This window comes from Mytilus edulis, chromosome 6 (genome assembly GCF_963676685.1).
Source record: "Mytilus edulis chromosome 6, xbMytEdul2.2, whole genome shotgun sequence".
Classification (NCBI taxonomy): domain Eukaryota; kingdom Metazoa; phylum Mollusca; class Bivalvia; order Mytilida; family Mytilidae; genus Mytilus; species Mytilus edulis.
Genome location: NC_092349.1, coordinates 21,133,477 through 21,205,565, shown reverse-complemented (window position 1 = coordinate 21,205,565; position 72,089 = coordinate 21,133,477). Strand labels below are relative to the sequence as shown.

Sequence of the window (72,089 nt, the reverse complement as noted above, 5' to 3'; positions counted from 1 at the left end):
TACGTGTTTAATTCTATTCGTTGTATCCATGAACTTTCTCAGTACTATGAATGCTGTTATAAGCGTAAATGATGTAGCTATTCCACTGATGATAAGCGCTATAGATGTGTAAGATGAGTCTAATTGTAGGACAGAAAAAATAATACCTTATTTAGTTCTATCCAAAAGATTGATTTAACACTTAAATGTTTCTATGTCAAATTTTCCTTCGATACGACCTCTATACAGTAATGTACGTTAAGTTAAATGTGTAAAAAAATGTATAGTGCTTAATTTCCAATGTGTATTCATGTATTACTTGATATGTGTGTAACATTCAAATGGCAAATAGTTCATGCATGTTCATGAAAACTCTATGGTTATGTTTATATTTTCGTTTAAGAACAAAATCAAGCAAATAGGTATAAGAAGATGAGGTATGAGTGTCAATGAGACAACTCTCCATCCAAATAACAATTTATAAAAGTAAACAATTGTAAGTCAAGGTACGGCCTTCTACACGGAGCCTTGGCTCACACCGGACAACAAGCTACAAAGGGCCCCACAAATTGCAAGTGTACAACCATTCAAACGGGAAAACTAACGGTTTAATCTATATAAAAAACGAAATACGAGAAATGTCTATTTTGTTAATCAGTTCTACAACAGAAACCTTATCCATGGGAATAATGTAATGGCAAATGTATCATGTGTATTGTGTTTTATTATTCATGTATCAATGCATCATAAATCTGCTTGGCAACTAGTCATTTCGATTTGTATATAGGATGTTCTTACATGTATATTGATACCTGATATGCACTGCGCGAATCGGCTTGTTATCAAAACATATTTTGTCAAGCTTTTAAATTTGCAAACTATTTTTCAGTCATAAATGATCCCCTAACAATGATATATATACCCCTGTTTTTTAGTTGTTGCTTTGCTGATACATCAATCATTTCCTAGCGTGAATCACTGATACATGTATGAATTTAAATATTGTTAAATTGCCTTGCCTTTTGTCTTGGTCGTATGCTGGACTTTGTCAATGGTTGATTTCATAGCCGGGTGTGTGTCAGTCGTCATTTCCAAAGAGGAAGATTTAATTGAACTAGATTCCTTGCAATTACACGATGTTTCATTTTGTATTGTTGTAACTGCCAAACTTGATTCGTCGTCTATAACAAATGTATCTTTTTTTTAATTCTTTTTAGGAGAATTTAAAACACATAAAAAATTAGGTAAATAAACCAATGATGTATCATCGTGATATGAGAAACGTTTTCTTTTATCTTTTGTTTGTCTTGCATTTCCAAAATAATTAACATTTAAAACATTTATGAAAAAGGACACGTTGATTACATGGTTGCATTTGATTTCGTGTTAGATCGGTTCGGAATATTATACTGGAACTATTTTTATGTAATTAAAGGAGCAATGTCTGCTTATAGTACTACACATACTTATTATATTTCCACTTTCATAATGTGAGGAACTCGACGCATTTCAAACTTTGATTAGGAACATCCGTTTTAAATTTTCCTCGAAGTTCAATATTTTTGTGATTTTACTTTTTAAAATGTTACTTTACCGTCATAGTATGGCAGCTTTGTGAAAAAATGTGCACATCCTGCTACAAGCATGAAATTTGGCATAGACCTTCCTCAACTATTACTCTTTCATTTCAGATAAGGAGGCATTTGAAAAAAAATGTCTCATTTCCAGTAAAAATCAAAATGACGGACATTATAGCCCAGTATCAGAGGATAGTGTGTAAATAGGTGTTTTTATCTTGCTGCTATAATAATATTTGGTACAAACCTTTGTTGTGTACTACTTTTGGATATATTTTATAGATTTGATGTCTTTAAAAATCCTACTTCCGGTAAAATCTAACATAGCGGACATTGTACTAAAATAAGCTTATTTTTAGCGAGGGTGATTGAAATGTCTTTTGACGTATTGCTACTGTCATTGAATTGTGCAGGAACTTTTCTTTGATGCTGCTTATGGATACAATGTATAAGACATATCTCTTTAAAACTTTTACTTCCGGTAATATTCAAAATGGCAGACCTAGAAATATCATTTTTTTATTTTGATATTCAATTTTTTTTCAAAATGTTAAGAAAATATTTTTGTGTGCTGGTCATTAAACTTTTGGATTTAAGTTATCATTTGAACCATTTATTCTATTCTGTAGTTAATGTTTAAATACAAAGTTAACACTTTTTTTTTTAAATAAAACCAATATGGTGTAAATTTCAGATTAGTCCTCAGTCCATATCTTCGATGTAGAGTTTTGGATAGATTGATTAAAATAAAATAAAATCACTAAAGTACTAAAACATCTTTAAAATTACTGATTTATGGCCGAAATACATGTTTATTCACAAACGGACAGCTGATTTTCCTCATTTACAAAGACCGTGTTATTATTTCTTACATCAATAATGTAAAAGCTCCTGATAAGGTGAAGAGGCCTCACAAAGAGTTGTCCAAAAGGGTTCCAATGGATCATATTTTCCCCTTCGCTATTCATAAGGGTCTGGACTAGTAGGCATAGGAACCAATTTCAAGCCTGTTACTCATCCACACCCGCCATGGTATATTGCACGTTTTACATGCTGAAAAAAACTAGACCGAGTCGTTAAAATAGCCTCATAAGCGTCTGGACTAGTTAGCATAGGAAAAAATTCCAAGCTTTTTACTCATCCTCACCCGCCATGGTATATTGCACGTTGTACATGCCGACAAACACTAGACCGAGTCGTTCAAATAGCATCAGTAAGTCTTTCCTCTTCCAAAAACATGTTGTGTTGCTTCGCAAACCCCATCTGATAAGTTTGTTCGATCTTACTACAACACCACGTATCGTTTTATCAATGACATTATCAAATCCACATCTGGTGATGATGGCTGATCAATCATCATTCTAAATCATAAAATCACATCTTCAAACCTATATCTGGTGATGTTGGCTGATCAATCATCATTCTAAATCATCAAGTCACATCTTCCAATGCCATCATCGTCAACAACAGAGTTCCCTTTCAAGTAAACGTGCATTTGAAAGGTCATGGATAAATATATATCTTTAGCTTTTCCCACTTCCAAATGCATGCCAAAGTTCGTCTGCCCCTATGTCACGGAATAACGAAACAGCAATGACAGCAACCTCAGTATCGATTGTTCGAGTCATGACTCAGTTAAGTCTGTGTATCACTGCATCAGACACATTTGGATGTAAGAAAGGTTGCCGCGGTTGTTGTTAATGTGGAAAATCAAGACTCCCGTGCACTGCGTCGTGTGCATGTGGTGGTGACTGGGAATTAACATGTTTTGTTGGCCAAATAGTTGTTACTTTCAATATGTTTTTGTACTTAAGTGATATTATTTTGTTTTAATCAATCTATCCAAAACTCTTCATCAAAGATATTGATTGAGCACTCATCTTTTGACATTTACGCATATTGTTTTTTTTTACTGGAAGTGTCAACTTTGTATTTAAATATCAAATACAGAACACGATTGTTGGTTTAGAGGTCAAAACCTAATGACCACCACAAAAAAAAAACAACACCAGAAGTTAAGTATCAAAATAAAAAAAATAACATTTTGTAAATCTTGAATGTTATATAAAGTAGAGATTTCTAATATCAATTTCATTATTAGTCTAAGTGAGCAATAATAACAAAAAAGCTAACATGATTAGAGCACAACTGTTTGCAAAGATGACAACTGACCCGAGCAATTAACGACGGCGTTAGGTAGATTTGCTCCGTTTCGGCATGTGAAACTGTAACTACGAAGGTCTGTTACTCTTTTTGTTATCCATTTACAGGTTGAAATAGAAAGACGGTCACAGTCAAAACAATTGCTGCAATCTCTGAAAAATAATCGTAATTAATTATAATTAGATTAGCGTTCTATATGATTTTTTTCTTGCTGCAGTGTAATTGTAAATTTAAGGTGACAAGGATTGGACGATTGAAAAATCACACAATTCTAGATTTATGCTAAAATATGTTAATATTAGAATGAATGTTTATTTTTTTTTAAACTGTCATGAACACATGATGAACATAGTTATTTTAATCACACAATTATATCAAAACGCATTGAGACGATTGACATTGTGCAATGAATAGTTGGTTGCATAGCTAGCTTTACCTATCACTTGTTTCTTGTATGACAGAGGCATACAGACTAGTACCAGCGATGGTTACACAAAAATCAGCAATGCCAAAATACACACGAAGCACCAGCGAAGTGCACGTGCAGTACCAGCATCCAGGACAAAGAAAAGAGCAGTCCCAAGTACACGTGAAGTATCAGCATTCAGGACAAAGAAAAGAGCAGTCCCAATTACATATGAAGTACAAATTTTATGTCAAGCAGTAATGTCTGTATGAATTAGACAAAAGTTTCTTTTGTGCATTTATTGTGTACATTTTCCTTCTTTTTTGGGGGTTTTATTAATTCAGTTGTGAATCTTCACTGAGTTATTGAGATTTTCAAGCAATTCCTGATTCTTTAATGTGTATCAATGACATTTGTTAGAAAGTACTAAACTATTGCCACAAAAGTACCCGACAATTTTGACGTCGTCATAAAAAAAACATCTGACGTCACATTTGAAAAGTTACAGTTATCATTTACTTACAAATTTGTCAAAGCCATATTATTCCTGAAAACATCACCAGGTATGCTAGTAAGACTGTTGTACGATAAATCCCTACATTAAATAAAAAAAAAACTTTTTGTTTTCCATTTAAATGACTTAAACTTCAACTTAAATACGCAGAAAAAAATGGCAAATTGATAATAGTAAATGCAGCTGACGAGGATTATACACTTGGAAATCACATCAATTTAAAATAATCAAAAAATTGTTAAGTAATAGAATGAAAGTCTACGAATGTCTTATTATATTTTGTCCAAAAATGCACAGTAACAAAAAAGCTCTCTGTAATTTTTTTAATAGGAGTATAACTCAATTGCTTGATGGTGAACTCGACTGGTTTTTAATCTTTCACATTGTTCTAAAAAAACTTCAATCAAGTATTTTTGCAACGTGTTATATTCTAGTTTTATTTGACATCATAGTCACTACATCCCTTAACTACTAGTGGGCTAAAACGGATTCAACAACAACAACATGTAGTCTTTGTCAAGCAAATTTTACTAATCCTATAAACATCAAAGTAAAGTAGTTATCTATTTCTAGATAATTTAATTTTAGATGTAACGTGTCTTCTGATTGGCTGATGTCGTTTTGTTTCTCAGGTCATAGACATAATTTTGTCATATGACCGTGACGTCTGAACAGGTTCATTAAATAAAAATAAAACTAATGAATAATAACAGGTGTATAGATAAAAGAAGATGTGGTATGAGTGCCCTTGAGTCAACTCTCCATCCAAGTCACAATTTGTAGAAGTAAACAATTATATGAAAAAGTATAGCCTTTAACACGGAACCTTGGCTCACACCAAACAGCAGATATAAAGGGCCCCAGAAATGACTAGTATAAAACCATTCAAACAGGAATACGAACTGTCTAATTTATATAAAAACGAAAACCGAGAAACGCTTGTGAACCACATCAACAAACAACAACCACTTAACAACAGGTTCCTGACTAAGGACAGTTGAAAACAAATGCAGTGGGTTTAAACGTTTTAACAGGCACCAACCTTCACCCTAAACTGAAATACTAGAGTTACATCACAACTTAGAAAGTCACATATTTGCCGAAAACAACACTAGAATGCTAGCGTTGACACAACATGCACTTATATTGGTCGCCTCCAACCATCGCAATGCAATGTAATTTGTTTTCATAGAATACGTCAAAACAACTCATCAAGCTCTGCTCGATAAAATTGCATAAGTCACACCACAAATCATAGATCCGCTCATATTTTGTCCATTTGACATACATATTATAGGGGTATACGATAGACGGATTATCCATTTTGGATGACCCATCTCAATTTTCCTGGTTTGTCAATGTTGTATAATTTGAGGAGAGTAAAACATATCACGCAACTACATAAAAGAACAACTATATTTACTACTGCAATAGTTGACATGCCGTTTGTGATTTTTAAAATACTGTTATTTGTTTTATTGTTTTGTCTTTAGAAATAACGTAATAGCCGGCTGTCTTCGTTTTTTTTTTTTTTTTTTTTTTTTAGGATATCAGAAAAAAATCTTCGTTGAGTGTTCATTACACATTGCATGCTATGTTTGATGAAGTCAAGGTGCATTGAAATTCACTCCGAAACACACAATAATTCCTCTCATGTTATCTCAAAGAATAAAAAACAAATTCTGTTTGTAATTCCTTTCAATTTTAAAGATAAAGGCATGGGGATTCTTCTTTTTTTGTCCATGGATTTATGAGTTTGAACAGCGGTATACTACTGTTGCCTTTATTAATTAAGCAATGAAGCAAATAACAAGCGGAGATTTGGAATCATAAGTCAAGGATTGACTGAAAATTTCAAAGGGAACACGACGACAAGACAACACCTACAAAAAACAAAGTACATGTGTTACTCCTGTGCTCTGCAGAAGAAGGTTAATTATTTATCTTGCTCTTATTTCACTTGGTATACGAATGTCCTACCACAGAAAAAGGTAACCTGTCAGAAAAGTGTATAATCCGTAGTCGAAGTCGGTTATACGAAATTGTCTATTGACTTCGGCTGTTGTCTGCTCTATGGTTAATAAAGGCAACAGTAGTATACCGCTGTTTAAACTCATAAATCGGGGTAACAAACTAAAACTGAGGGAAACGCATTAAATATAAGAGGAGAACAACGTCACAACACTACAATGTAGCACACACAGAACCGGACCAAGCATCAGACAAAATCCCACGAGAAAAACAAATATAACTTCAAAACCAAATACATGAATTTGGGATAGACAAGTACCCTGACACGTCTTATCGCAATGTGAATTTACACTCAAAATTAAGAGAAAACAAACGACGCAACGTTAAAATGTAACACATACAGAAACGAACTATAATATAACAATGGCCATATTCCTGACTTAGTACAGGACATTTTTTAAGAAAAAAATGGCGGGTTGAACCTCGTTTCGTGGCATACCAAACCTTCCCTTTTATAGCCATGTGAAATTTAACATTAAAAGGACAACTCAACACCACAGGACTACAATATGAATAAATTGGAGAATACAATTGACAAAGAAACACACGAACAACAGCCAACAAAAGGCAACAAGTTGAAAATTTTAATACGTCAGAAGTGCATTTTATCCACACAAGATCCACCATTGACGCAAGGTTGTTGTTGCTTTGACACATTCCCCATTTCCATTCTCAATTTTATAATTACAAAAACTAGTAATCATATACTGAACAAAATTAGTTTGATCTATAACACAAAATAATTTTACAATTATTAGCAAAGAGGATGAGATGTATAAAAAATAGTCGGTAGACAACGATGGTTCACATCCCTTAGTAAATATTACGGACGCCATCACGAGTTGGTTGACCGTTATGTAATAACCGTTTCACAGATGATATCGGAACTGTTCCTTATGTCGTCACTACCATCCCTTTCCCTTTGTTATGTATGTGACCTACCTAATTAGACTATTTACCGGATTTGTATTAACCTAAGCAACACCACGGGTGCCACATGTAGAGCAGGGTCTGCTTACCCTTCCGGAGCACCTGAGATCACACGCAGTTTTTGCTGGGGTTCGTGTTACTTAGTCTTCAGTCATGGCGTTGTCAATTTGTTTTTGATCTATTTTGACGGAACTGAAGAGAAAAGTTATTGTCACACTAGCTACTAAGCAAAGGCGGTATATATCAAAAGCAGTAAGACGAGATATAAGCGAAAATAGGTAAATAGAAAATAACTAAAATGCATTTCCAATAGTATCACAGTCAAATTAACACGAAATTACGATTTGAGAGTACTCGCAGTTATTGAAAGGTAGCTAAAGCATGAAACAATTAATAATAACAACTCAAGCTTCGAAGACTAAAATCTACTTAAATAAATACAACCGATTTAGTGTTTTACGTCATGGACACTCAAGGAAGACATGATTTGTGCAATGCCAAAATAAAAGTATCAACAAGCAGTAGGATAGTTAGGAATTAACCTTTTTGATATATATGTATAACTCTATATATATAGATCAAGTGATCTCAGTATAGAAAATAAACGTGAATGTGTATCTATACATCCTTAAGAATACAAATTTAGTTTTGTTTTAATTTGTAGACGAAAAAAGTCGATCCCAGTGCCAAAGTTAACAATATTCAGAGATCATATTACAACATTGCCAACCTTTACTAATAATTTCGTTAAATATTCGTTGAGTGTACACGGACCACATCATCATTACCATTATTTTTACCACTTTTTGTGCAATATTACCGTAGAATTAGGGATGTGGAATACCGATTTTGATAAGTTTTATAGAGAAACATTTAGTAAATATTTTAAGTAATTTATGGTTACGAAATGACTTTATAATTTACCAGTGATGCATTGTTTACAATCGTTCAAATATATGACATCACTACACACACCGGCATAACGAAAGAGTTGGGATATAAAACACTGTATTCTGGAACCAAAGGAACATCACTGTCTAGGAAAATTCATAAAAGTAAGTCCCTAATCAAATGGCAAAATCAACAGCTCAAACATATCAAACGTATGGATACCAACTGTCATATTTCTGACTTGGTACCGGCAATTTCTCTTTCGACCATTTAATTAATATAAAAACTATTTCTTTATCAGATTGTGTGGAAGTGTAGTGTAGACAGTAAAAAAAAATCTTAACTTCCAACAAACGTAAAAGCACCTTTAAAAGCAATATTTCATCTAAAACCTCAAACAAATTTTTAACACTAAAAAAAGAATTAATACTAGCATTGTGATAAGCTTTGTTACAAAAATTATTAAGAAGTTTTTTGGTAATAGTAAGGATTGTTGTTAAAAGCATTGACGTATATATAGTTATGCACTTTATGATTTAATGCACGTTGTTTAACCAGACATAAAGTATTTATGTCCTAAAATGCTCCATCTATTTTGAACATGTGTAAATAACTGAGCACATCCAATTATTTACACTTCAACATTAGCCTTTACTTTCTAAAATCAATAAAACAAACACAAGTTTGGATACTGAATGGCGCAGTGACCACCTCTAAAATTTTATTTCTTATACAAAATGTATCTGATCTGCATGTTTAGTCTATCAAACTAAAATAATAAAAGTCCCATCAAAAACACAAGATGTCAGAATCTTGGACAATAGGTTCTGCAACAAAATAATCTACAAAATAAATACAACACATTTAAATACTGTTCTACATAAAACTTGAATACAAATATTTTGTATACAAAAAAAATGAAAATAAACTTCTACCTATATATATGACGTGCGCGTATGTGGTCACTACCCAGTCCTCGATAACTAAAAACCCTTGCAATTTACTTTTATACTGACCGCCAAACCGGTTAACGGCAATAGTATACAACTCATACGAAATCTCCCTTATAAAATTAATGCGCAATCTTTCAAATACCTTCCGCATACCGCACATAAATTCATTACTTGAGGCAGAGATAAATTGAAAAAAGTGAAATCAGGCAAATTCAGATGGTTGTGTGTATTCCTCATGTAACCAGGACATTGTTGGGACTTTCAAATGTTCGGAAGAGGCTTTAAGCTGGGTAGTGGCAGTAGTATGATTCTTTATAAGTATACGCTTTGTGTAGCGTGCGGACCTGATTGTAGAAAATTTTATAATTTCGCTTTGGAGAACTTCTGTGTAGTATATGAGTCACACAATCACTGTAATATTGGCTGCTTTTTCAGCAGGTATAAGTACAAGTCACTTTGCGAGTAACTATAACACGTTATTGAGATAATTAACATCGTAAGTACCTACGATCTGTACTTTAAGACCATATTGTATTATTTGTGAAGTTGATACGAACTATCTATCACCATGTCTTGGTATAGTCCGGTGAACTTATTAAGAAAAAATACGAGACGTTCTTTAACAAAACTCTGGTTCATCAACTGTTTGGTCAGACACTGGTGACTGTTTACTAAGTCTGAGTAGCGGCTGCTAGCTCTTTAGTAACGCATGAATTAGGAAATGTGTATTTTTTCGTTGAGTACAGTGTTTGGTTTGCCTTTCTTTATTTTGGAAAATCTTAACCATATGTGGCCAATTTTTATTTTAATTTAATATCAGAGGTATTCATTTGAAAAGGCATAAAATGTCTAAGTAGAGAAAATGGTTATTGAAATACATGTTATCAAATAACATTGATTAGGTTAAATAAAATATCATTTTTTCTACAATTCAAGCTATATAATACTCATAAAAGTTTTAAATTTAGACTTTTATAGAGAGACGTAAAAAGGGTATATGACAATATTGAAGAAATGTACAAACGGTATATGACAATATTGAAGAAACGTACAAACCGTATATGACAATATTGAAGAGACGTACAAACGGTAAATGACAATATTGAAGAGACGTACAAAGTGTACATGCCAATATTGAAGAGACATACAAAGGGTACATGACAAAATTGAAAAGACGTACAACCGTAAATGACAATATTGAAGAGACGTACAAAGAGTACATGACAAAATTGAAGAGACGTACAACCGTAAATGATAATATTGAAGAGACGTACAAATGGTATATGACAACATTGAAGAGACGTACAAAGGGTATATGACAATATTAAAGAGACATACAAAGGGTATATGACAATATTGAAGAGAAGTACAAAGGGTATGTGACAATATTAAAGAGACATACAAAGGACATATGACAATATTAAAGAGACGTACAAACGGTATATGACAATATTGAAGAGACGTACAAAGGGTATGTGACAATATTAAAGAGACATACAAAGGACATATGACAATATTAAAGAGACGTACAAACGGTATATGACAACATTGAAGAGACGTACGAAGGGTATATGATAATATTGAGGAGACGTACAAACGGTATATGACAACATTGAAGAAACGTACAAACGCTATATGACAACATTGAAGAGACGTACAAACGGTATATGATAATATTGAAGAGACGTACAAATGGTATATGACAATATTGAAGAGACGTGCAAACGCTATATGACAATATAGAAGAGACCTACACACGGTATATGACAATATTGAAGAGACGTACAAACGGTATATGACAATAGTGAAGAGACATATAAAGGTAATATGACAATATTGGAGAGACGTACAAACGGTATATGACAATATTGAAGAAACGTACAAAAGGTATATGACAATATTGAAGTGACGTACAAAGGGTAAATGACAATATTGAAAAAGACGTACAAAGGGTAAATGACAATATTGAAGAGATGTACAAAGGGTATATGATAATATTGAAGAGAAATGCCAAAAGAAATGACAATATAGAAGGAATATGAAAAATAACATGCTGATATTAAAGATACCTGCAGAAGGAAATGACAGTATTAAAAAGACACGCCAAAGAAAATGATAACATGGAAGAGTCATATAAAAGGAAACGCCAATATTGAAGAGATACTAGTGTGCAGAAGGTGGTTGACAATGTTTAGGTGGCTTTGGGTCTGAATTAAGATGCATATAATTTTCAAGTAATTTGTCAAAATGAAGTTTTTATCATATAAAAAAGAAGATGTGGTATGATTGCCAATGAGACAACTATTCATAAGAGACTAAATGAAATCATGTTCTTTGTTTTTTTTAATATAATACAAAGTATTGGTCGCCGAACTATTTTCACGCTACAGGTTGTCCAATATTGTCAGATTTTGTATAATTTATACATCGATAATCAAAAACTACACTATAGAATTGTAAGATAAAATGTGAAAAGAGAGCTTTTATAACATGCTTTGAGATAAGAAAAGGAAAAACTGGGCTCACCGAACTTGTTTTCTTGCTACATATTGAACATGTTAAAATATGTATATTCACAACTTTTTCTATTGTATAAATTTATCTGAATTATCTCCCCCTACTGTCTGAGTTATCTCCTCTTATTTTGCAAAGTTGAACACAAATTATTGAACCCCAGTATTGTTTTTTTAAGAATAGACAGGCGTAAATATGATAAAACACATAATTTTTCTCTATTAACATTAATATTCTTACACATGAATTAAATTATTAAATAAAACTAGACCAAACGTTATCTGCTACTTCAAAATCCAATATGGACGAAGCCACCCGAGCTATCTAATAGGGGCATGCATAACGAAATGACAAAATTGAAGAGACATGCGAAAAATTATAATATTGAAGAGAAATGCAAAAGGAAATGACATTAATAAAGAGACATGCATAAGAAAAAGACAATATTAAAGAGATATGCAAACTGAAGTGACAACATCAAAGAGACATGCAGAAGGAAATGACAACATCAAAGAGACATGCAGAAGGACATGACAACATCAAATAGACATGCAGAAGGAAATGACAACATCAAAGAGACATGCAGAAGGAAATGACAACATCAAAGAGACATGCAGAAGGAAAAGACAATATTAAAGAGAAAAGCAAACGGAAATAACAAAAAAAATGAGACTTGTAGATGGAAATGACATTAATAAAGAGACATGCATCAGGAAAAGACAATATAGAAGAGATATGCAAACTGAAGTGACAACATCAAAGAGACATGCAGAAGGAAAAGACAATATAAAACAGAAAAGCAAAAGGAAATGCCATAATATCAGCGAATAAAAATAAGTCAAAATGTTTTGATACCTTTGTTAATCATTTAAATACTTAGAACTAACCGCTCTAAACTCTCGAAGGGAGATCGTGTTACATTCCTATATCCTTTATCCGTTTCCGCTTCACTTAATTTACTATATATAGACAACCAGATACTACTCGTTTGTATCAATAACTTAGTAATATAGAAACAGGTATGTTAAATTAAATTCATGTTTATACAATTACTATTATTTTTACAAGCAAATGTTTTAGCTAATGTCGATCCGAGTCAAATTTTTCTTGATGAATATGTTTTACGTATATATGATACACAAGGTTTATATAACCAACAGCACAGTTTTTTGAGAATATTCAAACTAGAACAAGGAACAAACGGCTATGTTAAACAAAAAAAATGACAACAAAACTTTGCCACATGTGGAGCAGGATCTACTTACCCTTCCGGAGCACCTGAGATCACCCCTAGTTTTTGGTGGGGTTCGTGTTATTTATTCTTTAGTTTTCTATGTTGTGGCATGTGTACTATTGTTTGTCTGTTTGTCTTTTTTTTTTTTTTTAGCCATTGCATTGTCAGTTTGTTTTCGATTTATGAGTTTGACTGTCCCTTTGATATCTTTCGTCCCCCTTTTTTAATATAATAAACCTCAATCTGAAATATGACCTAGTTGGCTACTTTGTATTGTTTGGGATCAAATAACCGTTGAATTTTACAGTAAAGAGTGAGTTGAATGAGTTAACATAAAAATATTCATAACAATTTTATTTTACAGTACTACCTTTACTGCATTATGAAAGCCTTTATTAGTATTTGTTTCATCTTTTTTTGTCTGACAGGTAAGTCAAATTAGCCGTACTGACAACCTCTAACATGAATGAATGAAAATATCTGATTTATCCCATGCATAGTAGATTATCTTAGACGTATTTTTTTGAACTTTGCGCCCTTAATGCTCTTCAATTTTACACTTGTTTCACTTTCTAGTCATTTTGATCTGACGTATTTGTTTACCCTTTGAAATAAAATAAATCTGAAATTCTTTATTCTAATGCACTCCATCAAGCATGATGCATTTATGAGTCAGAGCAGGTGTTGTTTTACTCGTAGAAAGACAAGTGTGTCTTTATTTTGGTTACAATGTCTTGTTACTACGCATATGAAAATACGACTCTAAGTTTTGGGCAAGTACAAAAAGATATATATGCATTTATCATTATCATTTCATCATCCTTAATATATATATATGTATTAAACTTGTCGCTGGATATAAGACATACATCAGTATCATCATCATAATAAGTTCTATCGCATGAGGCTAATTCTCCGTCGTAAATACATGTATTATATATAGCTTAAGGCTTCTTCGTCGTAAGTATTATAACTTGAGGCTTAATTCTTATCTGATATTTTAGCCAATTTATGTCGAGGACTTATTTTATGCATCATGCATCTCTATGCTACATATAAATGTCTTAGTTAAAGCCAATAGAGATCATAGAAATACGTATGTTTATCAAATGATCATGTCAAAATTAAAACAGTAAGAAAAGGAGTGACTCGTGAAACTGAAACGAAGCACAAAAACAGCAATTTATAGTATTTCCAAATTAAGTCAACAGTTTAGTATCAACAGCTGCCGAACACTATCTTTAAAAGAACTACAAGTAATGAATAGAGAATAAATATCCAGTTTATAATATTGATAAATTATGTCGTACTGGTACACCATTGTCCTAGTATTGTATGGATTTGCCTGTCCCAAGTCAAGAGCCTTTTATTCAGTGATTATCGTTTGTTGTTGTGCTTTCGTTCATTTGTTTTAAAATCAATTTGGCCGTTAGTTTTCTCGTTTTAGTTGTTTTACATTTTTCATTTTGTGGCGTTTGATAGCTGACTATGCGGTATGGGCTTTGTTTATTGTTGAAAGCCGTACGTTGGCCTATAGTTGTTAAAATTTCTGGGTCATTTGGTCTCTTGTGAAGAGTTGTTTCATTGGCAATCATACTACACCTTGTTTTTGTACATATCACAAATTAAGTATTAGAAATGCATAGACAGTCTATAAAAGCAAGACAGTTTGTCATGTCAAAAGCACACAGTGTCTGTAGGACCATTAGTGGTCATAACTGTATAGCAGATTATAAGTAGTTTCCAGGTGTCCTTTAGATTACACGTCAGTATCACATTTCTAAATCACTAAATCACGGTAAAAATCCAATTCAGTATGTAAGCTTAAAAACTTTTAAATGTCATGCGAGAAGTGTGATGTTCAGACATTGTTGTTTTAAAAAAGTATTTAGCAAAGTCAAACGACAATCATTTAAGTTTTTTTTTCGTACAATACAATTTGTGAATATGGCCGGATCCAAGATATTTGAAAGAGGGTGTAGTTCCCGATAATTGGATTTATACTGAAGAGCGGAGCGATGCGAAAAAAGATTTGGACGTTTATATGGTAAAAATTTGTAAGATATTGTGGAAAACATGAGATTTTCAAAATTATTTAGCGATTGAAATGGGGGAGTACACCCTCTACCCTGTATCTTCGAATGCACGTTTAGGTTTACAAGGACAAAAACCTCGTCCCTTGCATTAGTATAGGTAAAGACAAAAAGACGAAAAAGTACTACTTAATAAATATATCAATGATATGAGTTTCTGCCCACATCAAATTATTTTAAATTATAGACAAATAATATTGAAAAAAAATAGTCGAGTACACCTTTTACACTCGGGTGGGTTGGAATCTACTTTAAACGTTAATACTTGTAAAAAACAAAAACAAAAGACAACCTTCTCGCTTCGGAATTCATTATTTTAATATTGTCATGCTAAATTTTGTCTTGGTAGTTTTTAATATTCATAATTTGAGAAGAACTAAAATATGGGTTAAGTGAAATGACAAGAAATGATGGGTGTATTTGATTACAAGTTGCTGAAAGAGGGACGTAAGATACCAGAGGGACAGTCAAAATGTATGCTAACTTACTTATTCCATTATAATATTTGTGTCAATAAAATCATTCAAAGTTTAATGACAAAATATTCAAAGATTAAAAAAAAGTTGGGGTTCATTTTTACATAAAGTATAAACCAGCAAAAAATGCGTGTTCAAAGAACAAAAATACATGCAGTGTATTCTCCACTCCGTCATGCTTGAATGCAATAGGACGAAATACGTTGAGTTATGTCGGTTATGTCGAGTGAAGTGATTTTATTGGAAATCTCTATTAACTTGTTTTGTACATAACAAACGTTGCATTTAACGTTTTATACAAAGATTGTTTGTTCAGCCGAAATATTTGTCAACACGATGTTGTAGCATCATGTTCGTATGATATTATTTTGTTTCATTAACGTTGTGCAATTTTTTCCTTATCTGCACAACACTGCCTAACAGTAGTATTAATAATCAGAATGTCGTGATTATGGTTAACGCGTATATATTATCATAAGGTCGGTTGACACACAGTATATCATGAATCATTAATAAATATTTTTCTCGAAAAATTTGAAGCTTTAAGCAAACTTGGCATTTGATACTTTTGGTAGCAGGTGACTGTCCCTCTTGTATTTTTCGTCCCTCTTTTATTGATAATCAATACTTACAGGAATTGCAAAGCAACATTAGTGGAAAACAGATCACGTGGCAAATTCGTCAAACTATTCCTTTCAATGTATCTTTAAAAAAGGAAAAAATGTAAAAGACACAATCAAATGTAAATACAAAAATGAAAGGATAAAAAGTCCACGCGTTATTAACGCGAAAACAGAAGGAGTATTTATGTATATAAGTAATCAAAAAACAAAAAATTGCAATCGATTGTTTTGCTTTACAACTTTTTATAATTGATGTCAGAGTCAACTCTAAATACACTTCTTTTCTAAATTATTACAGATTATCAAAATGAATCAGGAAAAGAGAAAAGTAAGCTTTTACCACAATTGTGATATATCATGTATTAACTTCACCAGAGGAGGATATAATTGTTAGGATTGACATATGAAAGATTCAATTATAACTGACAGAGTGTGATATGAAACGATTCCCATGTCTTATACCTTACGATTGCTAATAAATGCAGGGTTTTTTTTCTAGAAAGCATGAGTCTTAAACATTGTAAATTATTGGCACTAGTGACCTAAAATAAACAAGTGATGTAAATAGATGCGTCTTGAAAATTTCCAACATAACTAAACATAATCGGGTATTGATAACGACTGAACAGCTTCATTAAATAAAAATGAAACTAATGAATAATAACAGGTGTATACATATAAGAAGATGTGGTATGAGTGCCATTGAGGCAACTCTCGATCAAGTCACAATTTTGTAAAAGAAGACAATTATATGTAAAAGTACAGTCTTTAACATGGAACCTTGGCTCACACCAAACAGCAGCTATATAGGGCCCCAGAAATGACTAGTATAAAACCATTCAAACAGGAATACGAACTGTCTTATCTATTTAAAAACGAAAAACGAGAAACACTTGTGAACCACATCAACAAGCAACAACCACTTAACAACAGGTTCCTGACTAAGGACAGTTAAAAACAAATGCAGTGGGATTAAACGTTTTAACAGGCACCTACCTTCACCCTAAACTGAAATACAAGAGTTACATCACAACTTAGAAAGACACATATTTGCCGAAAACAACATTAGAATGCTAGCGTGGACACAACCTGCACTTATCTTGGTCGACTCCAACCATCGCAATGCAATGTAATTTGTTTTCATAGAATACGTCAAAACAACTCATCAAGCTCTGCTCGGTAAAATTGCATAAGTCACACCTCAAATCATAGACCCGCTCATATTTTGTCCATTTGCCATACATATTATAGGGGTATACAATAGACGGATTCGGCATTTTGGATGACCCATCTCAATTTTTCTGGTTTGTCCATGCTGTATAATTTTAGAGAAGTAAAACAGACCACACAACTACATTAAGGTGGTGCCTAACACTACAGGGAGATAACTCTGTAAAATCAGCTAAACGTTTTAATTACGTTGTGTTGTTAAGGGAATATTAAACTTCTCAATGATCAAAATAAGTGTTTGTCAAACTGCTATATAACCAGTGTAATTTTTCTGATAAAACGGTTGGTTCAAATGTTTTGAAATTTTTATATTTTTGTAAAAGGGTCAAAGTAAATTCTTTGTCAAAATTTTAAGAAAATTAAACGACCCAAATTAATTTTAGCTAAAGTGTCGGGTACCACCTGAAATGACAACTATATTTACTATTGCAATAGTTGACATGGCGTTTGCGATTTTTAAAATACTGTTATTTGTTTTATTGTTTTGTCTTTAGACATAACGTAATAGCCGGCTGTCTTCGTTTTTTTGTTTGTTTAGGATATCAAAAACAATATTCGTTGAGTGTTCATTACACATTGCATGTAATGTTTGATGAAGGTCAAGGTGCATTGAAATTCACTCCGAAATACACAATAATTCCTTTTATGTTATCCCAAAGAATAAAACAAAAATCTGTTTGAAATTGCTTTGAATTTCAAAGATAAAGGCATGGGTCTTCCTCTTTTGTATTGTATAATATTATGACATAATTATTATGACAAACAACTTTAAAAGAATTTTATTGGTTGTTCTGTGAAATGTTTTGAACAAACTCTTTCCAAATGAAATAAAAAAAAACAACGGTTTTATCCAATTGCAGTAATAAATCATTTAGAAGACGTTCTGGACAACTCATGGACCAGGACACAAAAGAAACACAGCATTAAAATGTAACACACACAGAAACGAAATATAATATAACAATGTATATTTCCATGACTTGGTGCAGGGCATTTTAAGATAAAAATGGAAGGTTGAACCTGGTTTTGTGGTATGCCAAGGATTGTTGATTACAAAGGTGTAAATTAAGTGAGATTATTTCATATTTTCTTGTGATGTTACCCTTTCCATGTAGAAGCATTGTAGCATCGTTTTGATCTATACCATAAATCTCCATGAGGAAACGCAACTAAAGAGCTTTGATTTCATGTCAAATAATTTCAACAAAATAATGAAGCTATTATTTCAGGGACTTAAGTATCAAAAAGATTATAAAAAAAAGGATAACAAAACACGGAAAGTCCCTTATCAAATGACAAAAAAAGAGCTCAAACACAACAAATGAATGGAAACAATTGTCATATTCCTGACTTGGTTCAGACATTTCCTTAAGTAGCAAATGGTGAAGTAACGTTTAAGTTATCTCTTAGGATATTTTACGGATGTGATCATGAGTTTGTTTATCGTTATAAAATCTCTGTGCCACTGATGACTACCGAATTGGCCCAGTTGTCATAACCACAATACTCTCGTCTTGTCGCGATTGTCACATAATTGAATATCAAAGAATTTGAATTGTCACTAACATTAGCAATACAACGGGTTCCACATATGGAACATGCTCTGGCTACCTGTCGGGGGCGGCTATGATCAACCTAAGTTTCGGCTTTGTATTTCTCAGTCATCAGTTTTCAAATGTAGTGTTTTCTAGACAAGTGTATGTCTTTTGTTCTTACAATGTTTTTTTCCGATTTCAGATCAACTCGTGGATAAAATTTGTTATATATCTATATTTGCCGTAAGTGCAAAAACAAAATGGTAAATATTTTTTCATTCCTGTTCAAATGTTCTTTTCGTTTACTGTTTTTAAGGTAGATGGTGGGGGGCCTAAATTTAAATCCATAGAATTTTTTTAATATGTGGCAAAATCTTTTTTTTTAAATATAATAAAACATATGAGTCCCCGGACTTTCTTTGTGCTACGGGTTGTGCAAAATTGTCAGATTTTGTTTAGATTATGCATAGAAAATCCAATTTTGTGTGATAAAAAGTAATCTACACTATATAATTTAAAGAAAAAATCTGAGCAGCTCTAATAACATGCTTTCAGATAAGAAAAAGGAAAATTAGGTCACCGGTCACCGTTTTCTCGCTACACAATAAAAAAAGGTAAATGTACAACACTTTCTATTATCAAATTACTGTATCTGAGTTATTTACCATAGTCATTAAAGCGGGAGGTTTGGCATGCTACAAAATCAGGTTCAACCACATTGTTTTTTAAAATGTCCTGTACCAAGTCAGGAATATGGCCAATGTTATATTATAGTTCGATCTGTGTGTGTTACATTTTAACGATGTGTTTCTGTGTGTGTTACATTTTAACGTTGTGTTTCTGTTGTGTCGCTTGTGTCCTCTTATATTTGAGTGTGAATTCACATTACTATAAGAAGTGTCACGGTACTTTTCTATCCCAATTTCACGTATTTTGTTTTGATGTTATATGTGTTATTTTCATCGGATTTTGTCTAGTGCTTAGTTCGTTTCTGTATGTGTTACATTTTAATGTTGTGTCGTTGTTCTCCTCTTATATTTAATGCGTTTCCCTCAGTTTTAGTGTGAAACCCGGATTTGTTTTTTTTTTTTTCTAATCGATTTATGAGTTTCGAACAGCGGTATACTACTGTTGCCTTTATTTATCCCCTTTTATATATCAGTTACCTCCCCTTATGAGGCAAAGTCAGACAGAGTAAATCAAACAAAAAAAAATCAATGCTTATGTTGTTGTAAAGTACAGTCGTTCATACGATAAAACACTTAATTTTCTATATTAACGCCAATGTCTAACATGAATTACATACTACTCTCAAAATTTGCACATTTCACTTAAGATGTAGACCGGCTGTTGTCTGCTTTATTAAATTCCAAGACACCCAAGCCACCTTAACTCTGAATTTATCAGCATATTGAGCTAAAATAAGGCAATTCAATCTGAACGGTTTATATCAGAGGTGACTTTCTTCAACAAAGTGAAGATATACTTTTTTTTATTTTATAAAAGGTTCATTTTTTTAATTTGGTACATATTATGATGATAGTGATCAAAACACACACACGCGCATTTCTCTTCTTTTTCTCTCAATCTTCCCTTTTCTATATTGTTTTAATATTTTTAAGTAAACCTTTAAATTACAGATGTCTGATTAGAACTATGTAATCATGAATTGGATATTTAAATGCTTTGAATTCTATTGATCAATATTGTAACTTAGGATTAGACAATCTAAGTTGGCCTAAATTGTGTTTAATACTTTTTTTGCAAAAAAAAACATTTGTTTAAATAAAAGGACAACGTACGTCTCATTTGTATACTCAGTGTGTCTTCAAAAAACCTATATGTTTGAAAATAAACAATGATCAGGGCAAAGGTTTGCATTGCCATAATTGAATCTAAAGATGAGCATAGCAGATTTTGTATTAGGTAAATACTATCCTGTAAAAAAGGTATGTTCTAGCTACTTACAATAAAAATAATGCTACATTGTTCCTGAAAACACCATTCGGTACGTTAGTTAGATTGTTATCCTCCAAAAACCTAAATAAGAACAAAAACGACAAGTTAATGTTTATTCATAAATGTCTTAGATTTCAAATACTTACAGAAAAAAGAAGAACTTATAGAAGAGTAATTATATATAACTGAAAGCTCAATATTTAGTTCAGTCTAGGTGGCCGATTGGTCTAAATCGGTGGACACAATGTAGGTGTTGTTGTCACGATATCCCAATAGGATGAATTCGAATCTCAGCATCAGAAGAACAAAAAATGTGCTTCCGCAAATTTGCAGATTTAAAATTTGTGTGCTGATATTAAGAGTAATTATCAATTTAATGTGTGTTTTTAGCAGTGTATCACCTTCACTGGTGGTCCAATGGATGGGTATGTCGCAGAATTGTAACCCGCTTAGACGTACTTTATATGTATATATGTTGTTTTGTTTTTGTTTATAAAGACTCCAAATGAAAACGAATGAACACACATACACACGGACCTCCAATCTGAAAAGATAAAATTAATGATATCGGGAAGAATAATACAAAATTCAAAGAATAAAAGAATAAAAGAATTCAACCATAACAGAGAGAAAGTTTTTCTGCATAATAATAGTCAAAAGGGAAACAAATACAGTCGGTTGTCGCGCTTCACATCATTTGACATCATACACACTACTTCTCTAAAATATTGCATTTGATTAAAATTCAAAGGAATTCAGGAATAACGTGACGTTTGAACAATCAGAATCTGGCTTTTAATTTCTTTAAATTTCAAATATGTTGAAATGGAGCTTATTTCACTGTATTGGATACTAAAATGACATAATTGCTATAGTGGAATCAAAGGATACCAAATTATTCATTAGGAAAATTCTATCATTCAGTTAACATACTAAAATGATTATAAGTATTTGTACTTACAAATATTCCAATGCCACATTGTTCTTGAAAACATCAGCAGGTATACTGGTTAGATTGTTGTTCGTTAACTTCCTACATTAAAAAAACAAACCAATGTTTTCAATTAAATGTTTTGTTGTAGAAATTAGATGAAGTACTTAAAGAAGAGTAATTCTTATCTTTACAAATCCCTTTGAACTGTAAAAAATGTACGTACCAGTTTTATAACGAAGTATTTCGTTGTATTTACATATGATGTGAATAAACACACCACAATTAAGATAGAAAACATTGTCATTCGTTGGTTGTTTTATACATGATATAATAGGTGTTGATTGTTTTATGTCCACTTATAATATACCTGTTACTTTACAAAGTGGTACAGGTTTCAGCTATTTATCTTTTTATTCAGAACGTTTAATTTGTTTGATGCATGCGCCCTGACACTTTAATAGACTTTCGATATGTTTTCAATACTTTGAATGTTTGGTCGTTGTGCTCATTCGGGTATTTCATAGCCGTCTTAAATAATAGTTATCACGTACTATTAACGTTCAAGTTGAACACTAAAATGCTGTATAAATGTCTTGAAACAGTTTTTTTTTTTTTTTTTTTTTTATAATGAATTTTCTTTATTGTAACAAATAGACTAGCACAACATGTATTAACAAAGGTGTACAGAATGGCATCTTCACACAAAAGGAAGTATTAAATAATAAAACAACAATTGAATATATATGATGGTGCATTAGTAGGTTGAAAATAAATAAATATCTTATAACATTGAAATCTTATGTGTTCTTGCAATATACATAAGTGTTGTTTCAATCAAATTTTAACATTTATTGTTTATTCTATGATAGGGGCCCAGGGACTCCAGTATTTGTTATATTCCTCTACAGAGAGGTTTTTAAATGAAATATATTTTTCTAAGTTCAAGAGTTCCTTTAAATAGTTTTTAAAAGCATTTAAATTTGGCAAAACATCTTGTAGTTTTGTTCGGTAAATATAGTATTTTGTAAGTAGAATAATTTTATTTTTAACAAAATTCAATTTAACATTTTCGTAGATACCAAATAAAATAATCATAATATTCAAAGGCAGTTCAATATTTGTCATTTCAAAATCCAAATGTTTAGTGCATGCCAGAGACTGGCAACCATCGGACAGCTCCAAAATGAATGTTCTTTGGTCTCTGGTCCTTCTTTACAAAACCTACATATCTTGTTACTATTCATTTTCATCTTGTAAAGTAGGGAATTAGTTCCCAAAATCTATGGATAATTCTATATTGGAACCAGCAAAGCTTAGTGCTTTAACTATATTTTGTACACGAAATGTGTATTTTTCTCCAGTTTATACCAGTCATATTAGGATGGTTCTCCCATTTTTCCTTTCAACAGTTAATTATATTCTATAACACCGCATATGAATGTGTTATCCTTAATAATGATATAAGAGCTAATTTTGAGGTACATGTATATCTATTGTCTAAAAGTTTTCAAATAGAGAAAAAATAAAAAGGTATCTCGGTATGTCATTTAAAATAAAAAAGAATAGAAATTGTGTTCAAATTTTGAATAATTCCTTTCCAAATGTAACATCAAGTTATTTTGGATATAAAATTTAGTCCTGGTATCTATGATGAGTTTATTTACAACCACTGGGTCGATGCCACTGCTGGTAGAGATTTATTTCCCCGAGGGTATCACAAGCCCAGTAGTCAGCACTTGTGTGTGCTGACATGAATTATCATTGATATTGTTATATTTATAAATTAACTGTTTACAAAACGTTGATTTTTTTTAAATACTAAAGCTTTTCTTCTTCAGGCATAAATTACCTTAGCTGTATTTGGCAACACTTTTAGGAATTTTGAATCACAATGCTCTTCAACTTTGTACTTTATTTGGCTTTTTTAAACTTTTTTGGATTTGAGCGTCACTGATGAGTCTTTTGTAGACGAAACGCGCGTCTGGCGTAAATATAATATTTAGTCCTGGTATCTATAATGAGTTTATTTATTAGTTTTTATGGGGTCGTTCAGACCTGCCTGAATTCTCTTTCAGGCGTTTTTAAACAAGTTGTTTCTTGTAATATGTTTACCTTTTATGCCAAACTAAAACTAATGTTCATGAAATTATTTTTTACTTTGTTTAATTCTAATATAACTTGACGTTGTTGTACGTACATTCAAATATCTTCCACCAGAAAGGAACTGTTCAAATTTGGTAAACATCATTTTGATTAAATTACTGTATGTGCTTTTATTGACAAAATAATTTTCAAAAACATTGATTATGCCCTGTGATCCTCTGTGGACTTGTTTATTGTTAATCACATGTCGAGTCGTTTGTCGAGTCGTTTGTCAAACATAATAATAAAAAGAAGCAGCCATAATCCTTTAACCTCAGGTGTCGCTATGCCCTGTCGTCAAATAATTCAATGGTGATTGTGTTAAATACATCTATTTTATCGAACTTAAATAAAATATATCTTGACTAACATTTAGAAATAAGAGGGATTGTTAATAATTAAACTGCAAATCCAAAACATTATTTCAGCTTTCAACTGTGATGTTTCCATTTCTAAGTAGCAACATTTAAACAGCGTTTCAAAAAAGTATAAATCTACGTGTTGAAACGATATTTAAAAGAGCTTTCGTTATTATCATCTATTTTTTTTAATAGAGAGTTACTGCTTCCTAGGAAGTTATCAAATAGCTTTTCAAAAGTAGTAAAATTGAAATTTTACAGATGTCGTCATGAGTTGGTTAATCGTTATGGAATATATATATCACATAAGACTACTGATATGATTCAGTTGTCTTGGCCACAGTCCTGTATAAAGTCTCGATTTACACATAATATAACACTAGTGAAACTAATCATTGTCTCTAACCATCGCCAACACGACCAGTTGAACATATTGATCAGACACTGTCTACCTGTGCGGAGCGACTGTCGTCATCCCCTGTCTGGGGTTCATGTCGGTTAGTTAACATTATTTGTATGTACGGTTTTGTAGACAGTTGTCTATTTGATGGTAGATTTTTTTTTCTTTTTTCGCCGTGATTTTGTGGGTTGCTTTCTGACCGACTCAGGTATCTGATTGTTTCTTTTGTATCTCCTGCATCTGTGTAATAACACACTGGCTAGTATTTTACATTCACGTTCAAACGTTTTTTGTCAATAATTTGTTTAAATTTAGTATTGATAAAGCATATGGGCAATAAAACAAGCTGTCTAATGTAAACGGTTTATGTCAGATGTGATTTTAACGTCCTACTTGTATTACCTAATTGTCTTCATTGAACATATATATCATTCAATCGCGTAGTGGAATTAACTATTTGAGGATTCTTATAAATTCTATATATGACTTTTGGACTATTTTCAATCTCGGTCTATTTCTGAAATTTATTCTTACATATTTTTGATTTTTTAACCGTATATGCTCACATTGCCTATATAAATTTTAAAATTGTTTGTATGCACAAATCTATGTGACGTATACATTTTTCTGACGTCAGACACACAAATCAATGACTGTGTTTGTAGATAGATGTTTTGTGTTCTGTTAAATTGTTCCTTTTTAAAATTGTTATACGATCATGACTGATGTACACATATTTTGACTATTTTATTTTTGTCTGTTTAGTTAACGCATTAATGTAAATATAACGGAATTTGATAAGACTGTCATCAAAGTGAAAGGGTTAGAGCTATAAAACCAGGTTTAATCCACCATTTTCTACATTTGAAAATGCCTGTACCAAGTCAGGAATATGACAGTTCTTGTCCATTCGTTTTTGATGCGTTTTGTTATTTGATTTTGCCATGTTATTATGGACTTTTCGAATTGATTTTCCTCTAAATTCAGTATTTTTGTGATTTTACTTTTTTCTATACATAAAAAACAGCAATGACCATATTTACAATGCCAAAGTTGAATCAACAGATTAGGATAACAAATGGGTTATAAGGTAAATACATTCCTGTCAACAAACTAACTAACATGAATAAAGTTACGTTTTACTTACAAATCTATCAATTCCACATTGTTCTGGAAAATAGCATCAGGTATGCTAGTTAGACTGTTGTTTGATATATCACTACATAAAGATAAAAAAGCCCGTTTGTACAATTAAATGTTTAAGATTGCAAACACTTACAGAAAATAGAGAAGTACTTATATGAGAGTGGTTTTTATATTTACAGAATCATAGAATGTGGCGATAGTTCATGAGGAACTAATTAAATCAACGAACAAAACTAGGTATGCTAAATCTAATTTTACAACAGCTAACATATTAATGCTAACCGCAATGTATTACCTGATCTTCATTTAAGAGATGCTGATTGTCTTTTGTCCTCTAAACAATATGTGTTACTTGTAAACTTAGTGCTGATCGCAGGTTGATAATTGTTTTGTTTTGTTTTTTTATTTATTCATTACATCTCTTTGATTAATACATGATAATGTTTAAAGACTTTAAGGATGTGCTTATTCACGAATACCACATTCTTCTTCAATTATTATGGTCACGTATAGATGTTCATTTGAACTTTAAGATGCTGTAGAATTCAGGCATGGGGTAATGCAAATTTGTAATTGTAGTGCACGGTAATGCATTACATTTTCCAAGTAATTGCATGTAATGTGTAATGCAGCAATTTTTGCATTACATGTAATTGCAATATAATACATTACTCTATCAAAAAGTTGTGACTTATTTTCATGGCATCAATTGACAATTGATGCAATGGGACGTACGCGCAAGCGCAGACGGCATATGGCAGATTTTAAATACATGTTTTAACGTTGTTTTCTGTCAGTTTCATTAGAATGGAGATAGCAATATTGTAATTTAAGCTCCGACGGCATCAATTGGGGATTTAATGCCGTCGGACCTTAATTACAATTCAGTTTTCTCGTAAATGTCATGCATTACATCGCATTACATGACACTTCTTTTGTCACATACTACATCTTTTTAAAATATTGTTGGAGATTTAACTATAGCATAATTTAAGATTTCTTGATTAACTAAGAATATATTGTTCATTAGAATTCTTCTTTATTTCATTTTATCTCATACGTTTTCATACATTTCCCTGCATTAAACGAATACCTTGTCTTGATTAATTAAAATATTATTGAAGTTTGTTATAAAACACTAGACTAAGTTAGTTTGTTTTACAATCAATTTTTTCACCATCATGACAATTGTTCATTAATCAAGCTGTATATGTATTATATAATTAGGAAAACAATTATCAGTAATTAAATGTTTTAATTAGGAAACAAATTCTCAGTAAGTAAATATTTCGATTGAAATTAAGAAAAACAAAACATATATTTATAAAAGTAGAGTCAACATTAAATTTAAATAATTAGAAATGTAATAGCCGAATTAAATAGTCTGTTTATATGCATACTTTCATACTTTAATTCAATACATGGAAATGACTTCACAAGCCAGAATTTTTTGTGACTCCATGCTGTTTTTTAAACTGTTTGATTTTTATATTCACATAATAATAAAATTTACAAAATTAATGTAATGTGTAATTCAATACATTACTTTGCAAAAGTAAATGTTATGTAATGCATTACTTTGCTAAATCAATGTAATTGTAATTGTAATTTAATGCATGGTTTTGTCTAAGTAATTGGAATATAATGCATTACATTGCTATGTATTTCGCCTAATGCCTGGTAGAAATATCTTACAACACTAGTAAATTATATTCGATTACACCGCATAGGAGTTTTATATACCTATAAATGATATAAGAGCTAATCTTAAGGTAATATATATTTTCCAACAAGTTTCAAACATAGACATTTTGTTTTAAAAACATCTCGGTATGTCATTTTGATACCAAGAACAGAAATTGGGTCAAAATTTGATTTTTGTTGTCAAAATACTTATGTCTTTACAAAAAAATATTAAACGACCATTCAAGTGATGATGTTATATATGTCGATCAGAACAACCTGAAACTATGTTATAGATAATGCATATTTTAAGGTTTTTCTTGTCGTAGAACATACCGAGGGGTGTCAGGATTGATCAAATGAAAGACCGACCATAGGGAGGTCTTTCTTCGAGCAATCTTCACACCCCGAGATGTGTTCTACAACAAGAAAAAACTTAAAATATGCATTATCTGACTTAAATACCGTCAAAAAAATGTATGTTTTTATAAAGATTTGCAAAATTAGTATCCTATTATACCGACAACACTAAAGTGGGATATTCCTTTTTAATGCGTTAATGTTTTAATACACCCTACGGCTCATTTAGAATGTGAAATACAACTCACTTATTAATCTAGATATAAACCTTTTAAAAATTATCATCCATACACAATAAGAATATTACTGTAACTGTATGAAGTAAGACACAAATGTATTGCTACCATCCGATAATGGTGTATGAAAAATACAAGACACTTGGTAAGTAATTTATTGTACCACTTAGTTTATGGAAAAGGGGGAGGGGTATGTTTTTTTCTATTTGTAATGTCATTTCTATCGGGGAAAAGTGGTTATTTTTTTTAACAATTTTAATTGAATCGAATGAAAAATTCAGAAAGATTGTCTTTTGAATAGCAATACATTTTACAGAAAATAAGGATATAATTATATACCCTCCGCACCCGACCCTTTCGTGAGTTACGTTAATGTTTTTCAATAGAATATAAGATTATTTTATAAGTTGATCATTTGATAGAGTAAAAGGTATACATAAATTTTAAAAAGTTAAGAACTGACACGAAGACGAATATAAATACATGTAGGTCACAATATGATTTCCTATTCAGTGTATACCGTCCTGAACATGCATGAAATATTTGCCACTGGACGTTAATGAAGCAACCAAAAATCAATCAACCTATTCAGTGTGACTCAATAAGATTTTCAAAATTTTTCACACGAATATGTTAAATCTGGCTTTATTATATGAAAGTCTACATTAAAATTCATCTCACATATATGATAATATTTCTTTATTGTAGCGATAAATTAACAAAACTTCACGTTATTTGTTTCTAAAATTAAAATGCCGCCAATGACGGTTTCTTTTACATCTATCATCTATTGAACTTTAAAAAAAAAAAAAAAAAAAAATCAAATCGGCAACAAAAAACTATCAGACGAATAAAATTTTGAAGCAAATTATAGATTGCATTTTTATCAAGGAAAATAATGACCTCACAAAGGGCATTAGTTTATGCCTTGGAGCATATTTCATTAAAACATGGTATCGTCCGGGTTGATTCTGAAAAAGAATGACCTTTCGTTCTGAAAGAAAATAACTCCATATAGGTATATAAGTGTAAGGCCATTTAAAGTAAATGTTTAACTGGATATTTTAACCTTTTACATCGTTTATGCCGAACAAAAAATAATGTTTATGGAACTATATTTAAATTTTGATTATTTCATTTTAACTTTGCATCCTTGATCCTGTTGCACTTTGAACAAAACAGTTAGTGACATTCTTTTTCATCACACCCACAAATATACTAAACAAGATTTAACAAATCAAAACAATAAACCTGAACATACTTAACAAGTTCATATATATTAGATGATAAGAAAAAAATGAAAACGAGGCAGTAGCAGCAGTTGTCGTATAGTTTTTATGCCCGACAGATCAAATTCAAATCAAGCCGAGGACCTTGACCTCACTACATATGCAAAAGAACTATACGGCTGGTCTTTGCTGACATGTTTCTTTATAATTTGTATTATGTATCTGAATTGTACGACGTTTTTAATTAGAGAGTAACAAATTTTGTATGTTTGAGACAGTTGCAGATAAAACACAAAAGATGTTTATACTGGTTTATGTACCACATATATGATGTTTGAAGCTATTTAGTTTTTAATAAATGAATAATTTTGCATCAACAGTCAAATTTGTCTAAAAGAGGATGCAAACGTTTAAAAGTGACAAGCAAACATAAAACCCGTCTCTATTTTATTAATGTTTTATCGACTAGTAGTTAGTTTATTTATTTTTTTCATAAACAATTTCTTATCAAAGGTGTCAGGATTATAATTTAAGTACGCCAGACGTGCGTTTCATCTACATGAGACTAATCAGTGATGCTCATATCAAAATATTAATAAAGCCAAACAAGTACAAAGTTGAAGAGCATGTTTTAACTATTTTGATCTGAGCGTCACTGATGAGTCTTATGTAGACGAAACGCGCGTCTGGCGTATAAAATTATAATCCTGGTACTTTTGATAACTATTTACACCATTGAGTCGATACCACTGCTGGTGGACGTTTCGTCCCCGAGGGTATCACCAACCCAGTAGTCAGCACTTCGGTGTTGACATGAATATCAATTATATGGTCATTTTTATAAATTTTCTGTTTACAAAACTTTGAATTTTTCGAAAAACTAGGGATTTTCTTACCCCAGGAGTAGATTACCTTAGCCGTATTTGGCACAACTTTTTGGAATTTTGGGTCCTCAATGCTCTTCAACTTTGTATTTATTTGGCTTTTTTAACTATTTTGATCTGAGCGTCACTGATGAGTCTTATGTAGACGAAACCCTCGTCTGGCGTATAAAATTATAATCCTGGTACTTTTGATAACTATATAGAGGTACCAAAATTCCAAAAAATTGTGCCAAATACGTCTAAGGTAATATATGTCTGAATGGATCAAAGCTATTCGATCATGCATTCAGAGGCGCATACATAAACTACGATGTAATATGAGTACTAGAGTTTCTAACCCTTTCAAGAATCCGGAGGTTGTGGATGCTTTATCCTCTTTGCATGACAAATATGTCGTTGTTCCAGCAGATAAAGCCTCCAATAATATTGTCTTCATATGTAAAAAACATAATTTGCAATGTCTCACTACAGAGCTTGGAATTGATAAAACTGCTGGTAATCCTACATATTCTTTAACATCATTTACCAAGGACAAAATTTTACAAAATCATAAATCTGTCCTTCTTTCTTTTGGTATCAACATCAAAGAAAACGAAGAAAACTTGCCCTCATTAAACTGGATACCTAAATTACACAAAACGATACATAGCTGGTTCTTCAAAATGTTCGACTAAACATCTTTCTAAAGTACTGACTACTATTCTTTCTACAGTTAAAGATGGGCTTCAAAAATATTGTGAGGAGATATTTTCTACCAGTGGTGTTAACCAGATGTGGATTCTCAAAAATTCCAAAGATCTACTGCTTAACCTTCGATCACAATCTTTGCAATTTTGCAGCAACATAAAAACTTTTGATTTTTCTACGCTATATACTACTATTCCCCATGCTCAGTTGAAAGATCGACTTTACCATCTCATAAAACAGAGCTTTTTCTATAAAAATGGGAATCGTAGATACAAATTTCTTGTTTTGGGTTACAATAATTCATATTTTGTGAAGAATCACACTGAATCTTCCAGAAAATATACTGAAGAGGATATTATCAAAATGCTGGACTTTTTGATCGACAATATATTTGTTGAGTTTGGAGGATTTATATTTCAACAGACAATCGGTATTCCAATGGGTACTAATTGTGCACCCCTGCTGGCTGATTTGTTTTTGTACTCGTATGAAGCAGAGTTCATTCAAAACCTTCTAAAAGACAAAAAGAAAAAGCACCTTGCGAAATTCTTTAATTTTACTTTCCGATATATTGATGATGTTCTATCATTGAATAACCCATACTTCAGCCAATACTTACATCTCATATATCCCAGTGAACTTGAAATTAAGGATACTACTGATACTAGAAGGACTGCTTCATACCTTGATCTGTTCCTCAATATTGACGTAGATGGACGACTTCACACGAAAATCTATGACAAACGGGACGATTTCAACGTCCTAATTATCAATTTCCCATTTCTCAGCAGTAACATACCATTTGCCCCTTCGTACGGTGTTTACATATCACAATTGATACGTTATTCGCGTGCTTGTTCACACTATACGGACTTCATATACAGGAGTGTGCTACTTACGCAGAAACTTCTCCAACAAAGTTATGAGGAGGACAGATTAAAATTGACACTCCGTAAATTTTATGGACACCATCACGAATTGGTGGATCCATACGATGTGTGTTTAACCAAACTAGCTAAGGACATTTTTACCACATGGTAGATTGTGGTTTGTCATTATGTCGTCTAATCTTTTAATTACCAAACGTGACTTATTCCCGATTGTGACTGTTTTGCTGAGTGTGAATTCGCATTACTATAACATGTATAAGACGTGTTACGGTACTTGTCTATCCCAAACTCATGTATTTAGTTTAAATGTTTAATGTTATATTTGTAATTCTCATCGGATTTTGTCAAATGTGTTGACGTCTTTTCTATTATATTTATGTGTTATGGAAACAAAAATTAATCACCGCCGTCATTTATTAGATTTAATTTTGGTCAACATAATCTCTACGATAATTTAAGTTTGAAGTTGGATTCATAACAAACTGCACATATACATATTATAGTTAATTGCTATTAATAAGTATTGCAATATGCATTGTGTTTAAATGCAATATCAGTATTTAGTTCTATTTTAATCTTTAATCAATCCTAATTCTATCTTACTTTTGAGATATAGTTTTTCATATGTGACGTAATTTTTCTGCTGTTTCAGAAATTTCATATGTTCAAATTTTTAATGCCTTTTCACCATTGTATGTGACGTAATTTTTAATGCCTTTTCACCGTCGTATGTGACGTCATTTTCATAATTTACTGCGTTGAGGCCAGGACTGAGTCGGGTGTGTCTATTCTGTGTTGGTCATTCATTAGGTATTCGTGTTTGTTTTATGTAATGAGTTAATACTTCAGTTTCATTATGTATATCTGTTATATTCATTTGATAAAATTTACTGTTTGCAATAGCATTAATTGTTCTAAATAATTAGGATGTTCTTATCCCAAGCATAAAAACTTAGCCGTATTTGACACAACCTTTTTCAACTTTTGATCTTCGGTGCTGTACAACTTTGTACTTTTTTTCGCCTTCGATCTTTTATATCTGGGCGTCACTGGTGAGTCTTGTGTGGACGAGGCGCGTTTTTGGCGTATTAAATTTTAAACCTGATGCTTTTTGTTATTCATTAATCATGTGTTTCTTTGTCTAATACGTTTTCCTATTTATTTGTATTGTAGTCCTGTAATATTATGTTGTCATTTCTATGTTATATTTAACATTGCCATTAAAGTGCGAGGTTTGGCATGCCACAAAACCAGGTTCAACCCACCATTTTTTTCTTTAAAAATGTCCTGTACCAAGTCAGGAATATGGCCATTGTTATATTATAGTTCGTTTCTGTGTCTGTTACAGTTTAACGTTGCGTCGTTTGTTTTCTCTTATTTTTGAGTGTAAATTGACATTGCTATAAGACGTGTCACGGTACTTGTCTATCCCAAATTCATGTATTTGGTTTTGATGTTATATTTGTTATTTTCGTGGGATTTTGTCTGATGCTTGGTCCGTTTCTGTGTGTGTTAGTTACATTGTAGTGTTGTGTCGTTGTTCTCCTCTTATATTTATGCGTTTCCGTCAGTTTTAGTTTGTTACCCCGATTTTGTTCTTTTGTCCATGGATTTATGAGTTTGAACAGCGGTATACTACTGTTGCCTTTATTTATATGCCTTGGATTAGAAAATCCTTAGGTTTTCGAAAAATTCAAAGTTTTGTATATAGTGAATTTATAAAAATAACACCGATGTGTTGACTACTGAGCTTATGATACCTTGGGTACAAAACGTCCACCAGCAGTGGCATCTACCCATTGGTGTAAATAGTTAATTAATACCGAACAGTGTGGAAGCGAGCTCGAGAGTGGCATCAAACCAACCCTTTGTTTTGTCTCGTGCCCATTTTTGAAAGTTTAAGCCTCTATAAATAAATACCCTGTCACTCCAAACAAACATTTCAATTACATATGGCCAATTTTCTTTATCAAATATGGTAGTCATCATAAAAAAAAAATTCATTTTCGTTCTTAGAATATGAAGTTCATTCTTTAGTTGTATAAGGTCTGTATTATTAGACACAGTGTTTTTTTTTTTTTTTTTTCTATAAGATCAGATTAATGTTTTCCGTGATAAAGTTACAGCTGTGAAAGTGATTTCGTAGTTTTTTGTTTCGGTTTTACAAAACCAGAAGATACCGTTATTTTAAGAACAACTATGATCTGTGTTAATCTCATGAACAATTTCATCCTCTTTTTTCTCAACAAATTATATTTCATTTATATCGTTTTCAAATTGATTCTGCCTTATATAGTCTATATAATCTTGTTTCACGGTTTGACAGTGTATACCGTTTTAACAAGTTCGCTGATATATTCATAAATTATTCCGTTATTCCTTTCTGCTACGGTGTGGGTTGAAAATTTGTCGCCTAAGCCAAATTGAAGATTAAAGAGAAATCATAATCGGAATATCTTATTCCTTTTTATTATTATATATATATATATATATATATATATATTTCGAATATATTTATTGTTTTGAAGAATGAATATAAAGCATACAAAACCAAAAAGATTAAGAAAAAATGTTTCAAAAAGTTAAAGTTAAAGTTAGCCTGACATTTGTCAGCTTCGGTAAGAGAATACTTGCAAACAATACTTACAGGTATGTCAAAACAACATTAGATGAGAAAATATTAGGTGGTAAGGTCGTCAAGCTGTTCCCATCAATATGTCTTGTTAAAGGATGAAAAGAAATAATTATACACAAATCAATTAATAAAAAATACGCTAAAATCTTTTCTGGATGAAACAAAGTCGAAATACTAAAATTTACAATTGATTGTCTCTCTTTTCGACTTGTATTGGTACATTACTTCTTTTAACTAAAACAGAAGATTTAAATGATTTAAAAACAGCAAAACAGTGACCAGAAGTGGATTAGATTGTTCTGAACGATATCTTAGCATAATCTGATTTTGCAACTTAAATATTGTTATAAGGTATTGTGTCCATGTCTTTTAGCTAATGATTCCTCAAAAGTGCTATTCGCGGAAAACGGGCATAGATGCTAAATACTTCTGAGTATTGTGTCCGCCCTGCTACTAGTGGACTATCAGTGCCCCGTGATATCATCCCTTTAGCAGTCATTTTTCGATGTTGGTACAGTTTATCTATGATGATGTTTTGCTCAATTTATAGTTCCTTATGTTTTGTTTTGTGAACTTGCTTGTTCTTTCGTTGTCTCTTTTTTTCATAGCAATGTTCGTCGATTTCAACTTGAGTGTTAAGATTGTCCACTTGATACCTATCTGCCTATGTTTCAAAGTGTTGGGTTTTCTTTTAAGATCTCAGATTGGTATTGTCGTCGTGTTTTAAATAACTGATATTAATATGCCTTACTATAGCAACCACTGATAACAAAACTAAGATGTTACTGTATTGTTTTCATTCAACCCCCTTTCTCGCGGCAACTATCGCGTAGACGAAATAACTGTTTGGGAATCTGCGTGTAGGAAAAATAGATGTTGGGATATGCGCGTTGGCATAATTACTGTTCGGGAATAACCGCGTAGCAAGAACGATTTTTTTGGCGCACATTTTCACGTCAAAATAATGACAAGCTTGAAACGTCATATCGCTGCTTTACATCTGAAAAAATATGGCGGATCATTGTCGGATCTAGACATTGATAATATGCTTGAATGATTATGCAAAACGAACAGATTTGTTTCTAGTTACAGTCTGACTTTTTTATGTTCATTCAAGGAAAATTATATATGTTTATTCAGTTCAGTAAAATAACATGAATAATACAGTTATGGACTGCATGAAAAGTAAATATGAAAAAATATTAAATCCCGAAAAGGTTATTTTGGATATTAACTTTTTATGATGGCCGAAATTGTATATAGAAATAAGATACTTGCAACGACGACAAAGCAAAATTGGTTTCAAACAGGTTTTCCGGAAGAGTGGCTAAAGCATTCCTGCCTAGTTTTCTGAAGAAGAAAAAATGATGTGAAATTTATGAGTATTTTTTTTTCTAAATTGTAACTAATGAATACTAATGAATAATTAACAAATACAAGTTTCAACAATTAATAAGCTAAAAAGAACTATTTAGGTTTTTGCAAAACTGTAAATTTATAAACAAAATGTAAATGAGAGGGTCATTCCTACTTGTAAATTTGTTGTTTTAACATTATGTCTGTGTTTTTAGATATTAAATGCAATTATGCATAATATAATTATATATCTTCTCTGTAACTATGTTATTTGTAGTAAATGAAAAAAAAAATATTCCAATGATCATTTAACTCTTTACATTAATAGATAAGACTAAACTTGATAACAGCCCAAAATCTATATGCCATAATTTATAGCTCATTTAAAAAATGTACTTGATAAGTAAACCATAATTCAGTAAATAATTAAATAAATACAAAATAAATAAATAGTTAAAAAAAAAGTCAGACCAGCTCAAACAACAGTTACAGTATGTTATTGTAAAGAAAGCACAGTAAAAATGACTTGATGATCAGAAGTTACTTGTGTGGTAAACCATTTTCTTAGAAAAAATAAATATTTTGTCATTTTTTATTGTCTGAAATACATATGAAGTATTGTCGAACGGAAGATTTCGAAGGTATTTGAACCAACTTAGCAAAACACAACTTTATATACAGTAAATAAGTAATGTGAATCCTTACACAATCAAACAAAACGAAGTCAATCATTTATACCGTTTTAAATAAACGTTCTCGTAAGTCCGTTTGGTATTTGATAACAGAGCGATATGTCAGTACTCGAGTACATGTTGACATTCCTAAGATATCAGGAGGTCGTAAATAAATTGCTACAGCAAACGACCCTCTCCTTTGTCTTGGCCAGTAAACATTTTATGCATTGGTGTTGTCAGTCTATTTTAATGATAATGATTTTCACTCTGGTATTTTTTCTTCATTTTAATCGAACTCGTTCCTGATCATGATATGAGTCCATGTTTTTCATGTTTGTAAGGGTGTGCGTTTGCCGAACATTTGATTTTTAAGGAGAACTCTTTGGTTAATTGCCCGAAATTCTCGGACTTTTAATGACATTCAAGCTTTGAGGTTAGGATATCGATGTTCTTTATAAGTATATCTCTTCCGTAAGTCATAAGAGTCATTCTACATGTTTAGCAATGCTAGTTTATTGATGACATTGTGTTATGACATGTGAAAAAAAATGGCAGTGATTATTTAATATGTAACAGCTGTTTCTATATATAGCAACTACATACATCTCTACTGTTGTCTCAGGGAAGCTTGGTAATTCTAGAAGTCCTCTGTTTTTGCAGTCATAGGCAGGTCCGTCGGAATGACACTCCATTTTACAGCTAGATATTATCGTACAATTTTGATTGGCATTGCAGCTCACTCCGATTAATAAAAATAGTGTTATTTCCTTACACCAAAGTAATATAGACATTTCTGATCCTTATCTTTTCCTGTAAATGGTTTTCATGAAAATGTTATACAGAGCTTTTTTTAAATTTGTTCGTTGAATATATGTTTAGAGCAAACATTTATTCATCTATTGCTTTCTTTGTTCCTTAACTTATTTACTGACATAGCAAATTATGTTCTCCTTTGTATTTTGAATAATGCGTTACAGTAATCACCTCAAACGTAAAACTTATTTGGACTAAAGCGTTTTTGAAAATTAAAATAGACTTTTATTCAGTTTTACCACTCATTATAATTTTTGATTGTTAAAAAAAGTATCTTTGTAACCTTAATTGTTGTACCATTTTCATGTTAATATTATACTATACTTAACTTTACTATATCGTTTAGCTGGAAATTTTTTAGTGACAATTTAGGAAGTGGTAATATTGTATCTATGACTAATTGGAACTTAAGTATTTACTCGAATGCAAAGATAAACATTATGGACTACGTACGTTTGAATATATCATGGGATGTTCGTACACATTAACAGTGATTGAACATTGTAATTAAGAATATATGCTGTCACAATTCTAACTCCGGATATAATTATTATTTTTCTGTGCTTGTCTTACGAATTCTCACTTGTAATTTAAGATGTATTTTTCTTTATAAAAGAACGAAATGTTAACTATTGCAAAGTTAAATATAATCCATCAATACATATACCTCATAATTATGGTCGAACGAAGAGTGAGTGTACATGATTTATCAAAGTTCATATATCAAAATATGAAAAAGTGGTTTCATTACCTTTGAAACAATACACTATCAAAGATTAAATAACTGTAGACTAATACCAGGTCTTTAACGATGAGTTAAATGCATTTCTTATTTACAGTTCGTTAAAACTAATATACATGTTAAAGTGATGTTTTTAACACTTATTATGTAGAAAACATATTTTATATATTCAATTGAATATACAAGTACTGCTTATTGTTTTCTTATTCTAATCATGTTGTAGTCTGAATATAGAAAATATAGACTGCCATTCACGCTGATTCTGTATATCATTTCATAATAATAAAAGTTTGATTTACACTCAACAGGTATATAAACCCGTCAATCTTTCAGACTCATGGATGTGTTGTGCTAAAAGCTCACATGTTAAACGATTCCCAACGATTAATTAATTAAGACATTAAGTATATGGCAGTTGTTATCAAATAGTTTGTTCATGTATGTTGGCGTTTGTTTTTGTAACACCTCAGTGTTTCTGTGGTCTCATTGTTTTCCTCTTATATTTGATGTGTTTCTCTCTGGTTTAATTTGCGACCATGATTCTTGTCGCTCAATCCGTTTATAGCTATTGAACAACAGTATATTACTGTGATATCTTAAAAGTACCAACCGGATTTGTCTTATCTTGCAAACTAGGCACCTGATTAGTCGGGGTGATTAGAAACTCAGTTCTATATCCTCCTTTGATTTTCGTTGTCTACGAATAGAGCACCTAATGTGGACAGTCTAACTTGCCACTTTTTCCATACACCTTCCAAATTTATTTCTGTATAATTTATGCCTAAAATAGTACAAAATGTAGGTAGGGGAATAAAATGCATGTAAAAAATTGGTGCATGAATAGGTACAGTAGTGATTTGGTTCGGTTTGAAAAGGTAAAACATTAGGATGTCTGAAGCTGTCAAACTGAATTAAAGACCCCCCTTAACATTAAAGTATCAATATTTTGAATTAAAGCCAATAGATTTTTCTATAATAATGAAACAATTTGTCCTAAAAGTAGTACACTACACTGCAAAAAAATAAACTGGAAAGAGCAGGTGAGATTTTTTTTAATTTTTGTTTATTCTTAAAGAAATACACTACGAAATAACTGTGTTCTCGTGCCAAATGCAGTGAATGTGAAGCGACAAATGTCGTTTTTGGCCCCATCCTATATTGTATTCAATTTATCATGTTATAACTGTATACGTACCACAGAGTAAACGCAAAGGAATTTCTCCCTAGCAACAACAATTTTCCAATGACAACAGTAATTTTTTTTCTGTATATTTAACTTTCAATATCTTGCAAACAAAAAGAGAATTCAAGCGCACTGTCTCTAAATGAATAATTAACAATGTTCCTTTTTATTTAAAACTTCGTTTCAAAATTTAATTAAATGTATAAAAGAATATACTGGTAAAAGCAAACAAACTACACAATTGTATCAAATACCCTAAGCAGTTCTTCCTCGCTCCTACAGAAATACATCAATAAAAAATAAACAAACATGTGTTGGTAAAGATGGCCAAACAATGTCGAATTGAAAATAATTTTGAGTTTAGCTATTTCAGAGTTAGAAGCTTACTTTACTCCTGCCTGTAATGCCATAACGTTGGGCTTCAACATATGTACGTGATTCAACGTTCTAACGTTCCTTTATTCTAATTGATGTCTTGAGATTTGATCTCGTCAAAATATGCGTGAACCATTCGCAATCAAACGTTATTAAAACAAAATTGAACTAAATTTTGACCTCAAATTGCAGGTTCATCTGACGAAAGATTTTGGACTCTTTTTTAACACAAGTGTCTATTTCAGTTTAATGCGGCGTAACGCAACCAACAATCAATCAATCAATCTATTTCAGTTGATTCAATTAGCTTAAGTGAAAGATTTTAACTTATTTAGTCATTAAAAACGCTCCGATTCAAGCTTTAATATGAAAAATCTATCAAATATGCCAAAAAGTGTCACTTTTCAGATGTTTTTTGTTTTTTTTTTGTCAAAAATGAAAGTGGCCGCATCCATGTTCATCCTTAACCTTTATATATGTTATGTATTATCATCAACTACAACTTCGATTTTAATATTAATCGGTTTTTAGCGGAATTCGTGTTGTTTCTTAATTATTATTTATAACAGTTGATGTAAATGTCCTTTGGTTTTGTGAGTCTTTGTTAACTCCCTTGTTTTGATTGTTATTGTCTTGAAAATGTACACAAATGCGGCCCCTTTCGTTTCAGACCGAAACCGTCTAAAATTTAACTAAAATGCTGAAATTATGAAGATTTCAGTAATTTAGTATGACTTAATGATGGTAATACCCAATATATGTGCATTGTATTGTCAAAGACAGCCCATTTTTATATAGCAGAAGCATTCTATTTTCCGATAAATAAATAAAAGTTTACTTTTTAACAATTTTGTAAAACTGCTATATTTTGGGGCAAAAAAGGGGTTTTACTGCACCTATTCCTTTAACATACAGATAACGCATTTTATTGGTTAAGTATGATATTTCACAAAATTAATATCAGAAATAATGTTAAATTTTAATATCAATTAAGAATAATTCCTCAATTTTGTCAGGAATATAACAGTGTCTTCAATATCATGTTACCTATTTTCATCATATAATTATGATAATAATCTTCATATCCCACACACTTCGAACTTGATATAAAGGTATACAAAACGAAAGAAAAATCTGCATACAACGATAACGATAGAATTTAAACTTTTTCACTTCAGAAAAGAACAATCAAGTATTCTTTTTTATTTAAAAACGAACAATGTTTAACGATTATCAATTAAGAGTTAAAATTGTAACATGTGTAAGAGAAACATAATTTCATTTGTTACCTGCCATATACTTGAAAAGATAACGAAATAGATTACGAGTTATGGCAAGTTTTCTCTCTAAGTGTGACACAGTAATCAACATTCAAATATAAGGACGATATCAAAATTGTGTTACATGTACACAGATATTCTCGAAAATGTAACTAATCAGATTCAAATCAACGCTATGTAGACTAGATTTACGAGGCGCGAAAAAAATAACAGGCACCAATAATAAGTTTTGTTAGTATTGTATTGATATAAAATTTATACCCAAAGCGGTTGAAGGCATATAACATGTATAAAGGTAACAGTAGTATAGGTGTCATAGTTTGTATTGTTATATTATATATTATAATTATGAGTATGGTTCTGTATTGCTGTCAATGTTTTTACTAGTATTATTTCTTAGCTGTTTTGTTGACATTGGTCTAATCATTATTATGTTGATGCTGTATTATTATTTTAACAATTGTTTATATTATTATTATTCATATGATGTACCTGTTTTGTTGACAGTGTTCTAATCATTATTATTTCTATGCTATATTTGTATTTTAGCTATTGTTTCTATTATTACATATGATGTACCTTATTTTATTTCTAATATGTATATGTATTGTTGACATTGTTTCAAATTTTTTCATTCAAATGATAGATTTGTATTGTTAATAGTGTTGTGTTTTTATTAGATATGTAACGAAAAAGTATATTCTCGACGCTGAGTTTGACATATTAGACTTTAAATTTGGGGACGGTGTCAAAACATTGATTATAGATGTAAATAATTAGGTAAAATTTAAATATTGTGCGTTTTGGTAAATTCAAATCGCATTTATCTAGAACATCATAATGTAACATCCTATATGATAATTGCTTTTGTGATATTGCTGGCTATCATAAGACATGAAAGGTGCGCACGTGCAGGAGTAGGTGGATTAGAAAAAGGGGATCTGAGAGTTATACAAGTTCTGTCGATTCTAGATTGATAATATATACATAGTAAGCTAATTATATATTAGTTTTATTGTTGTATTACATGTACAGATCCTGCATAGTTCATTCTGTCGCTCAACTAATCCCACACAAAACTCCATACAGTCTGGTTAATTTTTCTCACGGGTGTCTCCATAAGCTTCCAGTGACTGAAAATTTTTTAGAGCCTTATAACGTGTTCGACTCATAACCGACACTTTGATATACGCAAATTCATTTGTTTACATTTTCTTCTTTCTGCTCGTGGTTTAGCTCTTAGTTAATGACGTCAGTAGGGGTAGACATTTACGAAGAACAAATATGACAAACAGTAGCTAACGGACACCACTGCAGGCCCCTGACTTGGGACAAGCCAATGAAACAGCTATGCGGTTTTAAAGGCTTTTGTAATATATTTCCTGCCTTTTTTATTGCCTTTCTCTGTCTGGACTCTTTATTATTTTAATCGACATTTTTTAGCATGAATTGTCATCCTGCCCTTTTGTTTTATTAAGTTGATCATTCTGCTCTTTAGAAAACTCGAAAATCCTGTCTTGCCTTTTTCAAATTTAATCTTAGCCCCCTCCTCCTCCATGAAAAAGGTACTTCCGTAGAGTAATAATAGGTACACATCCAACAGATTTAATATAAAAACGCCATAAATATTTTTTGGAGAACCCCCTAGCATTGTTATCTTAAATAGAGGAAAGAACCATCATTCATCGGTTTTTCCATTTTCCTATTGTCATTCTTTAATGAAACGGTTGTCGAATTTCCACAAAACGTGTCAGGAATTTATAAAATACAAAATAGCTGCATAAAGTGTTGTTTAGGTGAAAATACAGAGTCACTGTGCAATGCAGTTGAAACGCTGCAGGGATGGTCAACCTGTTAGTAGTGAGTCATATATTACATAAACCTCTTACCGCTCTGAACATGTATGAAATATTTGCCACTGGATGTAAAGCAACAAACAAGCAATCAATCAATCACAAACCCCTTATAAAGAAAATATAAATTGAGCTGAAACTGTTTAAATTAACACAAAATTGGAAGGAAATAAAGGAAGGAAATACATGTCTTAGAAGCTGTATGACCTGGAGTAAATTTACTAAAACTATAATACAACATATTTAAAGATGAAATTGTATAAAATTTCTGTTTAGGGTGTTTTAAAACAGACCCCGTTAGATAAACATTTAGGTGGCAAACAACTTGATCGAAATACATACACCAGCTCATTTGTTTGCTTTTCATATATAACTATATCAGAATTAACAGTTACATGTATATTCACGATTAGGTATAAAATATAGATTATAATAATTCGGATTATTTAATAGACCTATTAAGTGCTCGCCGACGAATTTACACACGTATCTTCCCCGTGTCTACGTTGCCCCGCACATCTACCTCATTTATATGACCGCCCCCTCTCCTACCAATTTGTGGCATTACTATCTATTTCTTCTATTTCCTATGGTAAAAATGTTATTGAATACTCGTTCCATACGGAATTACCTCCAAAAGGATCAATGCAGCTTTTAAATAATATTCAATGTATACACATGTAATCTCTTTTGTGTTTTGACACATTCCACACTTCTAGAGTGTAATTTGTCAACCGCAGCGTTGTGAATATACCTTTTCGTAACAGGCCTTATATAGCTTAGTTTTTTCTATGATGTATTTATATTGTTGACATTCTTTTAAGTATTTGTATTTAAATGATGTATTTGTATTGTTGACATTATTTCCATCATTATTATTTCTATATTATATCTGCATTGTTTGTATTGTTATTATTTCTATATTATATCTGCATTGTTTGTATTGTTATTATGTTTATATTATATCTGCATTGTTTGTATTGTTATTATTTCTGTATTAAATCTGCATTGTTCGTATTATTATTATTTCTATATTATATCTGCATTTTTCGTATTTTTATTATTTCTATATTATATCTGCATTGTTTGTATTGTTATTATTTCTATATTATATCTGCATGGTTCGTATTGTTATTATGTCTATATTATATCTGCATTGTTTGTATTGTTATTATTTCTGTATTAAATCTGCATTGTTCGTATTGTTATTATTTCTATATTATATCTGCATTGTTCGTATTTTTATAATTTCTATATTATATCTGCATTGTTTGTATTGTTATTATTTCTATATCATATCTGCATTGTTCGTATTTTTATTATTTCTATATTATATCTGCATTGTTTGTATTGTTATTATTTCTATATTATATCTGCATTGTTTGTATTGTTATTATTTCTATATTAAATCTGCATTGTTCGTATTGTTACTATTTCTATGTTATATCTGCATTGTTCGTATTTTTATTATTTCTATATTCTATCTGCATTGTTTGTATTGTTATTATTTCTATATTATATCTGCATGGTTCGTATTGTTATTATTTCTATGTTATATCTGCATTGTTTGTATTGTTATTATTTCTATATTATATCTGCATGGTTCGTATTGTTATTATGTCTATATTATGTCTGCATTGTTTCCATAATTACTATTTCTATATTATATCTGCATTGTTCGTATTGTTACTATTTCTATATTATATCTGCATTGTTCGTATTGTTATTATTTCTATATTATATCTGCATTGTTTGTTTTGTTATTATGTCTATGTTATATCTGCATTGTTTGTATTGTTATTATTTCTATATTATATCTGCATTGTTCGTATTGTTATTATTTCTATGTTATATCTGCATTGTTAGTATTGTTATTATTTCTATATTATATCTGCATTGTTTCCATAATTACTATTTCTATATTATATCTGCATTGTTCGTATTGTTATTATTTCTATATTATATCTGCATTGTTTGTTTTGTTATTATTTCTATGTTATATCTGCATTGTTTGTATTGTTATTATTTCTATATTATATCTGCATTGTTTGTATTGTTATTATTTCTATGTTATATCTGCATTGTTTGTATTGTTATTATGTCTATATTATATCTGCATTGTTCGTATTGTTATTATTTCTATGTTATATCTGCATTGTTTGTATTGTTATTATTTCTATATTATATCCGCATTGTTCGTATTGTTATTATTTCTATGTTATATCTGCATTGTGTGTATTGTTATTATTTCTATATTATATCTGCATTGTGTGTATTGTTATTATTTCTATATTATATCTGCATTGTTTGTATTGTTATTATTTCTATATTATATCTGCATTGTTCGTATTGTTATTATTTCTATATTATATCTGCATTGTTTGTATTGTTATTATTTCTATATTATATCTGCATTGTTTGTATTGTTATTATTTCTATGTTATATCTGCATTGTTTGTATTGTTATTATTTCTATATTATATCTGCATTGTTTGTATTGTTATTATTTCTATATTATATCTGCATTGTTCGTATTGTTATTATTTCTATGTTATATCTGCATTGTTTGTATTGTTATTATTTCTATGTTATATCTGCATTGTTTGTATTGTAATTATTTCTATATTATATCTGCATTGTTTGTATTGTTATTATTTCTATGTTATATCTGCATTGTGTTGATATTGTTATTATTTCTATATTATATCTGCATTGTGTGTATTGTTATTATTTCTATATTATATCTGCATTGTTTGTATTGTTATTATTTCTATATTATATCTGCATTGTTTGTATTGTTATTATGTCTATATTATATCTGCATTGTTTGTATTGTTATTATGTCTATATTATATCTGCATTGTTTGTATTGTTATTCTTTCTATATTATATCTGCATTGTTCGTATTGTTATTATTTCTATGTTATATCTGCATTGTTTCCATCATTATTATTTCTATATTATATCTGCATTGTTCGTATTGCTATTATTTCTATATTATATCTGCATTGTTTGTATTGTTATTATTTCTATATTATATCTGCATTGTTCGTATTGCTATTATTTCTATATTATATCTGCATTGTTTGTATTGTTATTATTTCTATGTTATATCTGCATTGTTCGTAATGTTATTATTTCTATATTATATCTGCATTGTTTGCATTGCTATTATTTCTATATTATATCTGCATTGTTTGTATTGTTATTATTTCTATATTATATCTGCATTGTTTGTATTGTTATTATTTCTATATTATATCTGCATGGTTTGTATTGTTATTATGTCTATATTATGTCTGCATTGTTTCCATAATTACTATTTCTATATTATATCTGCATTGTTCGTATTGTTATTCTTTCTATATTATATCTGCATTGTTTGTATTGTTATTATTTCTCTTTATATCTGCATTGTTCGTATTGTTATTATTTCTATATTATATCTGCATGGTTCGTATTGTTACTATTTCTATATTATATCTGCATTGTTTCCATCATTATTATTTTTATGTTATATCTGCATTGTTTGTATTGTTATTATTTCTATGTTATATCTGCATTGTTTGTACTGTTATTATTTCTATATTATATCTGCATTGTTTCCATCATTATTATTTCTATATTATATCTGCATTGTTCGTATTATTATTTCTATATTATATCTGCATTGTTTGTATTGTTATTATTTCTATGTTATATCTGCATTGTTTGTATTGTTATTATTTCTATATTATATCTGCATTGTTTGTATTGTTATTATTTCTATATTATATCTGCATTGTTCGTATTGTTATTATTTCTATATTATATCTGCATTGTTTGTATTGTTATTATTTCTATATTATATCTGCATTGTTTGTATTGTTATTATTTCTATGTTATATCTGCATTGTTTGTATTGTTATTATTTCTATATTATATCTGCATTGTTTGTATTGTTATTATTTCTATATTATATCTGCATTGTTTGTATTGTTATTATTTCTATGTTATATCTGCATTGTTTGTATTGTTATTATTTCTATATTATATCTGCATTGTTTGTATTGTTATTATTTCTATATTATATCTGCATTGTTCGTATTGTTATTATTTCTATGTTATATCTGCATTGTTTGTATTGTTATTATTTCTATGTTATATCTGCATTGTTTGTATTGTTATTATTTCTATATTATATCTGCATTGTTTGTATTGTTATTATTTCTATGTTATATCTGCATTGTGTTGATATTGTTATTATTTCTATATTATATCTGCATTGTGTGTATTGTTATTATTTCTATATTATATCTGCATTGTTTGTATTGTTATTATTTCTATATTATATCTGCATTGTTTGTATTGTTATTATGTCTATATTATATCTGCATTGTTTGTATTGTTATTATGTCTATATTATATCTGCATTGTTTGTATTGTTATTCTTTCTATATTATATCTGCATTGTTTGTATTGTTATTATTTCTATGTTATATCTGCATTGTGTTGATATTGTTATTATTTCTATATTATATCTGCATTGTTTGTATTGTTATTATTTCTATATTATATCTGCATTGTTTGTATTGTTATTATGTCTATATTATATCTGCATTGTTTGTATTGTTATTATGTCTATATTATATCTGCATTGTTTGTATTGTTATTCTTTCTATATTATATCTGCATTGTTCGTATTGTTATTATTTCTATGTTATATCCGCATTGTTTCCATCATTATTATTTCTATATTATATCTGCATTGTTCGTATTGCTATTATTTCTATATTATATCTGCATTGTTTGTATTGTTATTATTTCTATATTATATCTGCATTGTTCGTATTGCTATTATTTCTATATTATATCTGCATTGTTTGTATTGTTATTATTTCTATGTTATATCTGCATTGTTCGTATTGTTATTATTTCTATATTATATCTGCATTGTTTGCATTCCTATTATTTCTATATTATATCTGCATTGTTTGTATTGTTATTATTTCTATATTATATCTGCATTGTTTGTATTGTTATTATTTCTATATTATATCTGCATGGTTTGTATTGTTATTATGTCTATATTATGTCTGCATTGTTTCCATAATTACTATTTCTATATTATATCTGCATTGTTCGTATTGTTATTCTTTCTATATTATATCTGCATTGTTTGTATTGTTATTATTTCTCTTTATATCTGCATTGTTCGTATTGTTATTATTTCTATATTATATCTGCATGGTTCGTATTGTTACTATTTCTATATTATATATGCATTGTTTCCATCATTATTATTTTTATGTTATATCTGCATTGTTTGTATTGTTATTATTTCTATGTTATGTCTGCATTGTTTGTACTGTTATTATTTCTATATTATATCTGCATTGTTTCCATCATTATTATTTCTATATTATATCTGCATTGTTCGTATTATTATTTCTATATTATATCTGCATTGATTGTATTGTTATTATTTCTATGTTATATCTGCATTGTTTGTATTGTTATTATTTCTATATTATATCTGCATTGTTTGTATTGTTATTATTTCTATATTATATCTGCATTGTTCGTATTGTTATTATTTCTATATTATATCTGCATTGTTTGTATTGTTATTATTTCTATATTATATCTGCATTGTTTGTATTGTTATTATTTCTATGTTATATCTGCATTGTTTGTATTGTTATTATTTCTATATTATATCTGCATTGTTTGTATTGTTATTATTTCTATATTATATCTGCATTGTTTGTATTGTTATTATTTCTATGTTATATCTGCATTGTTTGTATTGTTATTATTTCTATATTATATCTGCATTGTTTGTATTGTTATTATTTCTATATTATATCTGCATTGTTCGTATTGTTATTATTTCTATGTTATATCTGCATTGTTTGTATTGTTATTATTTCTATGTTATATCTGCATTGTTTGTATTGTTATTATTTCTATATTATATCTGCATTGTTTGTATTGTTATTATTTCTATGTTATATCTGCATTGTGTTGATATTGTTATTATTTCTATATTATATCTGCATTGTGTGTATTGTTATTATTTCTATATTATATCTGCATTGTTTGTATTGTTATTATTTCTATATTATATCTGCATTGTTTGTATTGTTATTATGTCTATATTATATCTGCATTGTTTGTATTGTTATTATGTCTATATTATATCTGCATTGTTTGTATTGTTATTCTTTCTATATTATATCTGCATTGTTCGTATTGTTATTATTTCTATGTTATATCTGCATTGTTTCCATCATTATTATTTCTATATTATATCTGCATTGTTCGTATTGCTATTATTTCTATATTATATCTGCATTGTTTGTATTGTTATTATTTCTATATTATATCTGCATTGTTCGTATTGCTATTATTTCTATATTATATCTGCATTGTTTGTATTGTTATTATTTCTATGTTATATCTGCATTGTTCGTATTGTTATTATTTCTATATTATATCTGCATTGTTTGCACTGCTATTATTTCTATATTATATCTGCATTGTTTGTATTGTTATTATTTCTATATTATATCTGCATTGTTTGTATTGTTATTATTTCTATATTATATCTGCATGGTTTGTATTGTTATTATGTCTATATTATGTCTGCATTGTTTCCATAATTACTATTTCTATATTATATCTGCATTGTTCGTATTGTTATTCTTTCTATATTATATCTGCATTGTTTGTATTGTTATTATTTCTCTTTATATCTGCATTGTTCGTATTGTTATTATTTCTATATTATATCTGCATGGTTCGTATTGTTACTATTTCTATATTATATCTGCATTGTTTCCATCATTATTATTTTTATGTTATATCTGCATTGTTTGTATTGTTATTATTTCTATGTTATATCTGCATTGTTTGTACTGTTATTATTTCTATATTATATCTGCATTGTTTCCATCATTATTATTTCTATATTATATCTGCATTGTTCGTATTGTTATTATTTCTATATTATATCTGCATTGTTCGTATTGTTATTATTTCTATGCTATATCTGCATTGTTTGTATTGTTATTATTTCTATGTTATATCTGCATTGTTCGTATTGTTATTATTTCTATATTATATCTGCATTGTTCGTATTGTTATTATTTCTATGTTATATCTGCATTGTTTGTATTGTTATTATTTCTATGTTATATCTGCATTGTTTGTATTGTAATTATGTCTATGTTATATCTGCATTGTTTGTATTGTTATTATGTCTATATTATATCTGCATTGTTTGTATTGTTGATATTTCTATGTTATATCTGCATTGTTCGTATTGTTATTATTTCTATGTTATATCTGCATTGTTTGTACTGTTATTATTTCTATATTATATCTGCATTGTTTCCATCATTATTATTTCTATATTATATCTGCATTGTTCGTATTGTTATTATTTCTATATTATATCTGCATTGTTTGTTTTGTTATTATTTCTATGTTATATCTGCATTGTTCGTATTGTTATTATTTCTATATTATATCTGCATTGTTTGTATTGTAATTATGTCTATATTATATCTACATTGTTTGTATTGTTATTATGTCTATATTATATCTGCATTGTTTGTATTGTTATTCTTTCTATATTATATCTGCATTGTTCGTATTGTTATTATTTCTATGTTATATCTGCATTGTTTGTATTGTTATTATTTCTATATTATATCTGCATTGTGTGTATTGTTATTATTTCTATATTATATCTGCATTGTTTCCATCATTATTATTTCTATATTATATCTGCATTGTTTGTATTGTTATTATTTCTATATTATATCTGCATTGTTTGTATTGTTATTATTTCTATATTATATCTGCATTGTTTGTATTGTAATTATGTCTATATTATATCTGCATTGTTTGTATTGTTATTATTTCTATATTATATCTGCATTGTTTCCATCATTATTAATCTCTTTTGTGTTTTGACACATTCCCCACATCTAACGTGTAATTTGTCAACCGCAGCGTTGTGAATATACCTTTTCGTAAATGGTCTTATATAACTTATTTTTTTCTATGCTGTATTTATATTGTTGACATTGTTTTAATTAATTGTATTTAGATGATGTACTTGTATTGTTGACATTGTTTCCATCATTATTATTTCTATATTATATCTGCATTGTTTGTATTGTATTGTAATTATGTCTATATTATATCTGCATTGTTTGTATTGTTATTATGTCTATAGTATATCTGCATTGTTTGTATTGTTATTATGTCTATATTATATCTGCATTGTTTGTATTGTTATTATTTCTATATTATATCTGCATTGTTCGTATTGTTATTATTTCTATGTTATATCTGCATTGTTTGTATTGTTATTATTTCTATATTATATCTGCATTGTTTGTATTGTTATTATTTCTATATTATATCTGCATTGTGTGTATTGTTATTATTTCTATATTATATCTGCATTGTTTCCATCATTATTATTTCTATATTATATCTGCATTGTTTGTATTGTTATTATTTCTATATTATATCTGCATTGTTTGTATTGTTATTATTTCTATATTATATCTGCATTGTTTGTATTGTAATTATGTCTATATTATATCTGCATTGTTTGTATTGTTATTATTTCTATATTATATCTGCATTGTTTCCATCATTATTAATCTCTTTTGTGTTTTGACACATTCCCCACATCTAACGTGTAATTTGTCAACCGCAGCGTTGTGAATATACCTTTTCGTAAATGGTCTTATATAACTTATTTTTTTCTATGCTGTATTTATATTGTTGACATTGTTTTAATTAATTGTATTTAGATGATGTACTTGTATTGTTGACATTGTTTCCATCATTATTATTTCTATATTATATCTGCATTGTTTGTATTGTATTGTAATTATGTCTATATTATATCTGCATTGTTTGTATTGTTATTATGTCTATATTATATCTGCATTGTTTGTATTGTTATTATGTCTATATTATATCTGCATTGTTTGTATTGTTATTATTTCTATATTATATCTGCATTGTTCGTATTGTTATTATTTCTATGTTATATCTGCATTGTTTGTATTGTTATTATTTCTATATTATATCTGCATTGTTTGTATTGTTATTATTTCTATATTATATCTGCATTGTGTGTATTGTTATTATTTCTATATTATATCTGCATTGTTTCCATCATTATTATTTCTATATTATATCTGCATTGTTTGTATTGTTATTATTTCTATGTTATATCTGCAGTGTTCGTATTGTTATTATTTCTATAGTATATCTGCATTGTTTGTATTGTTATTATTTCTATATTATATCTGCATTGTTTGCATTGCTATTATTTCTATATTATATCTGCAATATTTGTATTGTTATTATTTCTATATTATATCTGCATTGTGTGTATTGTTATTATTTCTATGTTATATCTGCATTGTTTGTATTGTTATTATTTCTATATTATATCTGCATTGTTTGTATTGTTATTATATCTATGTTATATCTGCATTGTTTGTATTGTTATTATTTCTATGTTATATCTGCATTGTTTTTACTGCTTGTATTTCTATGATATATCTGCATTGTTTGTTTTGTTTTCATGGTTATTATGTCTTTGATGTGTATGTATTGTGACATTGTTTCCATCATTATCATTTCTATAATGTTGATATTGTTTATTTATTATTGATATTATTATAAATGATGTATTTATATTGTTGACATTGTTTTGATTATTTTTATTTAAGTGATGTATTTGTATTTTTGACATTGGCATAACCAGCCCAATTCTCAGCACTTTTGTGTTGACTTGAGTTATCATTGATTTGTTCATAAATGTTAATTAACTGTTAACTAAACTTTGAATTTTTGAAAAACTAAGGCTTTTCTACCTCAGGAATAGATTACATTAGCTGTATTTGGCAAAACTTTTTGGAATTTTTGGTCCTCAATGCTCTTCAACTTCGTACTATATTTCGCCTTTTATAACTTTTTTGATTCGATCGTCACTTATGAGTCTTTTGTAGACGAAACGCGGGTCTAGCGTAGGTATTAAATTTATTCCTGGAATCTATCATGAGTTTGTTATTATCATTTCTATGATGTATCTGCATTGTTTTTATTCATTATTATTTCTATATTATATCTGCATCTATATTGTTGATATTGTCTCTATATTGTTGATATTGTCTCTATACTGTTGATATTGTTTCTATATTGTTGATATTGTTTCTATATTGTTGATATTGTCTATATATTGTTGATATTGTTTCTATATGGTTGATATTATTGTTTCTATATGGTTGATATTGTTGATATTGTATCTATATTGTTGATATTGTATCTATAATGTTGATATTGTATCTCTATTGTTTCTAATTTGATTATTTTTATAATGTATCTATGTTGTTGATTTAGTTGACATTGTTTCTGTTACCGTTCATGTTAAAACCGGTACAATTTTGTGACACCTTTGAATAATGTTGTGATGAATTTTAAAGAAAAATGCAGGTTAAAAAACATAATGAATGTATGAGACAAAATTTTCACCGAAAGTTATTGCATACAATAATGGGATTATAGATCATGGTATTATAGACAAGAACGCATCAAGACTTTAATTGTGTACGCCAGACGTGCACAATCCGTCTAAGAAAGACTCACCAGTTACGCTCGAATCACAAACGTAACAGCCAAACAAAATGCCAAAGTTGATGGTTATTCAAAACTGGGAATTCCAAAGGGGTTTGCCTAACACATGTTATGTAATATATTCATTGGGTTAACAATCCCAAGTATTCCGAACAATTCAAAGTTTTGTTAACAGATAATTTATGAATAGATAAGAATGTTTTGATATTATAAATCCTTTTTTATTTACAATGACATATTTACGTTTGTGTTTTCGTAATAGCAAATTCCTTCATTATCAAAATAACGTTTACATATTTAAAAGGGAATTACTTTTACTATAGTGCTACTAAGTTGGTATTTAAAACTAATCTTATACTTTGTTCAAATACAGTGGTATTTAGTCAATTTTAGTTGTTTTTGCACGAGGCGGATTTTATGGCACCATTATTTACAAAAGACTTGAAACAACCAACATAAGCTGACTAAAGATAAACACGATATATAACCACAAATACAGGATAAAAGTGGATGTATGGGCGTAATTATAATTGTAATGCAAGGAATAATGAGGAATGTCAAGTAACCCTAAAAAACAATTATGTGCGATGAATTTTCTTTTGATTTAGAATTAAAGAAAAAATGTTATTCGTCTTGATTTTTACACGAGTTATGTCCAATTAAAACGACGTATCTAACGTATGCATTTATAAAATTGCAACTTCTTGATCAGAACGAGTCTGACTAGTGACGAATAAACAAATACTTGAATTCCAGCTGGTGCCGAAGACAGCTTTCACAAAGGCCCTTTTCCGAAACAAAAATATTGTACAGAAAGAAAGAGGCTTCGTTGGCTGTACATATGACGTATCTTTAGTCACAAAGTAAATCTAAGACGTAAATGTTTTGACAAAGATGTGCTACTGCATCGAGAAATGTTTAAAGCTTCTTCAACATGTATTTTCAAAAGTTAGGAGGGCCATTTAGTATAAATAAAAATATGATCAGTTTGAAGCGGTGCCTATCCAAGATTGCCAATCCTACGTATTTTTCTCATTTCGGACTGTGCCCCTAGAGACATAAACTTAAATATTTGTCAGTTCTTGATATTAAAATTTCTACCGTCCATTATTGTATAAATTATAAGAAACAAAAGCAAACATATGAAAAAAAACAGCAACCCTAAAATCAAACACGTTGAAATCTTATAGTCATCAAACATTCTGGATAAGGAATAGTAAAACTTCTGTATTGACCAGTTTTTCTGTATTTAACATTGTTTAACATGCTCTCAGACACAGGTAGTCGTATTATATCTAATTTATAATGTACTTAAGGTTATTGGTTATTAATATATTTTTAACAAATAAATGACATGTACGTATTAACCCATTGCTTATTTGTAAGGAAACAGCTGTTATTTTGATTCAACACTATCTGTTGCATGCTAATATCCTTAAAGAGGGAAAAATCTGGATTCATGTAAAGCGATAATGTACACAACTGAAATTACCTGCCAATATTGTCCTTTTGTGTTTAATTCTTATGTCCGGCTGACTGTTAGCTAATGAGTAATTACTGTTTGTATGTTGTAAATGTGTTTTCCATATCAAACTATTTAGTCCATTTGAAGGCTGCACGTATACTCTTCACTTACTGATGTTGGGAATGTAAAATGTTCTGCAACGAAATCAACAAATGGCCAGAGTTTGACTGCATATATATTTTTTTTCATAAATCTAAAGAATATATTATATCTAGTATTGTCCCGTAGAATTTATTATGCATGTCCTTGTCATTTGATCTCTGATAGACATCTGTTTTAATGACAGTTGTTTCGCATTTCTTTTATTTTTCATTGACTTTTTAAAACAATACTTAAAACATCATTCCAAGATCTATAAATTATCGTCAAAAATATGAATAATACATATGTATTCCTCCTTATTACAAAGTGGGGGTTTATTGGATTATTATTTCCACCTGTCTTGTTGTTCGTCTGTCCGTTTGTCCAAATATGTTGTTTTACATTGTTCTCAAGAACAACCGAACAGAATGATTTCATATTCTATTCTAAGCTTGACACTATTAATGTAACATGTAAAAGGTAAAATCTCAAAAATACTGAACTCCGAGGAAAATAAAAAAGGAATGTCCCTAATCAAATGGCAAAATGAAAAGCTCAAACACATAAAACGAATGGTTAAAACCTGTCATATTCTTTACTTGGTACAAGCATGTTCTTGTGTAAACGATTGATGGATCTGCTAGACTCCTACTTACTGTTTAACGAGGCCTTTAATTTTGAGGGGAATGCTTAGCACAGCAACGCAGACACATGCTTGGTATATACTAATGATGTTTAAAGAGTATTCCACTTAGAATAGGAAGCAGCTCTCATATAATTTAATGCATTATGTCAGATATTCTCACGTAGGTTTTTTCATTCATTTCCTTGTCATTTAATATCTGATAGATATATATCTGTTTTAATGACATTTATATTGCATCAATTTATTTTTGCATTAACTTATTTAATCAATACTAACTTTATCAATTTCAAGATATATCGTCAAGCTGATTCGTTCATATTTTCTGAAGAATTCAGGGTTTGATGATACAATAATGAGATTGATAGTCCCCGAAGATAACATCAGTCTTGTAGCCAGCACTTCGGTAATGGCATGAAAATACTGGTTTTTTGTGTTATAAATTTTTGCTGTTACAAAATTTTGGAAATTAACCAAAATCAAGATATATCTCCCCCTTGCAAAGCTCTGATTCCTTTCCCAGCTTGGGTTATACGTTAATGTACATTTTTACTTATAGTCCTTCTTCTTTTTAATAAGCTTTGGATTTTCAAATATTTCAAGTGTCAATGATTACGGTTGTGTACACTCAACGCGAGAAGAACATACATCATTTTAATCTTGATACGTATGATGAGTTTAGTTACACACTTTTTACAAGGTTCTCATATTCAGTATACATTATGTCTGGATCTGTGTACACCTATTGGAACCTCATTAAAAGGTCTTGTTCATGATGAAGAAGAGCCTCTCAATAGAATATCATGTTCACGAAGTACTATGCGTTCTTTATTTAACACTTGTTGAACCCTTATTTTTTTTCTAATCAGACCCTTAAGTTCTCAAAGAAGCTATTTCTATATGAAGACCTTAATAAAAGCAACATTTTCTCGGCTGTTTTCTGCTCTTTGATCGATTTCTTTTCTTTTGACGCAATACCAATCTCCATTTTAAATCTGTTTTAATTTGGTAGATGTATGTTTGGCATGTTCCACTGTTCCAATTGTACAAAATAGGGATGAAAGATACCAAAGGGACAGTTAAACTTATAAATCGAAAATAAACTGACAACGCCATGGCTAAAAATGAAAACGACAAACAGACAAACAATAGAACACATGACGCAACATAGAAAACTAAAGAATAAACAACACGAACCCCACCAAAAACTAGAGGTGATCTCTGGTGCTCCGGAAGGGTTAGCAGATCCTGCTCCACAAAAGCACACATATAATTGATCGCGTGATATTGAATACAAGTCTCAGAATATATTATCACATTGTTGAATTCTATTCTCGGAACGACATATGTCATGGCTTCCTTAAACATTGTCTATGCAGAATGATAGTTTTTAAAAAATTGATGACCATTATTCCTATTTCATGTATGGAAGGCAGTCCCGACATAATTAATGTTTGCAATATCATTTGCGTCTCGCCATCTGTTTGCCAAGTATTTCATACCATGTAAGGATAGAGTCGAACGATTCACTTGTTATACAAGGTTGGCATAATTGTATTTCTTGTCAAAAAATTGACAGAGTGCATGTTCGAAAACAAATGGTACTTGATGTAAGTATTTAACGTATGATTATATTTGGTTGGTATAAATGATTTATCTGTATCCTTTGGAATATGATATTCTAATAGTTATCAAATGTACCAGAATTATAATATTAGTGTCTAAGTTAAAGAAATAATACGAACAGTTTGGCAGGCACATGATCGATACCGGTTTAAATACCCGAGGTTATTTCAAAGCATAAGGTTGTGACGAATTGACAAATTTAGGCAGGTAAAGAGCTGCAATATCGAAAAGTGTCGTACGATGTAACGATTCTTTAGATGTAATTGTTGGTTTTCAAAATTGTCAAAGGCTGTTGTTGTTAAACAAGAAGGATTCGAGGGATAAACCACAAATTTAATGAATGTTTCATAGATGGAATTGCTTTCCAACGTTCATCCAAAGATACCTAACGCTTTATCATATTACACAATGACTTGATAAATGTCAAATTTCACCTGATCGAGGGACAATAGGAAGATGATTTTAAGGTATCGACAATGTGTATTTGTAAAAGAGCAGATGACTTCTGGCGAAGTTATCGGGGTGAAAGATCTTTTGAGAATTGTTATGGAATTTGCCAGTTATATAACGGGGATGCTTTATTTTTTGTGGATTGTAAACAATAAGCATGATTTTATCTAAGTGCCTCAATGGAATAACTTGTTTAGCTTTATAAATATTGAGCGTCACTGATGAGTCTTATCTAGACGAAACGCGCGTTTGGCGTACTAAATTATAATCCTGGTACCTTTGATAACTTTAACACCACTGGGTCGATGCCACTGCTGGTGGACGTATCGAATTTTTCGAAACACTAAGGATGTTCTTATCCCAGGCATAGATCATCTTAGCAGTATTTGGCACAACTTTTTGGAATTTTGTATCCTCAATGCTCTTCAACTTTTTACTTGTTTTGCTTTATAAATATTTTGATATGAGCGTCACTGAAGAGTCTTATGTAGACGAAACGCGCGTCTGGCGTACTCAATTATAATCTTGGTACCTTTGATACCTTTTACACCACTGGGTCGATGCCACTGCTGGTGGACGTTTCGTCCCCGAGGGTATCACCAGCCCAGTAGTCGACACTCCGGTGTTGACATGAATATCAATAATGTGGTCATTTTTTTAAATTTCCTGTTTACAAAACTTTGAATTTTTCGAAACACTAAGGATTTTCTTATCCCAGGCATAGATTACCTTAGCCGTATTTGGAACAACTTTTCGGAATTTTGTATCCTCAATGCTCTTCAACTTTTTACTTGTTTGGCTTTATAACTATTTTGATATGAGTGTCACTGATAAGTCTTATGTAGACAAAACGCGCGTCTGGCGTACTAAATCATATTCCTGGTACCTTTGATAACTTTGATATTTTGTGATGGCTATTTTGAAGAAAAAAAAGGTTTGATTCATTTCTTATATTTCTTTTATAAACTACAAAACAGAATGTACCTGCACTACTTCTATGTCATTTTTTACCTTTCATGTTAAATATGTTACCTTCAACTAGTAATATATATATTGATTTCCGTGATATTTTGTGGTGGCCATTATTGAAATACTCGCCATTTTGAATGTTTATTGTGAGTTGAGAGCTTATATTGTTTGAAACAGTCAGAATTACTACCATGCCAAAATAAGTGCTTTAATCATCGAACCCACAACGTTGTCACGGATCTGCAGGACTTTAGTTAAAAAAATAAGATACTGCAGAAGAAATGGAACTTTATTACAGTCATGTTTACCAGCATTTTAATATGTCAGGTTGCTCATCTTTCAATTTATCTATAAAAAAAACAAATGGCATATTGTTCACATGGCCTTCTAAACAGAATGAATTTATATTTTGCAGCATCTTGATGCCTTATTAGGTCTAACGTGTAAACAATATATGGATCTACTAGAAGCTTCCTTGCTGTTTAACGGGACTTTACTTTTAGAGTGTTAAGCTTTGCGGAGAAACGCAATCACCTGTTTATTTTGAACGTCATTTGAGAGTTCTTAATTTTGCAAACGAAATCAGCCACTATAAAGAGACCCGCACGTGCGGGAAAATGAACAAAGATACCTAAAGGGCATACAATAAAGTTACAGAGAGGTAATGACGTCGCTAACTTAAAACTATATTTTTCGGAATGTCTAACTGTGACATTTCGATAAAAAATGTATGTTTCGAATTTTTCGATGTTTAGACTGATCTATCTTTAAAACGAGTTTATAGACCCCATTTATTAAAAATGACATTTTGCGCAAATTGTATGAAGATTACTATGAAGATTACTTGTTTCAATTTTGATCAAAAAAATTAAAAATGATTTTTTTTTAAACTTCTAAATTGAAGCAAAATATGCTATCATATTACTGAAATCAAAAAAATGTGACATGATTGCTATTTCTCGATCTTGATAACTGTCTAGATTGAAATTACTAAGGAAATAAAACGAACAAATAATTTCGTGACATGAAATACAGGATCTGCCTCAGGGGCAACATTGAAACAAACTCCATTGAATCGACAAACATCATGAACCAAAAGGTAAATAACAATACTAAAGAGACCTTCTACAGAAATGACAAATTGAAGAGACATAGAGAAGGACATAACGAAATTAATGAGACATGCAGAATAATTGTCACTTCATCAGCTACGAAAAAACAATTAAAACGTTATTGCACCTGTGCTTATAGGCCATTTCTTCCTGGATATCAGACTCATCCCTGAAGAAAGACCGATCCAATGAACTTTTTTTTCAACTATGTCCTTTTCCGTTAATATTTATTATCGGACAATATAAAATGATAAAAAACGCCACATGCTATTTCTTTGCATAACAATTTTAGTTTGATATAGATACAGGTAGGTAAAATGATATAGATATGCAACAACACAAATTATCATGTGATAATATTTTCTTGTATGTAGATCGGTGTTAATTCTATTAGGTGGAAACGTGTACATGTGTTACTAGTTAAGCGTAATAAGTGTAAGTTATTTTAAAAAAATACGAAAACAACTTAGCAAATTTAAGCCTTAGTCTTTAATAATTGTTTTTTTTTTTATACATGATATGCGACAATTTAATATTGCTTTTTTTATTCAATTACTTTTAAATTAAAAAGTAAAATCACAAAAATACTGAACTCCGAGGAAAATTCAATCGGAAAGTTCCCAATCACATGGCAAAATCAAATGATTGATTGATTGTTGGTTGCTTTACGCCGCATTAGCACAAAAAGGCTATATCGCGGCGACAAAATCAATGACAAAACACATAAAAAAAGAATGGACAACAACTGTCATATTAAACTGTGTGTGTGCGATTGGTTGACGTCTTTACATCAATACGTAGCTAAATTTATAACATATGATATTTACAGGACTATTGTTGTTGAATAATGACTGCCTACCTTGGATTTTGCTTCATATTGATATGCTTCACTGGTAAGTTAATTATTTCTGTACAAAAATAATTTACCGATACTGACGAGTAAGTTATTGTTTTCTGTTCTGAAATTATGTTCCTGTATTAACCATGTTAATATATATATGTATATGTAAATATTTCTTGTCTTCAGATAATTTTGGGTAACATGTGTTAACAAAATTATTATTGAACCAAACCTTTTTGTTCCGAATCAGAAATATCAATAAAGAAGCAGTCATGGTCATTTTTGTCTATCATTGGGCAAATTAAAAACTAACATATGACATAATATATCAGATAAATAACCCTTTCCGTTCTTCATTAATCGGTATAAAATGCAAACAAAAACAACAAGAAACGTGTATAATGGTGCCAAAGAATGAGAAATTATTAGGTAAAGTTTCAAGCTTTTGATATTATATGTTCTGTGTATTCATTTAGAAAGTATGATAACTTTTTCTTAAAATAAAATTGACCTTATACTTAAACTGTTGTTATAAAGTGTGAGGTCTAGCTAGCTTTAATACCAGGTTCAATCCACCATTTTCTACATAAGAAAATACCAATACCAAGTCAGGAATATGAAAGTTGTTTATCCATTCGTTTGATGTGTTTGCGCTTTTGATTTTGCCATTTAATAGGCACTTTCCGTTTTGAATTTTCCTCGAAAATCAGTATTATTTTGATTTTACTTTTTTTTTTAGGATTGAAGTATACTGAAGCTGCGGAAACGTGCTTTCCCACTGTGGACTGTGGGTTTAATGTTGATGGTTGTTTTTCTTTCTGTGTTGAGAAATTCTGTGCTGGAACAGCGAGGTGCGTCAATAACGACCAGTGTTGTTGCGGTGGCTGTGTTGTAAAGCCGAAGTGAAATTCAGAACAAAAAGGATTTCAACCATGACATGATAGACCGTTCAAGTTTGAAACTGATAATGGATATATTGTATTAGTCCATAAATAAAGATACTAACAACAGAATGTTATCATTAAGACTTCTTTAAAACAGACGATGTAGTATTATTGCCAATTAGACAACTCTCCACCAGAAACCAAAATGACACAGAAATTAACCACTATAGATCAACGTAAGGCCTTCAACAATGAGAAAAGCCTACATTGACTAAAGTGATTATATCTATCAAATAACACTTGAAATAAAATTTAACAGATTTACGATAAGGTATTTTGCAAATTGGTGGAGACAAAATAAAATCATCCAACACGAGGCTAACAATGATCACTAGTCAAAGAAGTAGACGTCACTATTGCCAAAAAATTCAAAAACATTTCACGTAAAAAACCAACTAAGATATAAAGTTCCTGTTCATTTATTCTCATTAACAATGGCAGTTCATGTTTGGGTAATAATTGCTATTGGTTGAAGCATTATCCAGATTAAGTAAGAGAAAAGGATAATGGCTTCGACTAAGGAACGTTTTCGTTATTTCTAAGAGGAATATTTTTCAATAGGACTTAATCCAATCAACCCTCTCGCTATCCAAAATCTTAGATTTAAACGCAATCCCTTTGATATCACTTCACTTGTGTTTCTCGCTGATCAACCTAGAAACTTAGAGTGTTTATTTTCCAAATAACATCCATCTATTTTTTTAATCTATTCTCAGTAAATATTTTACGATGAATTCAGAAAAAAATTGCCATTAATACACATTCACCATTTACTGTTACAATTTATCAACCTAGAATTCAACAGAAGGAATCAGTAAACAAGTGCCATGATAAATAGTTGAAAGATGACAAGGGCAAAAGTTGAAGAAAAACTAACAACGCTCTTCTTTTCACCTTACAATCTCATTTCGAATCTATATAGCCAAAACATCTTTCCCCTATCTTCGACAATACACTTCTTAGACTAGATTTTCCCTATCTTCTAGAATTTATGTTAAGTCGCCCTGTCCTCAACCTGACAATGCCTACTTAGACCCCATATCCCCCACTATCTATATGAATACTTTGTTTTCCTCTTATAGTTCATATGGTTTCCTCTATTAATTATGTAACCTAGATGTTTTTCCTCAATAGATTTATGTCTTTTAAACAATAGTATATTACTGTTGAATTTGTGTAAATTATCTTTTTCAACCCTCCAGATCCATAATAATTACTCAGATTTCAACGATCATTAATGGTTTAATGAAGTTTGATTTATTTTCTATAACAAACAAATCTTCCTAATTTGATCTAAAGAATTAAAAAGGGTATTTCTACTATTTCCCATTTTTCTAAATATTTTCACTTTAGAACTTAAAATGATTTTGTTAATAATGACCCCGTTACAGTTTGCAGAATAGCAAACAGTTATGCATTTTAGAAAGGTGTCGTTTTATATATATTAAACGCACGTTAACATTTCAAAACAATATCACTTTCCTAATGTTTTTATTCGCCATAACAAATAGTAGCTAGTTAATCATGTCAAAATAAACACCTGTGTAGTTTTTAACAATGTAAAACCTATTAACATTCTACGTCTACTAACAAATTGTAGAAAGATATAAACACTCCATATCACGCAATTCTTTAACACATTATTAAGATCAGAAACAAAGTCAGTACCAGGAATCAATACCATCGTGCATTACTTGTGAAAATGATACTGAAAAAAAAGTAAAATCCCAAAATGATATCAATTATATGGTCATTTTTATAAATTTTCTGTTTGCAAAACTTTGAATTTTTCGAAAAACTAAGGATTTTCTTACCCCAGGAGTAGATTACCTTAGCTGTATTTGGCACAACTTTTTGGAATTTTGGGTCCTCAATGCTCTTCAACTTTGTATTTATTTGGCTTTTTTGAACTATTTTGATCTGAGCGTCACTGATGAGTCTTATGTAGACGAAACGCGCGTCTGGCGTATGAAATTATAATCCTGGTACTTTTGATAACTTTTTACACAAAATACGTCTACTAACAAATTGTAGAAAGATATAAACACTCCATATCACGCAATTCTTTAACACATTATTAAGATCAGAAACAAAGTCAGTACCAGGAATCAATACCATCGTGCATTACTTGTGAAAATGATACTGAAAAAAAAGTAAAATCCCAAAAATACTGAGCTCCGTGGAAACTTCAAAACGAAAAGTCCTTTATCAAATGCCAAAATCAAATGATAAAACACATCAATCGAATAGACAATAACTGTCATATACCTGACTTAATACAGGCATTTTCAAATGTAGAAAATGGCGGATTGAATCTGTTTTTATAGCGCTAAACCTCTCAATTGTATGACAGTCGCATCAAATTCCATTATATCTACAACGATGCGTGAACAAAACAGACATTATAGGTAAAGTTATCAAAATAGGGGTACAGCAGTCATCACCTTGTCATAATATCAATAAGAACAAAATCAAACAAATCATTAACAAAGAAGCACAAAAAGCATCTTTTAAATTTATCCATTGCTTACTTATATGTGTATTTTTAAACCAACCCATAAAGGAAATATTTCAAGTCCTCTGACTGAATGACAAGGTTCACATCAACTCGCGTTTTTGGCGTCATAATGCAAACGTCACATAGGAAGAGATATAAAATAATTTTGTCGTTAAAAGTATTTTCAAATTTATATACTGCAGCTTTAGCTGACACTTATGGTAATGGCATTGTTTTGGAACAAAGAACGATAACTTTCTCTACACGACCCACCTGTAAAGTTTCGTCATTCTCGTTATATCTCGTACGATGGTTTTTTTTATTTTGCGAAGATAATTATACTCTTAAAATTTATTTTTTTTTATTTTTGTCTTGATATTTATTTAAAAAATATTGTCATCTTGTTTAGTTCTAAATATAAAGTAAATTCTTCCAAAAATGAAAACGAAGTAAGCATTGGAATATCCTTCAGTACATTGTCAGGACATTAGTTAATCCCTTATATTTTCAATGGCTGCCAGATTCTCGTTTTTATGCGATCTTGAAAAAAACGGAACAGAACGGAACAAATTCGATGTTAAATACGATATGAATTTTTATTTCTTTACAAAAGCAAGAATTTAGAAATTTTAGTAACTTTTGTAGTTTTCTAAATTTAATTGTACCACGGAAATAACCAAAGTTACAACAACATCTACGGTCATTTTGTAGCGTCTGCATGCTTCGTCTTTCCATTATCAGTGACACAGGTACTTCATTTAAATTTCAAAATATCGTAATTGATGATGACATTTGTAGTGTTAAAGATGTGTCAAACCATGGGAATACAGAAAAGCCCTTTGCATGCAACATATTTTGGGAGAAACGTAGCCGGAGGTAATAAAAATTATCCGGTGCTCTGGTTGACCATGACTTTCTAGAGTACTAAGTACTTATTCATCTTCTACAAAATTCTCCATATCGAGTTACAGTGATAATGAAGTTTGTTGACTGAACACGGTTATTCCGTTAGCGCACTCAAAAATGCAGGTGAAATTCAAAATGGAAACTATTGTATGGTTAAAAAAAAAACTTGGTGAAAAACTGTCCAAATAGGTGCATTTTGGGTACCCTCATGTTATAGCAACTTTACAACTACAAATTAACTTTCATGACCAAAATAAAAAAAAAAGTTACTAACAAAAAAGCAATAAAATACATTGCCAAGCAGAGCTGGTATAACCGTAGATGTAAATTTAGCATATAAAAAAACACCAAATATTTTATGTCAGTTCGACAGTTGATATCAAACATATTTTAATTTTGAACCCTTCAAACTTTAATAGAGACTTATTTGAAAATATATATCGGATGAGCCCGAACATTTTTATTAAGCAGGAGTCTCCAACTACATATCTCCTTAATTTTATATGAACGTTCAACAAAAATGTTGAAAATGTGTACATTTAAATTTTTTCTAGATTCTCTCACGTCATGCATGGAAAAATGTACAAATTATCGATAAAATAATTTACACACCCTGTTTCGTGTGCATCTCCTATCAGTATTTGTTGCATTTGTATATAACTATTCAATGTAAAAATGGTAATTAATTTGTGAGAAACCCCCAAATTTATGGAATAAACAACCAAAAATGTTGTTTTTGACCACTGACTCCTAAACTGTTGATAGCATAACCCCTAATATCATTTCTAACCTTCCTTTTGTGTATTTAACCTTCTGGTACAATTTCATACATTATCAATAGAGAACCCTTCACTTTAAATTAAGTTATTGTCTGACAAATCAAATGTGTCTTCTGACAACAACAGCGACATGATAGCATTACTCGAAAGCAAATTTTTGACATATTCCCCATTTCCATTCTCAACTTTATTTTGCTGTCGTATAAAAACTTAAAAAGTAAGCTAATAAAACAAAATGCAAGAAATGACCAAACTGACTCTGAATTAGTACCGGTCTATGAAATCCATAAACAGAAGATGATCAGGAATAAATGTATGCAGTGTTTTCCCCTCAAATTTAAAATAGCATCCTATAAAATAGCAAAATCTTTAGATAATCAACTTAACAATCCTTTTTATGCTTCCTCATGCTTAGATGAAAATGAAAAATCTGATTGGATCATTATTCTTAACATGACCTTCTGCTGTTGTCTATTCTATGGTCGGGTTGTTGTCTCTTTGACACATTCCCCAATTCCATTCTCAATTTTATCATCACTGTTAACTCAAATTTCTCAAAAAGTACTGAGCAACGTCATATGTACCAAAGAAACACAAAATGTCACTTGTACAAAACATATCAGCAAAAATGAAAGATGATACAAAAATACATTGACGGGATGTACAACATGTATAAGTACCGAGCCACGTCAAATGGATATCACCGGAATCAGATCAAAGAGTTCAAGTAATATCAATAATGAAACAATTACAAATAAAAGAACAACACATTATAGAGATGTTAAACAACGTCAGTACGTACAATCTAAACACCAAGTCCATCATGTATTATTTGTGAAATTAATACTGAGTATTTATAAACAAGGTACCTTTGTACCTTCCGATGATCATTTTAAGAAAAAGGAACGAAACGTTCTTTAACATACCCCTGATTCATCAACCTTCTGTTCAGACACTTGTGGCGTTTTAAAAAGTCTGAGTAGGAGCTGCAAGCTTTTGGAAACCGAATAAGTTGAAAAATGTATAGTCAATATGCAGGTGAAGTTGGTTTATTGCTACTTAGGTAGGGGCAATTGATCATTTCAAATTTAAAATCGTCTCGTTTGTTTAAGAAAATTGAAGAATTGTTTTTACCATATATACTTATACAAGGCATAACTAAATCATATCTACAGATTATTCATCCCGTGTGACACCCGAGGTTTTAGTCTTGGACGAATAAGAGGTATAGCTACGAAAATTGGAAGACATCCGTCGTCATAACTGATTCAAAACTCAAAAAAGAAAAGTAAACGAAATCCTTATTGCGTCCACAAACTTTTGAAGGAATAATCCAACTTAACAATTAGGAGCCTCTGGTTAAGTATGTTTCTTGTGAAGGAGCAGCCTTATATAAAGGAAATCATGATAAAAAGACAGTCTGTGGAATGTCAGACTTAGTCGGAGATACACAGATCTCATACTAAATAATTAAAAGGTATATCTTATTGTTCATTCTCATTTGGATTCGGTTAATTTTTCAGCACTTAATTGTTAATTATGAAGCGTTTCAATAGAATTGGTCTTGGATATTTTACAAATATTGAAAATGGGACAATTTTATCTATTTTGCTTCTTTTGTTTATTAGCTGTTTATTGTCAATCCAAATGAGAAAGACTTTTAATGACTAGTTTATCATATCAAAATATAACTGATCTACCAATAGACCTTTTCAACATCTCTCGACACCTACAGTTGAGAAAGACTACGACAGGTAAAATGTGAAGGGTCGTCTCAAAAATAAAAAAAAATAAATGAGATCATTATTGATTTTATTGCTTTCAATCATTGACAATGATAAAACTTTCATATAGAGTCCAAATGTCATGTTTTTTTTTTTAATTTGTTATAAAGAAAATGATAGACTTTAAGTCACATTTCATCTTTTAGACATTTAGCTTCTAGCTGTCCTGGTTGAATTTGGAAAACGAAAAGAACAAATCATGTTCTATTGTAGTTGATATTTAATTAAACAATGATTATGTTGGTTTACAAGGGCGGCACATGTCTGATTGTTTTGGCCTTGGATGCCTCCATAATGTACTCAATACTTTGTATCATTTCAATTCACCAATTTGGTGTTCCACTTGAATTCTGTAATCACCAATCACTGCTTAAATGTTGTAGCATTGAAACGAGGGGTCAATTATAATTTTTTTTTAAAATCCATCAAGGAAAAACTTTACCTCGAACAAGATATCTTGAAGCGGAGAAGACCGTCGTTGATAATAATAATAAAAAAAAACGTGATCTTTTCCTTCGACCTAAAAAATCAATATGTAATTATGTAAAAATTGAAAATGTACATCGACTGAGGTGAAGATCGGTGGAAAAACACAAAGTTGGTTGTGTTAACAAGTGTGATACGGACGGACAAGTATTCTTTTTTCATTTTTGAAAAACATCATAAAAGCTTTTACACCAACACATTAAATCGTTATTGGCATGCGGCAAATATTTGGCGAAAGACTCACATCATCACAAAAGTGAAGAGAAAATGGGTTAAAATTCTGAATGATTGAAATATTTGTTTAATCAATTCAACATGAAATGTCGTGCAAATACTTATGAAATAAGAATATTATATGACAGAGACATATGTATGGTAGACGTTTCCTCTTTCGGGGAAATCCAGAAATCGAGAAAGGGAAATCAAGAAATTGAGAAATCGGGAAATCGAGAAATAGAGAAAGCAAAAACGCAAAATCGAGAATTCATTTCGCGTTTTAGCGTTTTCGTGTTTCCTCTTTCGTGTTTTGGCGTTTTTGCTTTCTTGATTTCTCGATTTTTCGATTTCCCGATTTCTGGATTTCCCTATTTCTCGATTTTCCGATTTCCCGATTTTCTCAATTTCTCGATTTCTCGAATTCCCAATTTCGCGTTTGCAAAATGAACGGAGAATTCACGAAAACGCGAAAAGGCGAAATAAATGGTCGCATCCGGCCACCATACATATATTTATTTATTTATTTGGTTGATATATATTCTTAAACTATATAGTCAAAACAGTATAAAACCGTCAATCCAATATGTTACGTGATGATAATCATGATGATTTTTGCCTTTGAGACGACCCATCCATTTTACCTGTAAACTGTAGGTGTCATTAGTCGGTGTCGAGAGATGTTGAAAAGGTTTACTACTAATACAGTTGTATAATATGTTAAGGTAAAACAAAAGAGGATTCTTGTACAAGTTAAAATATAGTTACAGATACAGAATAACATATATATAGTATGAGCAAAACTTAGAATCTAATGATAATGATGAAATTAATGTGACAAATACTCAGACTGCTATGAAGATTATACCATTGTCCTCGCTACAAATAATATTAGCTACCTTTTCACGGAAAACAAACGTATCCTGGATCTTATGTCCGACCAATGAACATACATTTGATTATTGTGTCCTTTTCCGTCTTATGTTATGCTACACAGTATAAAGGTAAACAAAACACATTTTATTTTATTAAACATTGTTCAAAACATACCAGTAAGTTACCTCATCTTAATACAGAAGGTAAGAAATTTTGTAATAGCATTCCAATAATTGTATTATTTTACTAGATTTAAACATGCTTAATACGAAATTACATGATCAAGGTTAATATTAGTATTACCTCTTTTACTTATTCAGTTCGCCAGATACACGTTTCCTCTATTTAGGACTCATCAGTAGACTATAATTGAAACAATGGAAGGAAAAATCAAGTTTAAAGTTGAAAATATTAAAATCCCAACCGAAATGGTGGTGTCAAAGAGATCGGAAATGTCAGTCGCTATCATGTTCATGGGTAACTAACATGTGCATTGATGACAATTCAAAATTTATCAAAGATAACTTTAATATAAATCGGCGTCTATATGAATGTACAAGGTGAAAAGTGTATCTTACTTATTTTATATTAAAACAAATAATTTAATTTTTCTTCCAGGGCTACTGCACAATGAGAACCTACGTCGCTTTTTGTATCTTATTGATATGTTTGTCGGGTAAGTTTATATCGTTCTTAAAAGGAATTACCCGGTATCAACACAAAAAGAGTTTTAAACATGCCTCAAATCTACATTGACGAAAAATTTAGAATATTTCAAATAATATATATAGACAAATAGGAGGTGTTGTATGGTTGCCAATGAAACAGTTTTCAACCATATAAGGAACGCGAATCCATTGATAAAAAGTAAATTTTGAAAGCCTTTATAACAAGTAAATTAGTTCAAACGAGACAACTACCAGTTTGATGCAGACAGCCTGCAGCAAAAACCCAAATATGACAGAGTGGGACCAACGATATTAATAAACTAAACTATGAATTGCTGGTTAAGTACGGGTATCTATACAAAATGTGTTAGGAAAACCCAACCCACTTGTAACATGAAACAGTTGTATATCAGCACAACGTAGGACATTCCTATTAAAGGATCAAAGACTGAAGTTGCAGGGTTAGGCATAATTGTCATACCAGTATAGTATTGCCCCCCCCCCCCAACACACACATATTCAAAATTTCCTTAAATATTAATAAGTTACAAGGTCTAGAAGGATCAATAAAAATCAAAAACAATTTCATTAATTATAGGTTATTGTTTTAATAAAAAAAAAAGTAGCAATATGTTTCAGGTTTGGAGAATACTAATGCTCTTAAGTGCTTTAGTAGTAATTGTCGTACCAGTGCAGATTGCAAATATGGATGTCGTGCCCGTAATTGTGGCATTAAATATGACTGCAATGTCAATCGAAGGGAATGCTGTTGTGATGCTTGTAGTCCAAATTAATCAAGAGGAATATACAGAACATCAAATTGACAACTTTTCAGGAAATGCGCGTTAACATGGATATTAAAATAGTGCATCAGTCGACGATTTAAATTAAAAGATATGATAATATTTACAAGAAAATCATTTCTCAAATTCTACTGAATTCTTTTATATTGCAATATTGAGATAGTATTTTGTCAGTTTAAGATTATCTCTCCGGTTTTTAAAAACCCCTCTTTACTCGTTTTGCTAAAAATACTACTGAGACGAATACATTGATGCCGTGAAATAGAAAGTTAAGTCATATTGGATAAGTCTTTATATAAATTAAGGTGACAGTAATTTACCGCCGTGAAGATCTAATAAATTGATTAAAAATAGATAAATCAAGATCACAAACAAAAATGAGGGAATCGCATGAACTCCAAAATGAGCTAGACTGGACGCGTGGCTAGATTACGCGTCTGCCGCTTTCTACCAAAAAGAAAATTTGGTGTGAATCGCAATGAAACAAAAAAAACCTGTCCAAATGACGTAGAAAAGTATCTTGCAACTACAGGTCACAGTAAGGAATTCAACACAAGCTAATAGATGTAATGTAGGAAGATGTGTTTTGAGTGCCAATGAGAAAACTTTCCATCCAAAGTTACAATTTAAAAAAGTAAACCATCATAGGTAAAGGTACGGCTTCAAACACCGAACAACAAGCTATAAAGGGCCCCTAAAATAACTAATGTAAAACCATTCATCGGGAAAACATATCAAATAGCAAGCTATAGAAGGCACAGAAAAGACTAATGTACAATAATTAAAACCCAGACTCCCTGATGTAAAATTAAAACCAACAACAAAGCAACACAACTGATACACATCAACTGAACCACTGAATCACAGGCACTCTATTTATAACCGAAATACACAGAATGTGGAAGTTGTAAATATAAAAGAAGATGTGGTATGATTGCAAATGAGACAAATCTCCATAAGACTCTAAATGACACAAAATTAACAACTATAGAGCCTTCAACAATTAGCACAGCCCATGCCGCAAAGTCTAAACTATAATAGCCATAAACAGACCCGAAACGACAAATGTAAAACAATTCAAACGAGAAAAACTAACGGCTTATTAATGTTCAAAATATGAACGAAAACTAATAATGTGTATTCATTTGTTTTCGTTGATTGCTGAAAACTTGAATATTCGTGGATATTTGATTTCATGGTTTTGCCAAACTCTGTATACAAAACCAAATGAAAATATGTTCTTCGTTAAACACTTGTACTCCTG

General features: G+C 30.4%; 2 long non-coding RNA genes across 2 annotated transcripts; both read left to right on the top strand.

The window, feature by feature from the left end:
• Nucleotides 1–60,362: 60,362 nt before the first annotated feature.
• LOC139526017 (uncharacterized) lies at nucleotides 60,363–61,882 on the top strand. Its single transcript, XR_011665086.1, has 3 exons — nucleotides 60,363–60,463; nucleotides 60,858–60,921; nucleotides 61,609–61,882. It is a non-coding gene; the product is annotated as an uncharacterized lncRNA (long non-coding RNA).
• Nucleotides 61,883–69,483: 7,601 nt separating this feature from the next.
• On the top strand, nucleotides 69,484–70,956 carry LOC139527347 (uncharacterized). Its single transcript, XR_011665332.1, has 3 exons — nucleotides 69,484–69,557; nucleotides 69,973–70,030; nucleotides 70,662–70,956. It is a non-coding gene; the product is annotated as an uncharacterized lncRNA (long non-coding RNA).
• Nucleotides 70,957–72,089: the final 1,133 nt, after the last annotated feature.